Source organism: Amblyomma maculatum, chromosome 2 (genome assembly GCF_055883805.1).
Source record: "Amblyomma maculatum isolate TAMU_Amacu chromosome 2, ASM5588380v1, whole genome shotgun sequence".
Lineage (NCBI taxonomy): Eukaryota > Metazoa > Arthropoda > Arachnida > Ixodida > Ixodidae > Amblyomma > Amblyomma maculatum.
The window spans coordinates 104,002,446-104,063,393 of NC_139345.1; the positions used below are offsets into that span (position 1 = coordinate 104,002,446).

At 45.4% G+C, this 60,948-nt stretch overlaps 1 protein-coding gene across 1 annotated transcript; it reads left to right on the forward strand.

Moving 5' to 3' along the window:
* Positions 1–39,276: 39,276 nt before the first annotated feature.
* LOC146199450 (cuticle protein 16.8-like) lies at positions 39,277–51,901 on the forward strand. The gene is made up of 3 exons (XM_084592131.1): positions 39,277–39,285; positions 41,569–41,658; positions 50,962–51,901. Exons 1-3 carry the CDS (start codon positions 39,277–39,279, stop codon positions 51,334–51,336), a joined length of 474 nt encoding a protein of 157 aa, XP_084448257.1. The 3' UTR covers positions 51,337–51,901.
* The last annotated feature ends 9,047 nt before the right edge of the window (positions 51,902–60,948 follow it).

Consider the following 60,948-nt stretch of genomic DNA (forward strand, 5'->3'; position numbering starts at 1 on the left):
CACTACGGCGTCGCTCGTGGCCTGAGCCGCTTTTGGACTTATACAACACCAACCAAGCTCGTAGTACAGGGCAAGAATGGGAACGTTCTGCTCAAGGGGACTCTGGAATTAGATAAAAAAGAAAAAAGAAACACTCGATGCTATGAAGGAGCTACTTGTTTGGCTAGTTAGTTCTAGTACCTTGTGTACCAGAGTGAATAGAACACGGAAGGGACAATGAGAGAGTGAAAAGAGCGTTGAGGTCTAACTACTTATTTTATTTTATATTCCACGCTTGAGTACAAAACGGGGCGCCAGCAGGAAAAGGAAAGAGTAGGGAAAGGTGAAGCAATCAGCACAAATTCACAGATGCACGATAACAATAGGGTCCTAATCCTTAACTTTCTAAGAACCTCAGCTCTTTCTTGGTCAGTGCATGATTCGTCACCAGAATTGTTTTGTCAGTTGTGATAAAACTATCGCATATCGAGTACCATTGTCCTGCGTACGCGAATATATTGGACAGGTAGGCCGATTCATAAACACCAGACTTAACAAAAAGCAACAAGAATGCAAAATACGGAAAAAAGAGCCATCTTCGCCTGCACTGGCGTACATACGGAAAGCAGCCTACACACCGTCGTGGTAAGGCATGCGTGCCTCGGTTAAAAAAGGGTAAGATTGTGGCTTTACACGAGATAACTGTGTTAGGGAGATAATCGAGGCGATAAAATTGCTCGTGCAGTAAAATCATGCTTAAGCATGCCAACACATTCCCTGACCAAGAAAAAGCTGAGGTCCTTAGACGGTTAGTATAATTACGACCCTGTTACTATTGTGCTCCACGTGTAATTTGAGCCGATTGTTTCCCCTTACCCTAATGAGGGCCTCTGCCCTAATCTATCTCAATGGTGCTGGCGCTCCGTTTTCTAGTTACGCGTGACATCCTAAGCAGAATAAACGGTTGCAAGTTAGAGATCTTTTCACTATGTCTCTATCGTTGCCCCTATCGTACTTTTTTCGCGCTGATGTACAAGTTAGTATGTTATGAAGCTTGTCATGTAGTAGACGGTCAGTACTGACTAACGTGAGGCTCCTTAACTAACGTGCACTGGAATTTCGGTAGAAGTCCTTGCACTTCTTTGTGGCTGGAAACACATCCGATTGAGAACTTTCGTTTAGCAATCTGAATGCTACACAGACGGAACAACCGCGACGACTCATTGAAGGGGCCCTGCGATTAGATGAAGCATGCAGTGGCAGTTGTAACCATGGTAAAATGCAAAACCGAAACCTTCGGATGCCTCAAATAGGTAATTAAGACTATACGCAAGGTTTTTCTTCGTCGTCAGAAGCTTTGTTTTTTCGATTAGAAGCTTTCGGTGTCTACCACGGCAAAAGAAGAGGGGCAAACAGCCTAAGAAAAGCAGTGTTCCTACTTGGTTTGTACCTGAATTTGGCGAATTTATTATGATTGTGCAAATAGTGCTTTTTCAGACCGAATCGAATTCAAATAGTGTATCGACGCTGCCGAATTGAATGCGAATCGAATGCCGTCCCTAGTCAGGCAGAACTCAAATATTTTTCTAACATTCGGTGGTTCTGCGTATGTTGGTAGGGCACAAGCAATAGTGCGACACTAACCTCCACAAAAGGGTTGCAACACGAATTCAGTATGTTAACAATATAAGCATCAAGCTGTACGCATGCAAAGATTACGTTATTATAATCATAAAGAAATTAATAACCCAGAGTCACACCTCATGCTATACGACAGGGGATGGCTACAAGTGTGAAGGAGAAGGAAAAAATTCTAAGGGTGCACTTAAGTTCGCTTATGTGCAGTAATGCAACATAATTGTCAGTTCTGCCACGCCGCTTGGTGGATTCTCTCGACACTACGCTAGCGAACCTCGGCAGCACTCGGCCAAATGGCCTATGTGTATGGCACAATTACCTAGTTAAATGAGAGTCCCACATGGCAGTTTAAGAAGACGACGGTCACTGCACAGCGCAACAGTATGTTGTAATGTTGCAGTGGGAACTTGATAAAAGTGACCATGTTTGAATGCACACTGCAAGAGTGTGTTGCAGTTTTACACAAGGCGCGATCGACTGCGGCGATAGCGTAGTGCTCTCGAGCCAGAATGCGTTCTGGCGCTCGTTCGAAAAACAATTGTGGCAATGCCTTTTCTTTATTGGCAGTTTGTGCGGATGCGCTCTTTCAACATATCAAGTCCACAAATACTCTCCCCGCCATTCATGAATGAAAAAAATTTCTGCATTTATGCCATGGCTCCGGAGACTTTGCATCAAGGCGGGGTTGGATGAACTTGCCTTAGGCATGCCGCATTATCCAGGTCATTATCAATGCCTCCACACGAATGGGCCACGTAGCGGCACTGAACCGTTCTTCCCACGTATACTGATCACTTCAGGATGGCTCCCGGCGCCTGTGTGGGACCTTTCCTTCGAACAGTTCTCGAATAAATGTGCTATGGACGGCTCATATTTGAACCTCGAGCCTTTTACTCGAAACGAATTCAAATAGTTCAAAATATGTTCAATTCATTTCGAATAATTGTGGATATGCATTTCTTAATTCGAACAATTGAATGGGATATTCGATCCGCTATTCGAACTAATGGAATATTCGCGCACCCAGAGGATTCAGTAACACTTGTTTCTGTGATTAATATTGAACTAGAACTGACACGATGTAATAAATCAGCTAGTAAGCAAAAGTTAGCCATCGCAATGTGTCAATTTTTTTTTTCAATAAGACACATGACGAGCGCAGTGTGTGACTGATGCAAGCACTCGTACGCCTGGCATTGAGTGTTGAAAATGTAGAATTTTCCAGCTTAAATGTTATCGGAGCGTACAACGCTGTATAAACTAGCTGTTGTATTAGGAAAAAAAAAGTACTTGTGCTGTGCTCAATGACACCTTAGAAGCCGCTAGACGCTCCAATCGACTACAAGACGTTTTCTGAAAATGTAAAAAAAAAAAATGTATTGCTGTCAACGTTTATAATTTGCTGCAAACTCAATTAAAACACGATGACTGGAAATGTGAAGGCTTTTTTTTAGTTCATATTTTAATTCTTCCTCGTTCTTCTCACGTTTACAGAAAAAGAAAGTGTGTGAAAAAACAACAATATTCAAGTGTGTCCTCACCAGCGACAGGGACACGGCCTATCACGGGCTCTCGAAATGGCGTCTGCAACGGCGACCGTTTTCCAGGAAACGAGCTCGCCGTATAGATAACGCACTGAAGCGTGGCAGCACACTCAAATTTGCGGAAACCTCGGAAACTTACCGCAGAGCATGCTAGGGCGTCTGATACGAAAGTAGCCCTTGTCAAGTAGGCCCCTGCTACTGGGCTGAAGGTGTATAGCTGCAACAGTGGGACAGCTATTGCTAGCGACGTTTTATTATACTTGCGTATCCTCGACAGTGCGCTCTATTCTTCCACGGCAAAATTTGCTATGTGTGATCCGGTGCTTGAGTAATACACTGCAGTATCAGCAATGCGTGCAATTTTGGGACTTGTTCCTTTTTTTCTTACTTTATTCGCTCTAGTACCGACCTTCTGAGCGTTATTTCAGTTTTTAAGAAACCTAACATTCAATTACGTCAACTACACATTACCTTTGCATAGCAGTAACACTTGCCAGCCTACAGAGCATACTAGATACCAGAGCTCCAGCTCGATTCTTTATCATAATTCGAAAACTTTAAGGAGTGAAAGAGCGAGGTTTGGGGGGGGGGGGGGGGGAAGCACAAACCTTGGCAGCGGCGGTGGCTCAGTATTTATGAGCCTGGACTTCTGTTTCTCGTGGGATAAATGGAAGAGCGCTGGAGCCCTTCCAAAACTAAATATCGCGCCTAGCAGCACTACCTAAAAACGTATATTTACTGAAACATTATGAAGCAAGGTTTAAAATGACTTGTAATTATAACAGTTAAATACTTCTTTAATGTTTACTAGTACTCGTTATTGCAAATCAAGACCGCTCACATCGCACAGAGCACGGATGACACTTCGTTTCCTTCTTAATACCACGATCTACACACGCCCCCTCAAGCGTCCTACCACACAAGCCCACATCCCTAATTGGACTACCTTCCGACAAAATTTTCCCGCCACTACCAACACTGCCATAGCAGAGCAAGGATACACCAACAGGTCCCGGTCACTGATGTCCCACCTTCGCACACCTTCGCACACATGAAACGCAGATCCAGCTCACAGAGGCAATAACGGACGTGGATAATCACCTCATTCACCTCTGGGAAGCTCGCCGCAGCCTTACACGCTGGTGGCGTCGCCAAAAACACAACCGCAAACTTTAAAACGTATTGCCGATATCACCCACCGAGCCGCCGAGTACGCGGCCCAGCTCGCTGACTCGAACTGGGTGGATCGTTGCAATACAGCGGCCCGACAAATGTCTAGCCGTAATACATGGAGGCTCTTCCGAGCTCTCATCAATCCTACGCAGATCCGCACCGAAACCCAAAAACATTTACACCGAGCAATCCACTCCTTTAAAGGCAACACTATGCAGCTGGCACAATCGCTCCGGGACCGCTACTTGTGCATAGCTCAAGACCCCAGAGGATCGGTCTACTCCTACGCAGGCAAGGAGAACTCGGAGCTGGACAAACCTTTCCAGCTTCACGATTTTCGGGCCAGTCTAGTCAAAATGAAGAGAGGCACCGCGAATGGTCGGGACAAGGTCACCGTCAAGCTTTTGGCGAACCTGCCTGGCTCGACGTACCAGTGCCTACTCGAATACATTAACGCAATCTGGACAGGGGAAACCCCCTTACCCATCGATTGGAAAACGGCACTTGTGACTTTCATCCCGAAAGCTGGCAAACCAATAGACACGGATAACCTCCGCCCCATCTCTCTCACCAGGGACACTTTCGCGGACACCATGTTCGGATTTCGCCCACAGAGATCCGCACAGGATGTCTTTCTCCAACTTAACAGAGATATTCTCAACCCATTCGAACGCCTTCACAATGACCGGATTGTACTCGCCTTAGACTTAAAAGGCGCTTTCGATAACGTCACACACGAAGTCATACTGACTCATCTAAGTGAAACACATTGTGGCAGCAATACGTTCAATTATATAAGACAATTCCTTACAAACCGACACTCCTACATCAAAATACAAGACAAGGAGCACGGACCATTCATGCTCGGCACGCGGGGCACACCTCAGGGCGCAGTTCTCTCCCCGCTGCTTTTTAACATTGCCATGATGCATCTGCCGGTCCAGCTGGCTGAGGTCGAAGGAGTGCAGCACGCGCTCTACGCCGACGACATCACCCTATAGGCAACTCAGGGCAGTGTGGGCAAGATTGAAACCTGCCTGCAAACAGCGGCGAGCATAGTGGACCGCTATGCCCGGCGCTGTGGTCTTCAATGCTCCCCCAAGAAATCACAGTTTGTGCATCTCCGCCCCTCTCTGAGATGCAGTACACAAATCTCGCTCTCGCTTGCGAGCGGTTCAATTCATGAATCAAAAGAGATCAGAGTACTCGGTCTCTTCATCCATCACAAAGACGCCCTGACACAACACTAGCCAAGCTCCGCCAGGGGGGGACCAGGTGGGCCGTATGGTCCGCCGGGTGTCTAACAAACGCGGGGGGTTGCGAAGTAAGGATGCCTTGCGGCTGGCAAACGCTTTCGTAACCAGTCGAATCCTGTATTCGACTCCTTACCTCCACTTGCGGAATCACGAGGAGGATACCCTCGAGGTGATCCTCAGAAAAATCATGAAACGTGCCCTCGACCTCCCAATCTCCACCTCTAACAGTCGGCTCATAGCCCTAGGGGTGGTGAACATTTTCAGGGAGCTTCGGGAAGCATATTTGATGAACCAATATACCTGTCTCACACAGACAGTGTCGGGTCGCCGCCTTCTTGCCCGGCTGAACATTCAACATAAACAGTTCACCGAGGAGAGGCTCCGAAACCCAGAACTCTGGAGACGCGCCCTCAGAGTGCGGCCTCTCCCTGCCAACATGTCACGAGAAGACCATAATGGGCGGCGCCTGGCGCGGGCGGAAGCCTTGGCCCGCCGTTATGGCAACAAATCAGGTGTGTTCTACGTGGATGCCTCGGGCCCCCATCCGGGGGGCTGGTATACGGCCGCAGTCGTTCACAACGGGAGCAGTCAATGGCCTTACATTCAAGGCCAAATCTATAACACATGCTGAAGAGGTAGCCATTGCACTCGCCGCCTCTGACCACACTTCTAAATATATCATCACCGACTCAAGAGGGGCTTGCCGGAACGTCGCCCAAGGGTGGACCACCTCCTTAGCCTATGGAATATTTCAAAAATGCTGTTGGGACACGGACCCCGCGTGCCGATATCTCGTCTGGGCTCCCAGGGTCTTGAAGGGAACGAGGCAGCTGACGCAGCCGCCCGCGCGCTTTTTCTCCGGGCAGTTTCCTCGGGACTCGAATCCGCTAAAGACATCGATTCCAATCCGGCCTACACATTCAAAGATATTGTAATTTTTAACAAAACTCGCATCGCAAATACCCTAACCCCTGCAAAGGGTTAGGAAAAGCGAACGAGAGGCTGCTCCTGCGCCTCTTCACTAACCCGATGCTGTGCCCGGCAGTACTCAAACATTTTGACTCCCAATTCACTGGCCAGTGCCAGTACTGTGAGGAGGTGGCTGACACCTACCACATGATATGGGCCTGCCAACAAAGCCCATCCCTTTCCCCCATCCCTAACCCTTCCCGGGAGGACTGGGAGGCGACCCTGCTCGGCTGCTGCGACCTACAGTAACGCGGCATGCGCGGGCGGCGGCAACCGCCAATAGGGTCCATGACTAGGGTCTCCACCCAGTATTGTAAGGCCGAAACCCTTAAGGCTCCGCGTCAAACCTCCAAATATGCAATAAACGTTTTCACCACCGCCACCGCCTCCGTCGAAACGTTAAAGACCCTCGGTTGTCGAAATTACTCCGTAGTCCTCCACTACGACTCGCCTTTCTCTTTTCCACTTCCACTCTTACATTCCTCCCTTCCCTTACGGCGCGGTTCAGGTGTCCACAGAGCAAGTGTGACAGATACAGCGCCTTTCTCTTCCTCTCAACAAATTAAAAATAAATCAAGACCGTCAAGTCAAAGACTGACATTTGCATAACGAAACATTGAGTAACTGAATACTGGGTGGCACATGTTTTTTTTTTAGCTGAATTGAAGAACTGCACATTTTCTTTATTGGTCAAACATTTCTGAGCATTGATTAAATTACAAACCTACCAGTATGGAACAAATAAAGCCGTGTCGTGCTAGCTGGCTTAGTGGTTAGGCTGCTCTCGGCTGCTGATCAGGAGAAGGTGGGTTCGATCCCAGATGTAGTGGTCACGTTTCAATGGAGGCAAGACGCAAGGAGCTCGTATACTTAGACACCAAGTTTAAACTGCACTCCACATTAAGTAATCCCTGGGAGTCAAAATAAAGCCTGAGCCCTCCAATGCTTAAGTACCCCACGCCGTTTTAGAACGTTAAACACCGTACCGTACTGTACCATACCATACCATACCATACCATACCATACCATACCATACCATACCATACCATATCAACATACATTTACGATCGTAGCAGCTGTCTTTTGTTTCTGCCACTTCGATGAGCTGGCAAAGGAGGTTAAGTCCTGAAATTATCTGAAGTTCGCTAAAACCAGCAGGAAGCAGCTCTCTACTGTGGTTTAAGAAGGCGTTAAGTCAGAAAGAACAGAAGTTACAAGCAGTTAGAGAGAAACTGATGGCACGGAAAAAGAAAATCGGTACGACAACAGCAGGGTAAACTGGTGGCGGTTGCTGATATCAACGCGCGCGTGTTCAGCTTAGCTTGAATGCGCGGCGCTTTGGTCGTGTAAGCTAATACGCTCTTTATCTCTCGTACAGGCTTCAGAGCTCATCAATATCGAAATCTTGCCAGCTTTCGCGTGTGCTTCGAATGTCCGTTGGATGCAAGTGATTAGAGATGTGCTCAGCAGCACTAAAATTCTACTATCTGGATGCATTGATAATATATGTAATGGGGCTTCTGTGCTGCCTCACTAATGTGGTGTGAAAAAGATACCCGGATGGAATTGTTGCGCGGTTAATATCGATCGTCAGCTTTACCTGCCGTAACAAGAGGAAGCGGCGATAGCCTGATGTCAGGGAGTTTAATTTAGGTTAACTGTTTCAGCAAGCGCAAGTGTGATTTTTTTTTTTTTTTTGGCGCTCCTTACAAGCGCACTATTTTGCTGCTAAAGTTCTCCGTATGGGTGGTGCGTGAAACGACCTAATACCGAAAACCATACTGATGTAAATCTACACGTAAGTTTACTATTGTGGCATTCAACCACCAGATGGAACCTCTCTCATAATGTTTGCAGTTTTATGAAAAGGTGCCGCTATCAGAGTGAAATAAATTCAGGTCTTAAGAGCACGGCGACTCAGAGTGATGTTTTCGCGATGTTTGTAATGTGGTTGTACTATTGCTATGATTGTGTTTCCATTTCCTGTTCTTAACTCTGGAACTTTTAGAGCTTTTGTTATTGCGAACACTCGTGTACAATTAAATTTGTTATTGTCTTTTACTTACGCATCACTCGGGATACTAAAGCATTGTCTTCCAGGTGTGAAAATGATCTTTATTTCAGGCCTTTCTCATCGCTATGAACTGCAGTGCAGACTTAACATCGTGTATAGGTAGTGGCGTCACATACAAGCCATCCAATCTATACCGCTGAGAAGTTTGCCATTTTTGTCTCCTCAGCGGCTGAGAAACCTAGACGATAACTTGCTGCTGTGCTTCGTCGAGCGGTCATGATATCATGCTGAGACACGGCGCTGCTCCGGGACGTCTTAGAAGATACGAGCTTGGCCAGGCTGTACCGGAAATAATTGTTTATGTAACACCACGGAAGCTCTGCCTAAAGGTCTGCTCGGCTGCTTAGAGCACGCATACACGTATACATACACAAACACGCACGCCTCGCGAAGCTCAGACGAGCCACAAGCTAATGGACGCTTGCGGACTCCGCGCACACAGGAGGCAAGCCAGCGGGAAACAAAAATACCGCGCGCGCCCTTGTTGGGCTAACGTATGCCTCCCCTTTCTAGCGCTGCCTCTCCGGTGGCGCCGACGAGGAGCCGAAGACGTAACCGCGCCGAAATAGAAAGATAACGCTGAACAGGAGGAGACAATGACCATTCCGGTTCCGCTCGGGAGACCCTAGCTCTTGCCTACAAAGGAGGGTTATTCGCCGCAGGGAAGGGTTGCTGGGAAGACGAGTCTCTTCTCTCCTCCGTCACAGTGAGGTTCAGGGAAGGTCTCAGCAGGGTCTTTTCTGGGGAGGGAGGTGGAGAAGAGAAGCGACGGGTGAGAGATGCTTGCTTTTTGATCGCACTGATCGGATGCGCGAAAGAAGCAACAAAAGCAGGACGCCAGAAGCAACGTGGGCTCCCAGAAAGGGCCTTGTATCTTCGACCATTGCCGCTTGTGGCAACAGTAGCAGCCTTCGTCCGCGCGTCCCAGTTCCAACTGTGGCTTTGCGGTGTCAGTGGCGCTGTTTTCTTCTCTTAGCTCTTGCTCTGGAAAAAGGCATAGGTTATTTGAATGCATCTACACTACATTTACTTCACTGCGGGTGTTTTATCTGGCCTCAAGAAGCTGTGAACGTACCTTCGTCCCTGCATGTCGCTTCGGACCGAGCTCTGGGCCTAATTCAAACCAGAATAACGGTTTGTTGGGCGAGTTGGTGTCTTTTGATGGTGAACGGTGGTACAACGAAGACATTGTAAGAAGCAGGGCAACACATAGGCACGTTACCAATTGTTTATTTCACGGAAATGAGGCATATGAATAGGCAACAAACTAGAGCATGTTACACATCGCGAAATCCGCCTAACTCAGTCGTAAAAACGATAACACTCGAACCGATCAACCTAAAACCACTAGCAACGAACCCATCTTATGACCTGCGCTTAAAGGGCAACTCCGGTGGTGTTTTCATCATTTTGTGTTTTTAATTGAATTACATTCCTCGGCACGTCCTGACTCCAACACAAAAAACCGTTTTCCAAAATTCCAATTAGAAGTATTTTTAAAAAAGAAAAAGATCAAATCGAAACCGAAACTGATTTCACGGCCAGAAACGACGACACATTTGACGAAATGATGACGTCACACTCAGTATTAGAAAAACACTCGTACGTGCGTTGGATGGTGAAAATAAAGTATGGAAATCATGACGCACTGCATAAAATGTCTGAGGTATGTTCAATATAAACCTCACAATTTCATAATCACGCGGGAAGTAGGCATTAACGCCTGTATACTGTTTGTGACGTCAGAAACTCAGCGTTGCCCGCAGAAATACTCTCAGCAAGCCATAAAAACAGCATATTTTAAAGCCGTATTGCGCGTGAACGAATTATCGTACGGCACCCAAATTTTGTAGAATGCGTCAGGACGGAGAGAAGAACCTGTGGTAAAAGTTTCACTACAATATTCGAATGTCAAAACAACCCCGGAGTTGCCCTTTAAAGGGCTGCTACCGCTGCCTAATATAAATTTCTGACCGAATGAATTTTGGTACATCGTTTGGTAATAAATTTCTACACGTTTAATTAGGCATATGATAGCAGGGTTTATTCGAATGTAATGAGAAGGGGCCTGGGATAACTATTCTTTTTTTTTTATTTATGGGTTCGGGTGTTATGATATTGCAGCCACTGTGTTCGGCGCACTCTTGAAAGATATCACAGGTTTGATTTTCGCGCATAATAATTTGCCTTATGTCTCTGAAATAAGCAGTTGGTAGTGTGCGCACATGTTATCTTGTGCTATGCTCACTGCGCCCTCATTCTCAATCGACCTACGGGACCCAGAATCATGATCCTGCGTGGGCATCGCTTCGAATGAAAGGAAGATAGCTTGATGCGATGAAATTTTGCTACGTCAGGCTCTGTGCTCGACAACCTGACAAACAGCCAGCCAGTCTGACGTATAGCCGCATTTTAAGAGCTCGTGTACCGATACAAGACGTAAAAGTATATATATATATTTTTTTGTTTCTTAGTTGAAAAAAATGCAACTGGCTGGCGATATTTTTTATTGGTGGCGTTTGATTTCAATGGAGTGTTCCCCAGTTGTTTACGGGTTGAAGAACGCAAATAGGCGTGTCGGAACCTGCTTTGAAATTTGGGATTGAAATGGGCTCAGCGGATTGCTGGTAGCTGAATCTCCTTTTCGCCACGACATAGTCATTTGTTTTTGGCACAGCTCTGGTACAATGTCCTTCATTTACAACGCAAATGGCGCTTACGGAATTGCGAATTGGACGAACTTTGCACCGTTTCACAATGCCGTTATAGCGCGCTGCAACTGTGTACTGCCTAGGACTCCTAACTGGGCATAAAATAAAGGAGAATTATGCCTGTATGAGCCTGAAATGTAACCGATGCTTCCTACGCTAGGATTTACCTGAAACCCGATTTATTTTAATGTATGCTATAACAATATTAGCTGACCTTATTTGTACATAAGGTGCACGGTCCCAATCATAAGTATATTCATTTGAATTATGCGAACTTTATATGGATGTATGATTTCAGCTTTTAATGCGGAATCACAATGACACTTCTGCCAGGTGGTGTTTGGAGAAATTATTACGCTTACTGCAAGTCATGACTATGAGTACTGTTTGCACACGCTCTAGACCTTACATTACTGTAAGCTACCATCGGCAGCACATTTGAGGTGGGAGTCAAATCCATAAGGGCGCTCGGATCTACAGTCAGAAAACGAAAGAAAGGTGGTCTGGGAATAGCGACCATCGCTAGGAAACGACGCCATGACTTCGTTTGCCAGTTTTCTTCAGCGACATCCTGCGTTGTTTTGGACCGCTCTTCTTCAGTTCTTTTTTGCTACCAAAAAGCTTCCTCCGCAGAAAGCGCGCTTGTTTTCATCGATGTATCAGTGTTCAATGCGTCTTTTGGGACCACATGTTTGGATATTTCTGCTCAGATTTCCTCACAGCAGGCGAAAAAGCTGACAATGCGTCGGAGCGATCTGGCTTCAGGCTTAAATCACGCTGGCGAAATGCAATGGTGTGTTTTGTGCTAGTGGCTGGTTATAAAAAGGAATAAACGAACAAGGATATGTGTTCTAGTACATTACCTACATTTCTGGCGAGGACCCAAGCTAACCAGAGCCCCTTTGTTGGCAGCTCATTGCAGTGTTACATGTAGAACATGTACAAACATTGGCCATATATTGAGGACCCATAGTCGTTAATGATTTTGCTTTCTCGGACGTAAGAAGTTTTAAGTGTATTTGCCGAATTCGTCATTACACGCTGGGGAACGTATTCAAAAACTCGCAATTTGTTTTTGTACGTTAGGATACTTGTGGCTTTATCAGCCTATAGTTGTTATTACTGGGAAGCACATAGCAAGGCCTTTTCTCGTTCGGTCGGGTGCCAAAATCATTTATTGCTCCGATGCAGTGAAGAATAGACACGGTCGGCAGAAGCCGTGCTGGATTGTGGGCAGTCAACAATAGCCAAGCCAAATGGGGAGGGGGGGGGGGGGGGCAGGTGCGAGCTTGATCTAGAAGGTTGGGGCGGACTCCTCGGGTACCCCCTTGGATAATCCTCGGGCACCCCCTTGGACATGTGTCTGGCGACTCGGTAGCTCGCGGACACCCGCCTTCTTAATTACGCATAAATAATTAGTGTAGCTTTCTCAACCAAATGAGAGACCTGGTGGTCAGCGATGCAACCTCTGCTGAATGGTGCCCATTTCGATATGCCCATTCTTGGTTGGTTTTCTCCAAGAATGACACCAATAATCATGTTTTTTTTTTTTTTTTCAAGATTCAATGCTGCTGTAGGCGCATTACTATGACTCAATTGCACCATGTCGCTGCAGATTCATGCTGAGTGTTTGACAAAAAGCTGTCATAGTTATTATACCTCATACACCATCCATTTTCAAGGCCGGCGTGGCAGGCAATAGTGCATTATGGAGAATTAGCTAATTTGTAGCCAGTAGGTTTCTACCTCAATAACCAGCAACAGCAGTTGCAAGGGTTTAGTGTGCCAGATTAACTTTGGTACATGATGTTCTTTACGGCGCACTGAAATCTAGCTATAAGGGAAGTTTTGAATAATGCCTCAGTAGAAAAGCGGTTGGCTGCACAGATGTCGGGACTGTACCAGGCATCTCGCTATCGAAAGCCAATTCGACTGACCCACCACTGCAGGTAAGGACGGATTAGAAAAACGCGGGTAGCGCTGACGAATGCTGTGTACGTATTGGCACTTCTCTGCAATGAAGCAGTATTTCACTGATATTTTGCAACGTCGCTTCATTCCGGCTCAGCACGTCGATCGAGCGCCCTACGCAGTAGGGAAAATCGCGTGCTCGCGACCTTCGTCGAGGGAAGTTTTTTTTTTTTTTTTTTTGCCCTGATAGGCAGTTTCGAATAAATGCAACCCTGAAATAATTTTCAAGGTTGCTAATTCACGGTGAATCCGAATCGGTTGCAACGCTACATAGCAACAAAATTGTTTTGGTAAGCTAGACGGGAATGTTAAACTGCCTGCTTAGTAACTGTCTGACACGAAATTCACGTAGCAATTGTTTCTTTAAAGTTGTAGCGGTCGCAGTGGAAGTAAACAAGCGGATTTCGAGGATGCGTACTTAGAGCATAATCTGCGCTCGTTTTTCGTATGTGAAAGAAATAAGTTGGGTGGAGACTTAGCCTTAGTCTTTGAGGGTATGACGCGACTAAAATGATGACTTCCGTTTGAGGATTCTCGTTCGCGTATATATGTAATTTGCTAATCACTTAATTTTTACCTCTATTAACCTGCGCATACTATTAGTATACAGTCGTAATCTATCATAATATGTGGGTGACCACCCTATATAGATATCAATCCGCACTAGCTGTACCAACGTAGCGGTGAGGCATAGGGGTAGCGTGTCCAAGGGCCCTCGAAGGCTGGATTTCGATCCCGCCGAAATGATTGATTGAGCCACTTTAAAGTCCCCTCTTGACCAAATTTACACTTACATCATAATGTTCAAACACACATCATGCATGTCTGTAATCAGGTTTAGTCGACAGGACCTAAAAATTGAATGCATTTCACCAAACATTCTGTCAGTGTTTTGAGGCATTTGAAACTTAAAAAAAAAAGGAGCTTTTACACAGTACAAATATTGGTTTCGGTACCCAAAGTTATTATCTTCATAGTGTTAGTAAATGAGCTGAATACAAATGGCAGTGACAGGGAGAGGAGAAGAAAAGGCTCCTAAAATATTTAGTCGTAGAATGAAAGCACAAACCCTAAAATACAAAAAAAAAAAAAAAAACACTGCGACTGTCCTAGCGGCTGTTAGGTCAGAGGGCAAATGCACTCAATCACGCACAGCCAATCTCTTCTGCCAGTGTCTCCTCTATTTCTGACCACAGCCACTCCCTCTCCTCGCAGAGCGAGAGAGACACGGATCACAGTTCAATGCCGGTGCTTTTTCGCATTTCTTTCGAGCCAGATGGCAAAAGGAGCCGCAAGGTCAGCCATAATAAAAATCTCTCTAAAGCGCGCTCTCCTTCACCAGGTCATGGAAAGGCCCGGTATTTCTGTAAGTCTTCTTTTCCCTCTTCAAGGAAAAGTTTCTGGTGAAATCGTTTTGTACAGTTGGTGTTTCTCAGAATGCGTTCTGAGATTCTTCCGTTCATGACCCAGTTCGCGGCTTTAGCGCGGAAACGCCGGACAGGCGTAACAAGGCCGCAGCTGGAATAACATTGAGGTTTAGGTTTATGCAAAAGCAAAAATGAAATGCGGTGATTGTGTGGCTTGCATCTTCCTTCTATCGCGCGGCTTTTCCTCCAGCGATGGAGTAATTGCTGCATGATGAAGGTTACTGAAACATCATGCTTTGTTCGATATGGGCATTTGGGTTTCTTTGTAAAGGCTCTCGTGGTAGTTATTTTGTGATAAATAAAGAAAAAAAAAATATCGCAGACAACTTTTATTAAACATCAAGAATGCCATGAACCAGTTCCAGACACTTGCTACGGGCAGGGACGTAGAAATTCTGTCATATATATGGCCGGGTGTGTCTTCTTTGGCATATTTAGCTTGTGATTCTGGCTCATGAATTCAAGCACTGTATACAATACTGCTCGTCATAGAGGCTTACATAACTGCGCTTAGTTGCTTTTTACTTGTTGTATCGTATACTATGCGAACATATCGTAATACAGGCGTAACTTTGCTCTCTCAACGACAGCATTCTTTGACTACGAATTCTATTTTACGCGGAAAGTTGTATGAGTTCATTAGCGTAAATCATTGAAAAAGCAGCGTGTAACAACGAAGACGGAATGAAAATGGGCTAATTCACTGTAGGTTAGGCTCAAATGACCGTAATAATGTTTGTACCTTAGTAAGCTGGAGTGGGAGTTTACTTCAGATATACAGCCCTGCGTTCGAAACCGATTTCAAACGTCCGAGGTAGAGACGCAGGGCTCTTCTTCCTAATAGGAATAAGGGTAGAAGCTTGTATTTTTGGCAGTCAGAAAACAAGGCAGATCCCCATTCTACTATGAGCCGATGTATAGCCTTATAAAGTAATAGAGCGCATCTAGATGTATATCAAAATTCTTATTGCTTATTCATATCAGGCGGAAAATGTCACTCTCATCTTTTTCAACGTTATTCTGGAAATGAGGCAGCCATTACGAGCTACAGGCGTATGTGGCGGCCAGGTATCTGACAGATTCCAACCGTGGAATCGGATCTCACGGATATGTTAACAAGATGGCGGGACACACGGTTGCGCAACACTTCCTACTGACAAAATCTACATGCGCGTACATTCTATGGCTGCATTTAGCGCCAAGTATCGGCCGTAGAAAACAAGGGATCATGGCATTGGCCAGATGTTTACTGATAGCGCTGAAACGGAGAAAGCGCAAAACCAAGCAGTCCAAAAGAACGTTCATTTGGCCTAGATGATGCACACTGTTTCAGGGAAAAAGTAACAGCACAAAACTGAGCCACTTAGGATCGTTTGATGAAGTAACGCAATGCCCTGGGACACATATAAAACGCACTTCTTTTATATTCCGGAGAGCAAAGAACTCTAGTGACCGGCTCAACAGAGAATTTACTACGGCTTCGAGGGATAATAGAACAGAGGGACAATTTGGGATAATGTAATGAACCTCGACGTGTTCCAGCCAAGGCAAGCGTCAAAACTCAGCGAAGAATACCGGTGCGTAACAGGGGAGACTGACACAATAACTAAAATACAATGTTTGCGAATAATTTGCGAATAAATCCCGATTTCCGCCTTCTAGTTGCTACCGGAGGCATCTGTTGATACGACAGTGTGACTGGGGAAGATTTGTAGGTGTTCAGCTAGTAGACCGTTTAGTAGTTTGGTTTGGTTTGTGGGGTTTAACTTCCCAAAGCGACTCAGGCTATGAGAGACGCCGTAGGGGAGGACTCTGGAAATTTCGACCACCTGGGGTTCTTTACCGTGCACTGACATCGCACAGCACACGGGCGCCTTGCTTTTCGCCTCCATCTAAAAGCGGCCGCTGAGGCCGGGATTAGATCCCGCGTCCCTGGGAACAGTGGTTGAGTGCCGTAACCACTGCGCCACCCCGGCGGGGCAGATCGTTTAGTATATCAGAGGAAAAGTCTGGCGCACTCAATGAAAGATAAGACCAAGAACGAGATCCACGTCATCATTTGCATGACCTGCCCGTTAAAAAGAGCCGAGATAAATATCAATTTTGATAACGACATCTCTGTATATAAAACCTGAAGGAGCCGAAACCATTGCCCAGCGACTAATAAAAAGAGAAGGTAGGGCGTGAAATAAAAATGGGCCAAACTACCGCAAAGGCAGACTCATATGACCTTACGAATGTTCGTACCCTGAGAAGCTGGAGTGGGAGTTCAGGTTAAGTATACGAGCTTCCAGGTGCAGCACTTTGAAGCCAATTTAGGGAGTCCTAGGCAGAGGCGCAGGGCTCGCCTTTGTAACTGGACTAACGGTTTGAGGCTTGTTTTTTTTTTTTTTTGGCAAACAGAAAACAGGGCAGAACCAAATTCTACCATGGGCCGTACATAGGCCTTGTAAAGTAAAAGAAGCGTGTCTCAACGCATGCCAAAAATTTTATTATTTATTCGCGTCAGGCGACCAAAGGCACAGTCGACTTTTACCATTTAATGATATTCTGGACGTGAGGCCGCTATTCCAAGCTAGGGTCGAATGTGATGCCCAGATATCCGGCAGATTCCACGTGTGGAAAGGGATCTCATCGATATTTTAGCGCAATGTATAGCGGTGTGAAACGCAAGCACTCCACTTTGTGCACATGTAGAATTAAAATTATCTTGTCCTGCCAGATCTTTAAAGCTTTAGGTAGGCCTGCAATAACTGATAGAGGCGGTGAATGTCTTTTTCCGAAGCCGCAATATCTGTGTCATTGGCGGACAAGGTAATTGTAATGTCGTGGTGAATAGGTATATCTTGTACCAGAATAATTTAAAGGGGAGTTGAGAGAACCGAGCCTTGCGCCACCCCTCTGGCCTGAACGTATGAATATGAACAGAAAGTGGCAGCTGTACAGAATAAAATTCCTCCCAAAAATTACCGAATTTATGCACAGATGTAGAAAGATGTGAGTACTTCTGCAAATATTCATAAAAATCATAAGCTCTACGCTTTCATGGGCCATTGCAGTATGTAGCGTAACCAAGGCTAGTGCTTCTTTTCTTTCACATTGAGAGATAATTTTACGTTCTAAATCTCCATGCTCAGACCGTATCGAGCAGCCACTACGGAAGCCTGTCCGCGTTGAACTGAATGCACAAATACCTGCAACGTGCTTTGAGAGGCGGCTGAGCATTGTGCTTTCAAATAACTTCATCAGTTATCAAATTAAAGCAATCGGCCGTATATTACCATAATCGAATTCTTTGCCTGAGGCATTCCTGATTAGTACAATTTTCGCCATTTTCCAGTTATGTGAAAACCTGCACGTTTTCCAGTGATGTGTTAACGATATCTAACGTGTTCGTGGGGAGTTCCTGCTATAAAGTCTTCAGCATGGCGACTCGGACTCCCTCGCATCTGGGAGCTGAAGACTGCAACGAAGAAACTATTAGCAGTTGCGACCGGTTAACTTCGACGCAAACTGAATGGAGGGAGGGGTGGATTAAAGACACCTTTCTTTGTTCCTGGAAACGCAATGCAGGTGCGCGTGCTATCCGTGTCGTCTTCAAGCCTTTCGACACTGATTGCTTTTTTCTTGCACGTTCTGGCCAGCCCGGACAAAGTAAAGATAAACTTTCGGAAAAGGCAGTAGAGCCGCCAAGTTTACTTTGAACGGCAAAAAAACGCCATGATATCATATTTTTCCCCACTATGGCCCCCCGCTGCTTAAATAATTTTTATTCAGGAGCTCGAACGGAACCGCGTAAAACATCTTAAAATTTAAGGCAAACAACTAACCTTACTAAATAAATGCTTAAACTAATTGGAGCGCTTATTCAGCTGCGCAGTGATGGAAATCATGTAGGGTTGAAATTCGCATTTTTCCCCACTTGTTGGTTGTTAACCAAGGCTTCTTTCGATTTTCTGCTTAATAATGAAGATTAATTGCTTTACAATTAGAATAATTTGCAGTCCAAATGCGGCGAATTATTTTATCCGCATATCAAATACGTTAAGCGCGCGCGTTTCCTAAGGTAAGAAAATATAGCGTTTTGTGCCACTCTCCCTTGAATATCACAGTTGGCCATATGCTCCTCTTGTGTGCATTGAGAGCGGTTGATAAGACCCTAAGCAGTCGATTTCATGAGGTGTTGTACGTAAAGCACTGATAACTATAATCTTGTTTTTTTTTTTTTCTAGCATTTTATTTTTTAAAGCGCCGAAGAACAGACTCTGCTATTGAAATGCCTTCTGGAGCGCACAATTCTATGGTGAGGGCTTAACTGACAAACCGTAATTTTTGTAAAACTTTACGGAAATTTAGGATTCATCCACGATTTACCGAACTTCAATATAGGCAATAATATAAGGTTGTCGGTCTTACACGCAGTTTTCAGTGTTCCAGTTGATCAACAAAAAACACTTATAACAAGAAGTTCACTTCTATGTAACACGCGATATGTTTGCTTGAATTACCCGTAGTATCCATGGGATCTAATTTTTCATTACATGATTGGAAGAACATAACCTTGGTAACGCGAGATCATCAGTATCCCATTGTCGAAAAAATTATTTGTCGGCGTCGGTGACATCGACCGTTTGAAGCCTCGCAGCCTCGAATTTTATCAAATGTTCTTGGATATTCTGGCAGACTTTCCGTAGAAATGCTATCCTGCAGCTTCAGCATCGATTCTTAAGACCGTAGACCCGGAAAACCGCAAGCATGCCCCTAGTTCATAGCAGGTCACAGGCCACAAACATCGGGACCCGTGCACCTCTCGAAGGCTCACATCCTCGAAAAATCGCGAGCCGGCCTCCAGCATGCGACACGCTGCAGCATGAACTATTGTCACAATGTTATGTTGGAAATGCATCGGTATATGTTTGGTCGGGCGTTGCCAGCACAGTGCCAATATTGGGTCAATGTTTTCTGCTGCCTACATATCCCGGACAGCACAATCATGGACCAATATTGGTTATATGTTGGGAGCTCATTGGCCCTATGTTGGGCCAACATATGCCAATACACTACCAATGTCGGGCCATTGGTTCGTGCTGCCTATGACCGGACACTAATTGGTCGGCGGGTTGTGTGACGTCACGTAACCAAATGGCACGGTCACGTTGGAGTTTGAAGGAACTGCCAGCTCCAGGCATTGTGTTAGATTCCTATCTCCCATTCTTCTGCATGAAGGGATCTGCCAACTCTATCAGGCAGCGTTTGAAGCTTTGCTGCCTCGGAAAATCGCCAGCCTGCCTCTGGCAGGTGGTAGCTGGCAGGGGACATGGTTGTGTCGCAGGGTTATTGAATTTGCTGCGCGTGATCCCCTAAAAGCAAATTACCACAGCGCAACAAATGATTCCCAAAACCAGCATTACTGCCTCTGTAATATCTTTACATACCCGGCCATATAACCACGCAGCATGCTTCAGAAATATAATAATCGCGCTTTATGCCGCATGATTCTCATTGGCCATCATAAAATTTTTTTTGGTCTTTTAGCCACTAGAAGTAAAACTGCAACCTTGGAATTTCTCTTCAAACAAATGACGGCACTACAACCTACGCCATTATAAAGACCCATGGGCACATTTCGGAACAAAGGTACCACAGTGGGAGCAACTCTAAAGCAATATTGCTTGTTTTATACTTTGTCCTATACACTAAGCGAGGAGTCTACAGTAGCCTGTAGTCACCATATCAACTACTCGACGCCGTAAGCTTGTGTATGAAGCTGGAATGCTTCGTTGTTTGCCTGCGGGCTGAACACCTGGCGTTTCACTACAGCCACGCCGTGGGAACCCGTAGGCGTCTTCCAAAACTGATGCTAAAAAAGGAAACTTCAATATGAGAAGTCGTTTCGCTACCCCTGGGCAACAAGGCGGGAAATAATCAATAGCTCATTTTTTTTTTTTTTTTTTTGCTTTTCGTGGAAGTGACTGGCGCAAACATTCTGTGAGAAAAGGATGGATTAGAAGCATATCTTGTCGGCGTGCTCACGCAGGCAGGGGATGGGGAGCGAGGTACCGTTTACCTATGTTTCCAGTTCCCGTATCTTGGCGTGAGGTGTCCGAGCACGAAACAAACCAGGCGCTTGCGCCTTTATCGCAACGCTTTGCGGTCCGCCGCGGGCCACTCGAACCCCAACCGCGAATCGCTGATGATAAGCTGCTGTGCCCCGGCGGTCCCTGGGGATAAGAACGCTGTAGGAGATACGCTGCAGGGTTGAAGGTCAAAGGGCCACTCAAGCGTTCTCTGTTTTTTCCATTGTATACCCGACAAGGAAAATTTGCAGTGAATTGGGAATTCAGAAAAAAAAAAAAAAAAGAGAATTCCTACATTCTTGGTGGAAAAATGTCGCGGACCGCAAATGGAAATACTCTTCCTCCTCGTCATTCAGAGAACACATTCAAGAGTTCTGTTATGACTATATAGACTAACGCTACCAATGGTAGATGAAGCGCTTTCCATAACGTAGTGGTGTTTAGCAGTTCATAAGCACATAATGAACATGGTCGAATAGGATTTAGAATAGAAAGAAAAATTAACTCCATGTCATTTTTGCGTAGTCGTGAGATTAGGGGGGGGGGGGGTCATAACATCTAAATAGTTGTCAAGAATAAGTACTGTGATCTTTAAGTGAAACACAAATGTAAAAGACCCACAGATAAACTACTCAGAGGTTAAACTTATACAAATCCCGGGGCCAGATTTGCAGGCGAATTATAGAAGAATTTTGAGTTGTTTCGTGCCGCTGCAAGAAAAATAAAAGAAATTAGGAGGGGAAGGGTGTCTTGAGGGAGCTGAACATGCGGGCAGGTGAACGAGGCTGGCAGGAGCTGTTAAGTTATGCAGCTCCTATGAGACTAGAATCGAACGCGGGACTTTTGAATCTTGAGTCAGACTTGCGACTCCTAGGCTACGCTGGCACGTTTGTACGACTTGGCTAAATGGCGGGTTATACGTACTATATCCTTTATTCATGCGTATAATGTGGTAGCTTACCACTCTCTATGCTAACTAGCATGTGTGAGATAATAGAGGAACAAATTAAGGGATTAGTGATTAGGCGAGCAGCTTCGTACAAGCGAACGAGGATCCGCAATTGGAAGTTATTCCCATCTCTCCTGTCCCTACTTGTCACTTTTCTTGGCTTGCTTTTCTCTGGGAAACATTTGTTTTCTCTTTAGTAACGTTCTGCGTTCTTCAACTCAGTTACCTTCCCCCGTTTTCGTTTTTACTGCGATCGTCTTCTTTTCTTGACTCCTTTTCCTTCCCACAGTTCTCCGCACTATCCCTCCTCCTTGCCACCTGGAGCACATCTAAAGCTTCTCGGCACGCTGCATTCGGTGTTGTTTTTTTCCGTCTTTTCCTTCATAATGGTTGACATTTTGGGGCCTCTCTGCCTAATTTCCCACCTGTATTTTGTGCCTTTTATTTTTTCTCTAATTTGTTTTTCTTAAGTTTGCTCTCGGGTGCGCCCCTGTCTCTTTTATTTTATTTTCTATTGGTTTTTGTCAGCGATAACCTCTGGCTCAATGCGGGCTTTATTTCAAATTTATTTATTTTGTTTTACGTCTTGAGAGTTTTACAATAAAGAGCTATTAGCACTCTCGTGTCATACTCTTGAGGACGTGATTAAATGTCCCTCAATTTTATTTCGCTTATGGGGCAATGCATACTGGGTGATGAAAATAAAGGTATAATGAAGGCGCAAAGCAAAACACCTTCGTGCTGTCCGATATCAGTGCATGTAAAATAACCGCAGGCGGTCGAAATTTCCGGAGCCCTCCCGCGCGACGTCTCTCATCACTGGAGTCGCTTTGAGCCAGTGAACCCCATAATATAAAAAGAGAAAGATATCGGATAAGTGGCGATAGCGAATTTAGTTTTTAACTGAAATAGTGCCTATATGAACAGGAAAGAAAAACTGACACTTCATCAAAAAGTTTTGGAATTCATCTACATAAATGTTTTTCAGTGTTGGCATTCCAACTTCAATGAGGGACTTGGGAGTGTTTCTTTTTAGCATATAGTAAAAGCAGCCTTGACAGTAAATGTTAAAATCAAGCGATCTCAGAAAGGTCGATGCTGCCAGATCAGTATTCAGTGCTTGCTGTACATTTCGCTCGGATTATCATAAGCCAGAGAGCACGCCACGAATATTTGTTCAAGAGTGGAGCGTTTTTGCAAATGTGTCCCGTTGGTGCTTTCGCTCCAGAGTTGGCTTACGCTATGGCGTATTTCCTTTGCGTCAGAAGAGAAATAGATAGCTTATACAATGACCACTCCTCTTGCTGAGCTCGTTCTGTACGCTCTTAACGACTCCATGTACTTGTGTCAAAACCTGCTGCATATCCTGCCCGGCGAGGTGGAGAGACGGAGAGGGAGCACTTTCAACCGCTCTGTTGCTAGATTTGGGTTTCAGCGTCACTTATCGTAATCTCACGTGCCTTTCTCGCCTCGAGCGCGCTCGGAAGCGATGAGATTTCAAAACCTGCGTCCCGCCGAGTCTGCCGCGGGCGGAGAACGTTGAAGTTTGCTCTCTATAATATTGCGCATGCGCGATCGTGTTACGCGCTCGCGAGGATGAGCCGTCGTGGGACTTTCTCCGCTCAACTTATTTTGCTATTCAGACAGCGTACGACGTTTTTTCAATCAGTTTGCCGAATCGTTACTTTTCCCTGTCACGAGTAGTCGTTACCGCCTTCGACGTCAAGGTTAGAAACGACTAATTGCAGTGAAAGTAAATATTTAACCGCCAGATGTCAGAACTACCTGCCTCAAGGGTGTGTGCGGCGAATAACAAGCATTTTGAACGATACAAGTCCACAACAGCGTTCCTTGTTGATAGAAGAAACTGCTTCTGACGTCATCCACCTCAGAGATAAATAGAACAAGTGTATATATTTTTTTGTTTCACATATTTTGTTTGATAGTTTTTCGCCTTCCCTTACTGGCTCAAACGATGCCATATTTTGGCTTGGTTTGGTTTGTGGGGTTTAACGTCCCAAAGAGACTCAGGCTATGAGAGACGCCGTAGTGGAGGACTCCATCAATTTCGACCACCTGGGTTTTTTTAACGTGAACTGATATCGTACAGCCCAGGGACGCCTTGCTTTTCGACTCCATCTTAAAGTGGACGCCGAGAATGGCATTCGATCTCGCATCCTTGGGACCAGTATTCGAGCGCTGTAACCACTGCGTCACCCCAGCGGAGCAAACGACGCATATAACTCATCCGCTCTTCACAAGCGGCTCAAGCCCAACGATGGGGGCTGGAGTGTTGACCTCACACGATTGTCCTGTCTCACTAGTTCTCACATTACACCCGAAGTGAGAAACGCGGCTTCCGGCAACATACGCAGGCAGCCGAAGATCTCGTCTGCTGTATATTCATGGATTTCTTGGCTTCGGTGCAAGTATGACCAGAGCACAGCGTTGGAAACCGGCTCGCTACTGCCTCCAAGAACTGGAAGAGCTGGAGGCGCCACTTAGCGGTAGAAACCTGCGCTTCACACTTTAACGGCCGCGACTGGACTCAGCGGTGTGTCCGCACGCACTGATGCGTGCCTAGTAGGAAAGAAACATGCGATCAGAAAACAAGAACGCTCGTTTTACAGCCTTGAGAATTAAGAGGAAGGGGGAGGAGAAAGAGGAGGAGGAGGAACCTGAACGCAAAGGCGGGGGAGGAGGTAGGAGGGGGCACACGCACAAAGATTGGGTCCGATGGCTTTCCGATGTGCCAAAGCATCGAGGCAACCGCTAACGTCAGATCGAAGGCGCTTCCTCTTCAAAGAAACGCCCGGAGACAAACAGGGGAAGCGCACGGGCATGACGGCGGCGGCGGGGCGTTTGAAAGTCCCGCATGCCAAATAATACGGAGGGATGATAATAAGAGATTTAAAAGAGTAGTGCGGCGCACGCTACAGCGTTGCGGCCTGGCTGGCTGGCGTGCTCGGTTTGATTGGCTGCGTGTACGGCAGAGTTGCCCTTCCTGGGGCTGCTGCCGCGGTGCGAATGTGGCTAACAGTTGGGGCTGCCGGGTCCCCTTTTGAGTGGTTCCGAAATGGCAAGTGGTGGTCGCACGCGCGCGGAAATAAACTGCTGGGCAGCTGCAGCGCAGTCCATCGGGTGACGAGTGATAGCCTCCTCGTGAGCTCGGAAGCAGCGCTGCGCGCCGGTTCGGGAAGCTTTGGAGCCAGAGGCACTGTGGTTTCTTTCTTTCTTTCTTTCTTTCTTTCTACAGCGGCCCGGTATCTGCGAAAAAGGGGATTTTATATTGGTGACACCAGTTGAAAGTGTGGCGACTGCTATAAACGTTTGTATATATATATATATATATATATATATATATATATATATATATATATATATATATATATATATATATATATATATATATATATATATATATATATATATATTGTAACGTATATACTGGGCGGCTTCACGGATAGAATACACGAAAGTATAAGCGAACGTGAAGCGGGAGCGAAAGTTGGAAACCAGGAAGCACGCGGAAGTCACTCGACGACCACGTGCGCGGTCTCAACCCTTGCCGGCAATCGCTCCACGCGTGAGCGCAAGCCATGGCGTCGACGCCGCGATATATTCTAGTACGTGAGAGCCACTCCGCTCCAGGCTGTCATGAATGTTGCAAGTTCAGCTGATGGGCGATAGCAATCGTGCCTAAGCTGGGGGGATAAGGGAAGTGCTTTTATGACTGTTGGATATCGCACGGGCGCTACGATTACAGGCCTTGCTGCCCAGTATAATGTGCGCATGATGTCGCCATGCCGGCCGTTTCATTTAGCGCGAAAGAGACAGAATTTCACACAGATATTAATTTCTGGATGCACTTTACCGGAAACTTCTTATCGACGTCGCTCGAAGAGGACGTTATGCTCATTTTTGGAGTGGACTCCACTCACCTTTCACCTAAGAACAAATAATCATCATGGTGAAGACAACAGCACTCCTTACCCAGAAATGTGGCGCAACAAACACACACAACCACATGAAATACAACACAGACGCACTCTACCAACTGTAATATTGATCTCAACACACACTTTCTTTTCGCCACTCATCCTCTTCTACACCCAGGTACTTCTTCACACACCTCTTCTTTGCCAAGGAGATAGTAGCACTTTCTTCCCCGCAGAACATAAACATCGTCCAAGCATGACAGTCACCATTCTACACTCAAGTACATCTCCAACACCTCTTCTTTGCCCAGCAGCTAGCACCACAATCGTCCCAGTGTACCACAACCATCATCCAAGCAGGACAGTCACAAAGTCCACCACATAGTCACATAGTCACACACTAACAACCAACCACCACACATGTACAGTAGGACATGTCCATCCAAAACACTTAACTTGTGAAGTCCCTATGTAAAGAAAAACTGTAACCTGCCCAGCATGTCTACGAAGCAATGAAGTATATAAGAATGAGTAGTACATGTACTTCAGGAAAATAAGGATCAATAAACAAACGTGGCTGCAATACACGACAGGTGTATAAGAATAACAGCTTTAGGGCCGATAATAAACTTAATTCTTTCCATTACTCAAGAAGATTCCTCAATAAAAGTAAATTTATTAAGGAATCATTTCTTTCGGGGTCTTGAAGCTATAATTTCTTTCGGGGTGTTAACGTGAAAACTAAGCAAAATGATTATCGCGTGGCCTTAAGGTGACCAATTCTTATGCGCTACTTCAAAAGTTCAATAGCGGGCAGCCATGGCAATCAGCACGGATTGCCAGCATTTTCCTTTCCGTCGTCTACAGTTTGGTCATTGTTATACGTTGGCTTTAAAATGTCCTGCAGGCTGTTGCCACTGTGGGTCCGGGCCCGTATTCCAATTTGCGTCGTTATCGAAGTGTCGCTATATCACGTGGCCTCGAGTTATCTGATTGGCGGAAATGCCTAAACATGATGCTGCCGTCTCTTCCAGTACTGTAGTGGCAACACCCGGTCCCGGCGTTTCGACCAATCAGATGGCTTGAGGTCAAATGAGATAGCGACACTTCGATAACGACGGAAACTCGGAATACGGGCCCTGTATTTCAGAGGCTTGTACGTTAGTTTATTTTGCCGCCAACCTGTCGTTTTGGAAAGCTCAACAGTTCCCGGATCGGTGTTCACCACAACTTCAGGGTGCCGCTTGTTTACTGGTTTTCGCCAGGCAACATCCTGACTTCTAGCGCCTCTCAAGGACACTTGCCAAAAATCTTGAGAAATCGTACTGCGTAAGATATACATATCATTACTGCAACTACACTCAGACTTAGAGCTTTGGCTCTATCGTCGAGTACACAGCTTGTGTATTTGTTAACGTGACAGCTTTGCAGGCCTCGTTCTCAAAAAAAAAAAAATTAAATATGGCGTTAGCGCTGTGAGCTAAAAACTACAAGCATGTCTCTGGTAAGTGTAGTTGGCAGGTGGTAGTTGGCAGGTGGCATGGCTGGGCACTGGTTGGTCGTCGGTTTGTATGACGTCACGAGATCCCACAACATGGCAGGTTTGGCTGGCCCTGCAAACCCGGGATTCTACTTTGAGATGTAAGGGTGGGTGGAAATGAACCAATTGGAAACCTTGGCTCCCAAGTACGACACGCTATCCCTAGGCCACGCAGGCACGTTCACGTGAATGTCCCGTTTCCAGCGATATCAATACCTAGCCGCTTCATGCAATGATCCTTTGCTATCTACAGCCGAATATACTCATGGAAAGTTCGTTCATGTAAATCACGGCAGTGTGAGGTAACGATGACTCTCCTGAGATGCAGGATTCCTCGCCTAAATCTTTATTTATGTAGATGCGGGATCAGCCCCACAAACCTTTGTGAGGCTTGCGGTGAAATTGAAAATATTTATCACTTCCTTCTCGCTTGCCGAAGGTTTTCACATCAGAGGAGGGCACATTTAGAAACTCTAATTGCACGCTTGGGATTTACGTTGTCGGTCCCGCTTCCACTCTCCTTCGGTGCGAGTGCGAAAAGATTTGCGTTGCCTCAAATTTGTCAGTACTTACATAACTACATCACAGCTACGGACAGATTCCCTTGCAATTGTATTTCAAATTTACAAAATTCCAAATTTTTGCTTCATATTTTTTCTTTCAATAACTTTTGTGATCTTAAATCTTATGTTTTTGTTTAGTTTTCAATTACTTTAATACACTAATTCAGTTTGTGTTGGACATTTGGCAGTCCATACTGAACCCTGGCCAATCCCCCTTCGTGGGTATGTGCCAAATATCAAGGAAGAAGAAGAAGAAGAAGAAGAAGAAGAAGAAGAAGAAGAAGAAGAAGAAGAAGAAGAAGACTTAGTTAAAGCGGGGATTTATATCTATGCCCGACTGTATTTCATATATTGTGGCAGTTTGATATTGTATGCTAATGAGTATGTGGGAAATAATAGAGGTACTAATTAAGGGATTTACAATTGGGCAAGCAACAATTTGTTTCTATACGAACGAGGATCCGCAAGAAAAGCTTGGTAGATGGGAACCATTCGTGTCATATCCTTAAAGGCGAAGAATACCAGTGTCTCCATTTCTTTTTTTTTATATGCGCTGTTATGAATATGCACATAAAAGACATTGCCAGCATACGTTATGTTACATTGAGTAATATAAGTGACGGTTCCACATTTGCGTTTACATTTCCCGTTTAACTGCCTTTACAATTTAACCGGTTAATAAATTTGGCTTTTACAGCGCCAAATTTACATTTTGTGCTCCTGGAAGGAAAATTAATAGCAGAGTGTATTAACACTCCAAGGGTGTGGAACTATACATGTACACAATTAAAAGGAGCAATGCTGTACAGGTACAGTTTTGCGTGACCGTACAAAAAAACAAAATTTCTAAGGGTTATATTTTATATGTAAAAAGAGACAAACCGCCTTCTGCGTAAACCAGTTATAGTGCTTGCTGTAATGTTTACGCAGATATCACCCTCGTATTGATATTTTATCCTTGTCACTGAAGCAGTGCCGCAGAGGCAAGCGCAGACATCGAGTCAGCTAATGTACAAAGCTTCATTAACGCCGGAGTGTATGTATCACTGGTCGGCGTTCACGCACTGGTATCTCATGACCTTTGGCGACTTCGGATTGAAACCACAGACTAATAACGAGACGTCTTAGCGTAGCAGCTTAACGAATTTGTTGGTTAACGGTTCCTTCTGGTTTCCACAACGCAATAAATCTTTAGTCGAAGCTAAATCAGCTACAGCTAAACAAAGGGAGCATACTTTCTAGTGAGATTCCGCTAGACTTTCTACTCAGTCGCTTCCATCCAGTCGGTAGCACCACTGCTGGTATAAAAACAGCGGGAACGCCGTCTCGGAAGCGAGGTCGATGTCACAAGAATTGTTGGGGCAAAGCGACACGCGTTTGTAAGCACAAGCTTACCAAGCGTTCCACGTGCCAGTGCACGTATTTCGATTGGGACAACTAAGCTAAGTTCGCTGTAATTTCTCTCTCTCTCTCGCTCTCTTTTTGTTTTGCTGTCGCACACTTTGTGGCAAGAGCGTTGCACAGATTGCGTGCGTTCTCCCACACGAACGCCGGGGCCAACCACTGCGAATAACATTCCCATCACTTCGCAGCTGCTGTTGTCGCGTCGGACAGTTGCGGCAGCAATATTTTTCCTTCCCCAATTTCCTCCTCAGTGCCCATTCCTCGACTACGCCGTGTGCCATAATATGTCTTCGAAACGAGAACGGGCACGCATGTGCACTTGATGAAGGCGAGCTGCATATCTCTTATTTGAAGGAAATAAAAGGAAAAGTGGTGGGGAGTGGCCTCGTATAATGCAAAGAATGGAGCCGTGATACCGCACCATCGTCTTTTTTATTTCGGTTTCTTTTTTTTTCTTTCGCTACCAAAGGGTGGACGTAGCTCGAACTGCATTCTATCCTGCGTCAAGCGGATCCCTGCGTGCGCGGTAGCTTTCAGACGACGCGGTGCTCACGCACGCTCACACTCGAGGCTGGAGGAAGCGGCCGGGGACGACCGCGTGTGAAGAGGTCCGGATGTAAGTAGCTGTACAGCAGTGTATATATAAGGCTCGCAACATATATGCGTAAGACGTGTGACGCTGCTCCGGTCTCGATTTCCGAACAAAGCCGTGGCCCGTATCAAAATGCGAACGCGTGTGAGCCTTTAGAGTTTTGTAGAAGCAGAGCACCCATTTTACACGAGCACGCATGCAGACTGCTGAAGAATAGTTGGCAAGGCAACGCGAATATATATACGTGGTTGGGCGTTGGCGCGTCGAAATAGTCCAGTCGAGCGTCGGTGGCGGTAGCGCCGGCCAAGATCGACGGACACTCGATCGATGGAAGAAAGTACGTACACATCGCTCCATCACAGTGCTAAGCTAGATCTCACCGATGGCATCGTTGCCCAGGCACTCTGGACATGCAAGCACAAGTGTCGTAATCGTGGATGTATCATTCGCTTCCGTGCGGTTCGTTTCTAGATGGGTCCCGGCTTTGTTGTGAGGCGCGGCACCTCGCGTTTAGGGCTGGTCGTTTATCTACAAGCTTGTAAGCTCTGGCGGACGTATACGCTGTGCCAACCGGTTCGAAGCTGCGCTGTTCGGTAAAAGAGCAGTGCCTTTCGTAACCAGGTTGGTTTTTGTTTATACAGGAGGTAACACGTCGTGTATGCTTCGCGTCACATGGCTCTTTCGTGGCCTCTATTGTCCCAGCCGCGTTTCGGATAAGTGTCGCTGTTTTGAACGGCACGTCGTAAGGGCTCCTGAGATGTTTTCATGCCGTTCAAAATCTCCTACGGCTACTTCCTTACGCGCATTACGTCGAATTGTTATATCTTTCGTGGAATCGCTGTCGGTCGTCCACGGATCTGAAGAAACGAGGAAGGTTGTTACAAATGACTGACTGGGAAAGTTTGTAGAGGGACGCGTGGGAGCGGCTTTCGGCTATCGACTGGGCGTTCCCGACCCTCCATTGTTCGCGGTTGTGGCTTTCGGAATGTTGAGGAGTATTGCTTTGGCGCGCCTTACGCATGGAAGGAATTTCCGGGTGTACTTAAACGGGCAGCCTCGTTGCCACAATAATTATCCTCCTCGTCAGTTGCTACTGGGTAATGCGTGCATCGCGTCTAGGTTCAAAAATCGATCATAGTGGGCTTTGATTTGAGAGTTGGAGGAAGACCGTCGCATAGAATTATTTTCTGGGCAGCTTTCCTGCTTCGTCTCTACCTGGAAGCTTGGCGCCTCTCGTGGGTGCGCAAATGAGAAACGGCAGATCCGTCAGTTGCTTTCCTCAAAGCACTTCATTTATAATTATTATATTGAACTCTCTTCGAGGGATACAAATTTGTGCGCTTCGGAAGATCTAAAACTAGTGCAACTAGAGGCAGGCACAGAGCGGAGGAACGATTCCATCAAGGCTCTTAGCGCAATTATAGTTTAAAACTGCGGGAACCGGGCAAACTAGCACCAAGATAGTTGAAGGACAAGCACATAATTACATAGGGAACGCTTCGGGTTTGTTGAAGGCGACGTCCGAATTCCCTAAACCGGCCTCACTGGCTTTGAAACAAACAGGTGCCTCTTGGCTCTAGCTTGATAACTTCAACCACAACGGGTGGTTAAAATGTCGAAAACGTTTGGCTTGGTTTTATCGGGTTTAACGCCCCAAGGTAACTAGGCTATGATGGACGTCATAGCAGAGAGTTTCTGAAATTTCTACCACCTGGGGTTCTTCAACGTGCGCTCACATCGCACAGTAGACGGGTGGCTTGCTTTCCGCATTCGTCGAGAAGTGGCCCTCATGGCAGGTATCGAATACTGCATCATCAGTCGAGCACTGTGTCACTGCGGCAAGGCGAAATAAGTATGGGAGTGCGCTAGTGGAACTTTTATCAGCGCAGTCATAATTCATTTACTTTAAGTCAAATCTTGAATTATTATGCTTTTTTCAAGCCATATGTATTTCGAACCAACTAGACTTAAAATAAAGCTAACGTCTCCTTGATCCCATGAAATCTGTATTGCTTAGATGTTTCGTGTTATTGGGTTACAAAAGTGTTACTCCTATCATAAATTCATCACCACGAAGACATTAGTGTCCATATCCTGTAAGCCACATGCAACATTCCTAATCGAGTATAGGAAGCTACGAGTAGAAGAGTGCTCCCGGTCGCCCATCCTGAGGTTTACATTTCCTATTTTCTCAAAAGGCGCACAGCTGTCTAAAATTTCACAAGGGCCGACATCAGTGACAAAGCGTTCTTGAGTGAAAAACAGCAGCCTGAAAAAAAAAAAAAAATCGCGTGGAAATAAAAATAATTGTGCAGTTCGAGACAGCGGCAGTTGGTCTGAAACAGTGTGTGTATTCTAGACAATTCGCTTTTTCCCATCTATATGACACACAAACGAAACGACACTTCTCTGAACACAAGGGAATGAGTTCTTAGAGTAACGCTCCACAGTTTTTTCGATTTATTGTCTGTTCTTTTTTTCTGACAATATTTCAACTTTTACGACTAACTTGTCAACAAACCTGATTACGTCCTTCGTAAGTTCAGGGATACATGACAGTAACTGATAAAGGCGCCAGCAATGTGCTTGAGGGACCCTTAAACAAGCGTCCCCGTATTTATTGTGGTATTTCATGTATATATACGCTATAGTCTCTAGTGTCAGTGCGGTCGCGTATCACGCCTGAAACCGGTATTCCGAGGACATAAGAAAAGGTTGCGGCAAGTGAAAAAAAAAAGGCACTAATTCGCTGTTCGGGGAGAAAAACTTCAAAAGTGGAGTAATTTAAAAGATACTACATGTCAGACACTTATCAAACTGAAAGAGTTTCATGGTGTTGTTCACATGGCGCATCGAAAACAGGAAAAAAGTTCGACCCTCGCGTATTGACATGTTGTCGCAGTCCAAACAGGTTCGTTCACGAACGCGCTGGTGAGACTCGGCTGGTGGTAAACCGAAACTAAGCACGCAGCGATTCAATGCGAAAAGCGTAGGGAACAATTAAGTTCCCATTTCGCACGTAATGCGCTACCTTAATAACGGATGTCGTCATCGATTACTCCTGCGGATCTCCGTTGGCATACACTTCTCGTCTGCGACGTTTGCTCCGCTACTACGTTAATAGTTACGACCTCAATTACTTCCGCTCTATTCTCACACAGCCTCCTTAGCAAGTAGTTGTAACCTATAACATTAAAGGTTACTCAACATAGATATAAAGCCCCATTTTCACCAGCCCATACAAACGTGCCTGCGTGGAATCTGTAACTGGAGATGCAATGGTCCACGGTCCAGGGTTCAGTGCCTATCACTCTAATTTTTCTTTCTAGCGTATACCTTACTTTAGATATCTACATGCTCTTTGTACGGCTGTGGCACGCTGCAACCTTGTTATGACAACTTATGTACAGTGTTTAATTGCTTTTATATTGCTCCGCCCCACGTGTAGCGTCAAGCATTTCCAATGAATCCGGATTTCGTCTACAGGCCATCGGTGCCGTCACTTTCTCCGCTCAGCGGCAGCCTTAGCGCTATAGCGTTGAAACACGGGCGTGGCTTTTTTCAAGTGCTCCATTTACATTTATGCAACAGACAATGCGGGAATTGCAGCCCGACGTTGGCAGCTCATTACCGCTTAATGTGAAGTAAGCAGAGTTTTGAAAACGGGTATTTGTTACCCACGAGGGAAAATAAAAATTGGTTTGGCTTGGTTTGGTTTACGGGGTTCAACGTTATAAAGTGACTCAGGCTACGAGAGACGCCGTAGTGGAGGACTCCGGAAATTTCGACCACCTGGGGTTATTTAACGTACACCAAGATTGCACAACACACGGGTGCCTGCTTTTCACCTCCATCGAAAAGCGGTCGCCACTGCCGGGATTCGATCCTGCATCCTTAGGCGCAGTAGTCTGGTGCCCTACTGCGCCTAAGGATGCGGATGAAAATAGAATGAAAATAAACATTGATGGAGTGCGGAACAGAAGTTTTCTGTACTAACTTTTAGGCCTAATGCTCAGAGAATGGCGGGCCTCTGCCGCGCACTGGGGCAATGAGTATAGTTTAGAATTTCTTTTCAACATTGCTTGAGCGAGCAAAATACCTTCTTCTGTGCGAGTTCGTAGCGGCGGGTTGGTAGTGGAAACGAAGCACGTGTATTTCTAATTTAGTGCATTCAACTTACCTTGGCATATTATTTGACATGCACCCCGCCAGGGTTGCGCAATGGTTACGGCGCTCGACTACTGCTCCCAAGGGCGCGGGATCGAATCCCGGCCTCGGCGGCCGCTTTTCGAGGGAGGCGAAAAGCAAGGCGCACGTGTACTGTGCGATGTCAGTGCACGTTAAAGAACCCCAGGTGGTCGAAATTTCCGGAGTCCTCCACTACGGCGTCTCTCATAGCCTGAGTTGCTTTGGGACGTTAAACCCCACAAACCAACCGATTTGACACGCCTGGTCAGCAGTGCGCCTAAGTTCTCAGCCTGATGCCCCATGTTCTTAATGGCGCCAAGGTATATGTGTGCAAGTGCTAGTCATTCTTTACCCTCCCGCCCCCAGAAAGAAAGGGCCAATTTTACAAATCAGACTGACATCAGAATGGTCGAAAAAGGCGCTATCTCAACGTATTTAAAGGGCAAGCAGTTGGCAAGCACGACCAATGCAAACATAAACCGCAAATGCGGACAAACAGGCACGAATGGGGTGATCTAAATGGCGATCAGTGTGTGGGCGACCTCGATGGAACTTCTCTAAACGGAATCGTAGATGTATTGCTCGATGCCAGGTGGTTGGCATGGGGTAGAGTTTACTACGTTATGTAAGCGTAGGCTTATCAGCGGCGCTCAAATTATTCTTGCGATGTCGCGCAAGGTTAGAGGCACATTCTGTTTGCAATGCAGGTTGCGTCGCCAAGCAATTAAAGAGGTTCCACTCATTCTGTGGCCGGCTTTCTTACGAAGCCTTCCTTGACTGTCAGGAAGGTTTCGAACGCTGCACTGCACTAGTATAAACCTCCAAATAAATTTACAGCCCCGCCATCCTCTCCCTCTTGAATTGTTGAGCAGCTCACGTATCCCTGCTCATAATAACACCGCATAAAAGAGCAGCATGTACGCTTAAAATTCGCGCGTCACTTCTTCCTCGTGGAACATCCGCCTCTTCGCCCACTCTTCGAACCACGGACAGATTGTCCGCGATATCTGATGCGCAGCGGCTAGCCACTGCGCTGGAGCCTTTCTCGCATTCTCACTTCTGCCGCGCAGGGAGTGCTACTTCCGGCGACGTTTATTACTTCTCTTTAAAACGCTTATCTCTCGAAATGTCAAAGCGACACACGACCGCTAGTCAGTGGAAGTCTCGATATATCACGAAGTCTCGATGATATCACTGATATGAGGCACGGCTGGCGGAGTGTGGGGCTGGACTCATCCTGCATGTGTAGAACCTCAGTGTGACAAAATGGAAAAAGGGCGGAGGGGGGGAGGGGGTGCATACGCGAACGAAACGGAAACAGAGGCGTGACATCACGCCCTCCTTTACATCAGGACAACGTGAGAACACTGCGTATTTCTGTATTTCTTGGCGCGCCTTTACTATGAGGCCGGAACGCAGAAACCTCGCTTGTTTTTATTTTTGATATCAAAGTCAAGCTTAAGCGGTTCCGCCTTTCTATCGGATTCAAAATCTTGTTCCTACGGAAGAGATGCATGCAGGTGGCGTAGAGGCCGCAAGACAGGGTACCCGCTTATCATACAAACCCTGCATGCCTGCGAAAATACGGTGTCCGTTCGTTCGGGTCTGCCTTCTTTATACCGAAACATGCGTGCGTGTAGTGTGTTTTTCGTTTCGTTTTTTGCTGAGGATCTAAAGGCGGCAGCAAATAACGACTTCGCGCTGTGATGCGCAAAGAAGGGCAGGAGAAAAAAAAAAAACACCAAAAACAAACTGAAATGCTCTAGCCGGAGGTGAAGAGTTGGGAGATCCAGGAACCTGAAAAGAGCGCCCGCACGGCGGCCGTAAAAGTGTTCGGAAGTGAATTTTCGGTTTACAACGCTCGGCAATCGTGATAAGCGACAGGCAGAATACTGTTACGCGCCTGCCTCGATGCGGTGTTTATGCACTCATCGCGTGCCAGGTATTTTAGCCGGAGCTAGTGAGACAAAGTAGAAATATAAACAAAATAAACTCTTCGAGAAAGTTGCGGGTTTCTGCGGGCGGTGATCAAATGGCCGCCACTTTTTCTCCTCCAGCAGGAAAGACAAAGGGGGCCCCTTACGCGTCCGGCACGCGCTATTGCAGAGCGGGCGGTATTCGCAGGGTATACAGTAGTGGCCCCCCGAAGAGAGTAACGCTATCCGTGGTCCGGCCTCGGAGCCAACGAGGCGTTACGCGCGGTAGCATCATTTCTATGCACGCTCTGAATGCGATCCCTGTGGCGGCGAGTTTCTAAATGCGGGATCCCCTGACCACCGCAACGTATGCGGAGAGCGTCCCTCCTGGAGAAAGAGATTCAAGCTCTGCGATTTTTATGGCCTGTTACACGGTCCGTTTGAGGCGGATGTTACGGCGCTGAGCTCGAAGCTTCCTCTGGAACGCTTTCTTCGCTTATTCCGCCCGTCGACCGTGGTGCGGACGAGGTGGTTCCGGTGATGCGGCTGGAATTAAGCTCATGTCTAACGAAGCATTGGGCTGTACGTGAAAGCGCTCTGAGATTGCCAGACATGTTTATGATATGAGGAGGTTAAATGACCATGCAACTTGCACCCAAAAAAGCTACAATGAGAAACAAGGAGAATATTTATGCCACTTGTGCGCTCTGCGTGCTCTTATGCTGTTGCTGTGCTTAAAAACTAGTTCGACGGCAACCTCCGTGACCACAAAGAAGATAACGTACTTCTGACCCGCCAGCGATCAAAACCCACAAGTCATAAGGAGTAAAGTCGTGAGGAAACGAGATGCACTGTGTTTGACAAAGAGGTGATCAAAAGATCAAGGAAATAATGAAGACGTATTGAATAAATTGAAGGAAAGAAATATTTTCGATTGGAGCACGAATGCCTTGTCTTAACGGCTCACCCTAAACAAGCAGTTAAAGAAGAGCATAGATCATGCACAGAGTTTCCATACTAATTCGTACGAAACAAGGTATTTTGTACACGTTGTCTTAACGCCACCGTTATTCTTAATCACGTTGGTTGGTAATCAGCACAAAATGTTTAAATGGTCAGTTACTGGAGCCAACATGTCAGCATTAAGGAACAATTCGAAACAAAACGGCTAATCATCTAGAAATTGAACTCATGAATTCTATTGTCAGTCTGGTTGCCACACTGATAAGAGAAAATAAAACATGCATGTACACCTAAATGCGTTCGGAAACGTATAGCTTCCATGCCCTTGCTAAGAGCTCGCGGATACCCAAATAAGTGGCACGATCGACAGGCACGAGCATTTAGATTATGAGACCGACGATTTTCAGAAATACCATTCTGCCCTTGGCTGCAACAGAGTGAATTGATGATTGATGTTTATTTTTCGGCTGCTCTGTTTAATCAACCAATGCCCTTGAAACAGTTAACAGGAACACACTGACGACGCTGTTAGTAATTATTAGATAAGGCAACTAACTCTCAGTAATTAGAGCTCCGCGTATTATTAGACTTTCTGCACTTATATAATAGTACTTAAGAGTAGCATCCTGCCTGTCATATACATATTTATAGCGAGTGTATTTTAAGCTCCAAGATTATGCATCGGTAGAGTGTGCTATGAAAAAGAGAGGGACGCCAAAGCTGAAAATGTGCTTAAGCAAGTAGGAAAGAAAAAGCGTTTATCTTTCAAACCCAACCCCAGAAGGGCGGAAGGGGGGGGGGGGGGGGGGGTTATTGGTTTTCTACTGCGAAAGTTGTCCCTTGCTTCGTGAAGCTCGAATAGAGTTGCATTCATCTTGAAACGTTTCTTACTGACGACATGATCGCGCAGTAATAACTGTGCTCCCATTATTTCTCTTATCGACTGCAGAGTTTTTAGCTCGGTGTTTAGCCTATAGCCTGAGTTGCAGAACCCAGCTGCTACTGGCACTCAAATATTTGTATGGTGTCGTGCGCATCTGTTGAACCTATAGCTACGGAGTAAATATTGTGTGTGGTATTTCGTGACGCGAGCACTCTACATTTTTATCTGCGGTAACGAGAACTCTACTCGGTCTCAACCTTTCGGTGCACATTATAAAGGAACAGCCGGCGCTAAGTGGCAGCCGATATTTTGCTTTCAGCAACGTCGAGATCGTGGTGTGAAGTGCTCTGTTGACAAGGTTGTCTCTTTTGCTTGAGAAACGCGCAAAATATAGGAGAGAGGAATACGCATAGCACATGCAGTGCTTGTTTACGACATTTCATTGAGCTCCTAATTGGATAGCAGCCATACTGAAAGCTTTTCGAGCATTTCTATTGCGTGCAGTATTGCCATGTAATAATCAGTGCAGCCGCGTCGCGATGTGTCGTCAGTTTTTCTTTCAGTGCACTGACCCCTTGTATCTCTCAACTAACAAGTTATGCGATGCCATGGCATGATTTGGGGAGAGGCGGGGGGGGGGGGGGGGGGGCTGCTCTATTAGCGAGTTCACGCGTTTTTCTTTTTTTTGCCTTCTGCAGCCAATGTCAACATTTACCAGTCTAGCCATCCTGGCGGCGAACATGGGCAGGCAGAAACACCGAGCTGTGGAGTCGAAAGGCTCGTACGCATACACATAATCCAGAGTGTCCTTCAGGGAGAAATACGGCACAAAAGGGCCTGCAACAGAAGAACCGAGGAAGTTGTGAAAAAAAAGCACTTCGAGGACGAATCAAGAAGACGACCCGTTGAGCGGAGTAAGAGTTGGAATTGAAAGAGTTGAAAGAGAGCAAACAAGGGGCGCATTGTAAAGGCCCCGCCACTTTCTTCACTGCCGGCACACCGGCTGACGAGAGTGGACCGGACGGGTACCCCGAAGCGCTGCGGTCCTTCCTGCGGCGGTGGCCGTCGCTGACCCAGTTCTTCGTTTGGGGGGAGGTGGTCCTCTGTCTTCACACACACACCACACGCGCTAGGCCGAGGAGAGGGGGAGCTGGGGGGGATCCGCCCGTATATAAGGGCACGTCCGAGGGCCCTTGTCTTTGACACGGACCGTTCGAACCACCAAAAGCCGCTGAAGCAGCCACCGCGGCACGCCCACTCCCATTCGACGCGCCAGGAAGGAAACGACGCTCGTGAAATTGGCCTCCCCTGGGATTGATCGTAGACACAGACGTACCTCAGGCGTTACACGGGACAGTACATCTGAACTTCACTCAGTGGTGTCCCCATCGGCTGCTTTTTGTGACCCTCGAACAGTCAATCTGGTCTGCAGACACTCCTATCCACACGTGTGAACTGCTCGTTCCGTTCCTGCTGCAGACTAGGAGATTGAATTTTGCGCGTCACAGGAGTTCATCCAAAATGGGCAAGGTAAGAGGCATTGCGGTACTTGTTGGAATAGTCATGACTCATGCGTCTCGTTTCATGGCGTGAATGCGACGCTGTGAGTCCCATGCTTTAGGTTGATAGTGCGCTAACGGCACCTAACTTTTGTTTTTGGTGAAATTCGATTTTATGACTGGTTCTGGCTATGTTGATGATAGTTCGACAAAAAAAAAAAGGCAATTTTACATTTGAAAAAAAGGTTCCGCTTAAAAATGCTCATGCAGCCTTCAGAATAATGAAGCTTTTAGAAGCATTTGTTAATTAGGTGGCCATGAAATTTATCATTGTTGCGACCTGTTTCAATGCTACAGTAGGATACCGAGCATTGCCCTATAGCTCCTTCGAAAAAAAAATTCGAGTACATGTTTTGGTTAGTACTTGTTGCCTAGAGTGGTTAAGAACTGAGATGTCTTTTTTATGTATTTCCGATAATCTGTAAAAATCGCGTGCCTGCGTAGGGAACAGTAACAGTCAGGGTAGTTATGGGGTATGCGCATTAACTTCTAACAAATTATGCATCATATCTTTCTTCCGCGGTAGAGAAGTAGTTAGACTGCTCGACTCCTGTACCCAAGAACGCAGGTTCAATCTCTGCCGTGAAGGCAGTTCTTTAAAAGAAAACGAAAGGCAAGGCGCCCGGTGTGCTGTGCGATATGATTGCATGCTAAAAAAATTCAAGCTGGTAGAAATTTTGTGAGCCTTCCACTGCGGCGTTCCTCCTAGCCTGAGTAGCTTTGGGGCGGCAAACTAAACTATATAAAGAGGCCAACCTGCACATCTCTAGACATTTCATATTGCAACGTTAACGCTAATTCAAATTCAGATTCCTTTTTCATGCTCTAAATCACAGATTCTTGGTCAAGGAGAAGACAGTCAAAAGGTCTTTGTCTGTGAACATTTTTTTATAGCTTGACGGATCGGAAAGAAAAGAAACCAAAAGGTTCGCATTGCGCGGTCTTCTTGGATTCGATTTAATGCAGTTTATTCGGGGCTCTCTGAGAGATTAAGAGGAAGAACACATTAGCTAGGCTAGTTACGGCATTTTGGGTCAGCAGCACAAATAACTGATCAAGTGGGTTTTGACTAGCACCGTTGAACTCTCGCCAGCTGCTGTGAACACATTCTACAGGCTGAAAATTGTGTTTGCAGATGACAGCAAAACAGTGATGGTTTCTCAGAGTAAAGCGCAAGGAGTTCACGGAGAAGGCAAGCGTAAAAGGAGGAGGGGGGGGGGTCAAATTTTTATGTGAGTGGGTAATATAAATTTTACGGAGAAAGAGTGGTCTCAATCGGCATAGGACATGGTTAACTGGATATATATGGGAGATGCCTTTGTCATACAGCGGCCGTAGTTAAACGCATGATGATGATGATGATCCTTCACATTCCTGTGCTTTATTCGAAGTTGCAATTAGGTAATGAAGTGTCACCCCTGTGGTGCCCTGGAGCGTTCCGTATCCACCGCGTCAATAGCAAGAATAGTCAAGGCCTTTAATTTAATTTTCCTATTGCGGATGACTAGAGCTTGATTTAGGTGGATTATTTTTACTTCAGAATTGCCGTAACGCGTCCGAATCATGTTTCAAGGACGATGGTTGTAATGTTTGTAACCTTTTTCAAGACCTTTACTGCGTTAACATTTTTAAGGGATTGCTATAGTCGCCCGGCAAACAGAATTTAGTGACATTGCGAAATGTCTGGCGTAAACCTTAATTAAACCAGCTGCAATCGTCCGGAATTGGACAATAGACTGGGCAATGTATATATATATATAGAATCCATTTTGTAGCCAGCATCATCAGGCGATTAAGCGACAAAAAAAAAATACTGTAACCCTCTTACACTCCCGTACTTTAAGGCACTCATTTAAAAAAAAAGAAAAAAAAAGAAGAATAGGAGAATGTAAACAGGCTTTTCCTCTAAGCACCATACGATAACTGCAGGGTAATCCACGCTGGAATTTCGGTGTATATGCTAACGTCTAGACAGTTGTACCGGAAGGCATTGCAGTAAGACCGGCGCCTACTGCAACCTATTTATATTGTTCTAGTAAATTAACGCCCAGAGCGCATCTCGTACTGCCGCACAAGCGTGCTGACTTTTACGTTCTGCCTTTCACCTCTGTTCTATGAGTGGGGCGCTCACAGAGAGCATACGCTGCAGACGTGCTTCCTGTGAATGCATTCCTGCCTCATATATGCCTATGTTGCTCAACGCGGATGCCTTGAGTGGGCAGCTGCGCTGACGTTTTCTTTCATTTCATCATAGCTCACGCTGCTGCTGGCCTCTGCGCTGTGCGTTATCGTCGTCCGAGCCGGACACCTTGTTCCAGCCTACGTTGCAACACAGCAAGTTTACGTAAGCAAGCTTGCCTCCGGCGTCTTTTGTCTCTTGCCTTGTAGCGAAGGATTTACGAGCTTGTTGTGAGGAAATAAATACAGCACGACAGGAAAGGGCACCGCGATGCACGCAACGTCGTAATTTGCTATCCGCTGAAGAGAGTCTTTGGCGTCGTATTTGAATCTGCTAATTTTCGATGCTGGAGTTTGTCTCCCACCAGCCTGTCTTGCACAGCACGAATTCGACACCATGATTATACCATTAGTTCCTTCTTCATTTTGAATACAGTATCCAGAGAGTGAGCAAAAAGGGCTAGCGGACTCATAGCTAAAAGGATAATAGTGTCGGTCCAGCACAGATTACAGAACAAGGGTAAGCAGACATAACGCAATGGTTCACAAAAAGGGCGAAAATGCTAGTCATGAGAGGGAAAAATATCTCAGGCTCTCCGGCGATGCAGAACTCATATGCAATCTTTTAGATCATTATGAATTCCATTAAAAATTTGGCACCATTGAATTTGATGAGTAGTCGACCCTAAGTGTTACGGAGCTGATGTTAATCAGTTAGGTCATTATGAATTCTGTTTAAAAAATGGCACCATTGAATTTGATGGGTCATCGACCCTAAGTTTTACGGAATTGCGAGAGGTTAAAATGGAGGTGGGTTACTACTCTCTTGGTTCTGGTGCAAAGTGTGACAATATTTGAGTGCACTGCAGTAATGTGTATTAATGATGCTGTATGACTGTAAAAAGAATCGAACCCTTTCCTTTGTCTTTGACTCACACCATCCAGAAGGGGTAATTTGAAGTATTGATGCACCCCTCTAATGGATGTAACAAGTAGCAGTGTACCCATTAAAAGGGTGCATCAGTACCTCAATGAAACATTTCTGGAGATTTCGGGAGGGCGTGAATTGTAGACACGGAAAGGCACCTTTAGAGGTTCGATTTTATTTTAAGTGCACTTTTCATAATAAGTAAATTGCTCAAAGGTAACAATCTCATGATCTGGTAGAGACTTGTTAACTCAGAGCACTTTGCAAATGTAAGAATTGTAATTGCTCGTTTTCGCATGCGGGCGACTTATTCTTGTAATCGAAACTTCTATTAACCGCCAACTCAATATTCTTTACATCTAAGCCGGCTGTGTATAAAAGCAAAAAAAAAAAAAAAGAAAAGAAGCGCTTGGGCTCGCGCACAGCACTGGTATTGGAAGTTAAATTGTAGTACTGTGATGTGTTTTCATTTACCATTTCTGCGTAAAGACATAAATAGCGCTGTTTTTGTACCCTAGTCGATAGGAATTGATTGAGGACGAGCGCACGTCAGCGCGTATTGGCAATATTTACAAACTATAGGCGGCGCCACAGTCGAGCCTAGATGGCGACCATAGGAATGGCTTCGTCTGTGAGTCTGAACCAACGTTAATAGAATTAAGATCAGTTGCCAAACTATCCGGGTTCTGCATGCTGCTGAATCGGCGCCTCAATTTTAACGCGAGGTGGCGCAGCCGTCGAACTCGGCTCCAGGTCGCTGTCGAAATGCAAGCAGACGCCGCGGGACCGGCCGGCTGGCGGAGCATGCAGCCTTCGGGAATGTTAAATTAACTGGCGTCCCAAATACCGCACTTGTCGTTATTTACGCTAAAAAAAAAAATAAGAAAAAAAAGTTTAAGTCTGAACACCGTGTGGCGACCATGCTACAAAACTCTGCTGAAGAAACTTGAGCTGCACAGGTGATCGCTGCTCAGCCAACGCTGACTGACATGGGCGACGGTTATCTTTTGAATGGGACGTGGTTGTACGAGCTTCGTCCCCGAATTTGCATGTATGAGACATTTACATTAAATGCGCAGGTCAGATTATCGCAAGGCTCATCGTAAGGTCACTAATAATTAAACTTAGGTCAGTGTAAAGGGCTGGCACGTGTTTATGTTGTTTCTGTGCCACCGCATATGTGCTTAACGACCAATTAGCAAGATCCTGACAGCACAAAGGGCCGCATTTGCGGCAATCTAAAGTAAACCACGAGTAACTACGATGTCTGTGGTGGGTTTTCTGGAATAAGCGGATTATGCGCACAGCACTAATTTCGTCGATGAGCATGTATAGTTACTTTTATCCGCGCACTCTATGCTGCGCGCACTGTACGAGTCCAGCCACCGACCGGACTGGCTGGATCCTGGTTCGAGTGCAGCGCCACTCAAAGCAGCCAGTGACGGCGGCGCCGCGAAACAGCTCCCAGTTTGGCTACTGACCCTATTTCTATCAACGTTGGTCTGAACAGCCTGAACGCACCAACAAGATTAATTGATTTTATGGTCGAATCGTGCTATTTAATTGAAGATGAGTACCTAGCTCTAGCGAAACATTTTGTATTAGTCAGTCTAGAACAAAGAATCGAAAACAAACTGGAAATTTTCGTCCTGTGACGGAAACCTCCTTCGTGCAAAAGAAACCTCACATAATGGTCGACCGCCTACAGAGAGATTTAGTGACTTCAAGGTCCCCATCGCTGAGCGTTCCTGCACGTCGGGAACGTCAGAAAAGTGTGAGCATGTCTCATATTTAGTACTGCACTTTTACAGGCACGCTGAAAACTAATGCCTCGCAATGATTTCGCTAGATTTCAACTGTACGCAGCTTAGATTTATATACAGGAAGCCAAACCTCGATATAATTTAGGTGTGGCCTATACGTCAGCAGAGCAAAGAACGTCCTTGTGCGCACTATATTAAGGAACATACTTCTTCAGGGCACTTGAGTGATGTTCTGCGGAAGGAATCCCATATCGCAAGTGCTATGGTTTCAGCAATGTACTGGTACCTTGCTTTTATTTCTATCTAGTATTGTTTCAGTTCGAGCACTCGTCGTTAATCCCGGTACTCGCTGCTTCGTTTGCTCTACAGAGGATATTTCGAGTGCATCGAGACAAGCTTGCTCATGTCTGTGTTTTGCGATGTGAGCTCGAAGTGTGCCCTTGGCGGCGCGATGGTGGTGTAGTAGACGCAAGTTTCAGTTCTTACTTTCACTCGCCAATAATCCAGTTTCTAGGTTTGAAACAAATGAAGTGCAATTACCTATGAGGCTTGTGCGTGATTTCAGACGTGTTCGATTCCCGTCTCACCCGTCCATGCGAAGGTAGCTGCCCAAATTCGCAAGCCTTTCCAAATCGACAATCGAAAATGACATCTGGACTTGTGACGTCATACAACGCGCCGACCAATCACATATTTGGTAGCTTCCATGAAGGAAAGATAAATAAGCTCCGGCGCCCTCCGACAACCGTTGTCCGGCCATGTGACCTGCCGACTAATACCTGCGAAGATCATTCTCGGGGTTTCCGACATGAGGGTATGCTGACGCAGTCGCATAAAAACAGCCACAAAACAATTCCGCGTGCTGCAATCCTTCTTAGACTAGATTGCGGTGCGTGGCGCAGATTTTGTTACAACTTTAGGTTCATATAGAGCTTACCTTACAAAGCGGTTCAGGCTATAGGGGGCGCTCTAGTAAAGGTCTCGGTAAATTTTGACCACCTGTGGTTTTTTTTACGTACACTTACACCACACAGTACACGGCGTTTTGCTTTCTGCCTTCATCGAAAAACGGCCGCAGCTGGGCGATTTGATGCCGCGTCCCTATAGGTTCGCCAGTCGAGCGCCCTAACTCAGTCACGGCTGCAAGGCATTGCGTGAAAACTGAAAATACGAGCACGATCACAAGAGCAGACCGGATAACGAAAGCTGTGTTCGGAAATGTGTTGATGGGGAGAATTATAGCTTGCCTTCTGGACTAAGAAATGTTTCAACGTTTAAGCTTATGCTACAGTAAACAGGCGGTACCAAATAATACTTCACTGTCTTACACAATCTTCTTAAAACAGTGCCGTATCAGACTTAGACCTGTAAAGTATTCCTCCGTTCTGCTCCACGCCCGATGACAAGCTGTAATAATTTGGCAGAGCCCAAATCACATGTTTAGTTCGAGGTCCGGAATTACAAAGTAAAACTTAATTAGGTCCTTGTTCGCCTTGACAAGCGTTAGATAATTCAATTTCTTTCTATTATACCACATCAGCGGGATGGAGACGCGGTATTTAAAGCCTCTATACCAAGTTACCAAGGGTTCTTGTTTTGTGTCAAGTACTCACTTAAAATCTTTCAGTACAGAGGGCATCCATCAGTCATACAGTTACTTTTTGTTATTAGTTCGGTGCGGAGCATTAACAATCATACAAATTCTGAGGTTAATTATGCCTAAACCTGAAAGTCAATTCTATATTATATGACCTACCTCAAGTAGGGTGGCAATAGTTCTGCTCACGTTTCTTTCAACGTGAGTCACAAAGCCGATTTCGTTTCTGCTCACTCTTTTCTTATTTTTTTTTTTACCTTTGAAAAATGAATTCCGCCATTTTTTTCAGGACGCTGAAAAGAAGGTATTTCGCTCTGAGCTAAATGTCACAAAGTCGTAAGGGTCACATTGTGAGGAGAAGGACAAATGAATAAAAGAAAGTGCTCTAGAAAGAAAAAAGAGAACGCGCTTCATGTCAACGGAAAACGCGCAATGCAAAAGGGAAAACCTGCCTGCCTAGGAACCCTTCGTTGAATATCAGCGGGTGTTTAACACCCAATGACGCAACGTGCGATAACGTTCTACCTAATCCAGCTTTGGGATTCCGAGAAGAGCGAGTGGGACCATCATCTTGAAGCCCTTATCTTTTATTTCGCGTCCTTTCTTTTCATTTTCCCTCTATTACCCCACTAAGTTGTCGAACCTCTACATCGCTTGAATCTTATCAGTAAGGCAGCAAGTAACGTTTGCTTTGCAGAAACCTGCTATACCGGTCACATGTTATATGACGACATTTTTAAAATAGCGCATTTTAAAATTTTGTAGCGCACCTGGAACCGCCCCTCTCTATTGTTCGTTTCTAAGTGTCGCGGAATAAGTATCCCTGATAACCCTCACGCAGGATTTGCGGTTGGATAACCGCGCCGCTTTTCTGGGATGCAGAGAACTGAAGACACTTCACCGACATTCAATGTAACGCTTCGCCTCGATAACTCGATAACTCGCGAATGCAAGGATGACAGGAGTCGGGGCGATATTTCTAACTGGGTCTGCCGCATTAGCACGATTCAAAGCAATGAAATTTTCTCATAGGCCTTGCTCTTCTTTGTCCTTTTTTTTTCGGTTTGTCTTAACTCCTCTCACCGGTTTTTCTTTACAATGAAAATCTTTTTTTTTTGTGCACTTGATTATGCACAGGTTCTTGAAATGTAATGATAGACACAATTTCTCGTTACACTCGATATAACAATGGTATAAAATTCTCCCATCTTTTATATCTATGTCTATACCCATTCTTTCTATCTGATATCGCCCATGTATGTTTATTCTCTTATGCAGTACACAAATCAATATTTGGTCATTATCTTTTCCTGACAATTTATGTTTGCACACAATTTTAAGGGTGCATATCAAGGGTGCGTCAAATCCAAGGCTGGACAACTTTGATAATGACTGTGCCTGAAACATGGCCTTAATATTGGGAACAAATACCAATTATCATCTATTCGGTATTCGGCCTCACGCTATCATCAACTAGCCGTTTCGCGTCGGTTACTTTAGTCGCAGGGTTTAAACTCAGAGAGGTATCGCGGGAGTCTGATAAACCCTCGCACTCGAATGTATAGGTAATGCATGTATACAAAATAGGTAACGAATTTTCATTCTTTTTGTCATTCGTGGTCGGCACATTTCTTCTTTATCGTTTCCAGAATTTCGCATTGTTTTTGTACAAGTCAAACATAAAACCCGAAGCGGGGGGGGGGGGGGGGGGGGGGTAAATAAAAAAAAGCGGGTCGCACTACGCAAAATCTGGAACTGGTGTACTTTGCACATGCGCCAACTGTCGTCGATTTTGCCGGTTCGCATTTTGTTAAGGCACTGGCTGAGCGAATTGTCGTTATGCTCGCATGATATTATAAACAAGTGGTACACTTGTAACAATTCAAAACTTGCTCTTCTTGTAATATATTCGTCAATTTTCTTACCTTTCGCTTGCGAGTAGCACTTCTGTTTATTTTCCCGAATTGCTAGACATTACGTTTGAAGTGTTATAAATACTTGCGATCCTTTCAAAATAATGCTCGCCTTGCTTTTCTAAGTTTATTAATTCCACGTGTGTTTGCAGAAATTTAATTACGCTTATTTACCTCTAAAATATCACCGTTGCACCAGCATGTCGGCCCTCTTTAGGAACTCCATACTCGATGTTGAGTGTTATATGATAGTGGCTTCGCGAAAAATATTAAATGCGCTACAGATGCCAACGCTTCATGTCATTGTGAGCTATTTTACGTCAAATACCGTCGACCTAACTAAATTAACGCGGCGTTACTTTCGCTGTTTTTTTTGCACGTTTCATAACTGAGCGAAAAGAAAAATGATTGCGGCTTGCTCAGCTAAGCCCGGTTATGCAAGCGAAAGCTTTGTTATGCTTGGTTAGGCTGTATTGCTAAGTCAGGTTAGACTAGTATAGATAACCCAGTTTGCAGACCGGAAGCTCGATTAAGCATGGTCAGGCCCGGTTTCCTGGGGTTTAATTCCTCTATGGCTGTCTGCGAGCGTCAAGGATACGCAACCGAAGCACTGGTTCCAGCGCACGATTCCTCCACGGCTGTCTGCGGAACCTCAAGGACATCGCAGCCTAGACGACACGAAGGTGTGAATAAAGTTTGCCAGGTATCTGCAGAAGCAGCAGCAGTAGGTGTACGAAGCAGAAAAAAAAGAGATAGCCGCCGGCTCAGCTCGCTGCACCTCAGGTCAAATTCCCGGCCCCGATGACCTTGGCAGATGACCTTGAATGACCTTGGCTTTAAACCCTCATTTAAAAATTATTTCTCACATTTGTGCAAAATATATGCAAAGCAGGCCGCCTGGAACATTCTCTCTTTCTCACCCTTTATTTTTCTCTCCACCTGTGCTCTAATCATTAGGGACCTTCGTTCGATGGAGCCAGAGTTTAAGCGCTGCCTATTCGTAGAGCGACTGGTGCGGACACGTGGCGGTTCTGCGTGCTAGCCGCTACTAGGAGAAAGCTTCAAAACTTGCCAGGAGTAAATTATTTCCTGGAAATGTTACTCTTAATCTGCCCTGAAGGAGTTTTGGCTCGGGATTTGTCGTAAGTTGTCAGAAGTGCTCGGAAGATGGAAGGAAAAACAGAGGGATGTAGTTGATCGATGTAAATGCTAGATAATGGATGGGAAGTGTGAAGTGTTGATGGCGGTTAATACTAAAATCATAATTGATTGATTAATTATCAGTAATTGACAATAAATAAGTATAAAAACAAACAAATAACAGCAATTAAAATTAAAACTAAATGTTTTAAAATAAACTCTAAATTAAAAGTAAAGAATGAAATATCGAGTCATGTCGTTGTCTGCCATATCTAAAACCTAAAATCAGTGAGTCGTCATGTCATAGTCTACCCTAATAAAAAAAATTAAAGTGATTAGTAATTTTTCTGTAGTCCACCTTACTAAAAGTGCTGATTCGTTTCGTCGCAGTCCGTCATTGGGGAAAAAAAAAAGTAGATGAAGCAAATTAATGTACGCTGTCATTGTGGAGCTAAAGCTCCCTGCTTATTTTTAGACAATTTCAGCTCTGCCTGGCAGCGCACGCTCCTTATGTAATTCACATCCCGAAATACTACAACTGTTCTTTTTCCTGGACGTGGTACGAAGTTTGGCGGCGATGAATGGAACGGAGCGCTTGCGTATCGTGCGTTGACCTTTTTTTACGAGTACTCGGCCGCTAACAGCATGGTATCGTGATGTTGCATTTGTGTTTACTCGAGCTACTCTCGCATCTGCGTATGCTCGGTTCTTATATCTTTTTGACAGCCGGTTGTTTGGAGCACACAGCTGCGGTTTATGGTCTGATTATCGCACGCAGAGTAGGGTTCGTCTTACTTCGAGCACATTAAATATGAGACTAAAATGTCGTAGGCATATCACAAGGTTGTATTGTGTAAAAGAACAAGTCACCCAAATCTTGCTGAAATGTGCGCACACAGCATGCGTCGTGTAGAACAGATGAAATTACTAATTACTAGAACAGAGAATCGCCAGTGCCTCATCAATCAAGGCATACCTTAAAGAATACAATGCCGTAGTGGTTCGTGATGCGTTTACGCCTGCTAAACGCACCTACCAGGCGGCACAGCGATAACCCAGGCTGCTCCAGATTACAGAAGGTATTTTTTACCCGAAAGATGAAACTTGTTATTTGTTAGCCTTTTTTTTTTTGTGTGTTCGAGTACGTCCAGGAGAAGCAAAAGCTGCTTAATTAAGCTTGATTTCCCAAACTTTACTGAAGAAAATGCTGCCAGTAGACGGTGAGGCAGAGCTGTAGCATCGTGGTAGCAACCAAAGTGATATTCCACTTGCAAGCATTTGCAAGTGTAACAGCTTGTTGCTTTCGTGATGTGCCAGTTCTTGTGCAAATGCTCCAGTGTGCGATGTACAACGAAAATGTGTCTACCAATATGAACTGCACTTGCCTAGCACCAGACCTGCACTACTTGCTCCGGGTAGGCAGGGCTGCTTGTGCATAGCATTCCGTACCGAATGGTTGGTTCATGATGGGGAGTCACATTATATGTCGTCCTATTAGCGGCTTCAATTGGCCGGCGCAATAGCGAACTTGGACGCCATCTTCCATTAGTTGCACCATTGGTTCTCGGAATTGACCAGTACTTATACTGAGGCCAAAGCAGACATATTTTTATTATATGTCTTAGTTTAGACTTCTTATTGTGCGAGCAAGGCACTGTTATTATTATTTCTTTAAGGCTCACTCCAACGTCTGTTGAGCCCCTGCGCTATCCCAAAAATTATAGCGAACTCCATAACCTATGGTCAAGTCTATCACAATCCTATGTCTGCTCTCTTTTGTCTTAAATTTTTTTTCTTCTTTGCAGTTAATTACTCACGCGGAGACATTATTGCTATCCCAGGCACTGTTTCAGAAAGACAGCTTTTGTAGTTTGAACAATTCCACGTGATTGCCAACTAACCGCTATGGATAGGTACGGAAGATCTTTTGAGGGATGTGGCAGTTGTTCTTGCTGCAAAGGACGTGCGATTTATGTTTTCTTCATGCGTCAGAACAAGCTGTAACATCGGGTGAAGGCCAGACAGTGCCATTTCTGAAGTTTATGGTTGGATGTATCTCCTAAATTTTTATGTCTTTATTTAAAATGTAATCTTATTCTTCTCTGCCAACATTCTCCCTGTCGCACAGTACAAGCCCCAGCCATACGCCTTTGGATACGAGATCAAAGACGCTTGGGGCAACATGCAGCACCGGCATGAGGTGGGCGACGAGTACAACACCAAGCGTGGCTCCTACGGCTTCACGGATGCTCGGGGCATCTACCGCCGCGTCGAGTACGTGGCCGACGACATGGGATTCCGAGCCGTCGTCAAGACTAACGAGCCTGGCACGAAGACGCACCATGCGGCTCATGCCCTCTACCACTCGAGCGCCCCGCAGCAAGTGGTGCACCCCCAAAAGGAACACCTGGAGGTACCGGTGTATGTGGACGCTGCGCCCCACCAAACAGTGATCGTCGCTGCTGAAGGACACGAACGCCATGGACATCATGGCTACCACTGACGGAGACACTATTGATAATACTGGCCTTAGGAGTTGACTGGCTATGCTTTGTCTCATGCTGATGTGCGCGACGTGTTGCACGTGTTGTTCGATTGTTCCATCGTTATCTTTGCCCCACCAACTAAGTCTAGCATCGCACAGCTGCAGATACTTGCTGTTACGAGACGCGACCCTAGAGGTGGGAGTGACAAAGTGTGTCCACTAGCGGAGGTGGAACGTCTTCTTCTTTATAAGTCTAGGCATGAAAGTCTTTTGGTCGGCTCTGTTTCGTTTTCTTTTGTCATTTAACGGGACGACTTTCACTCGAATCCTTGGTTTTGTAGAGTTGATTTGCAAGACATGTCCAGACATGACCGGACTGCAGCGGCTGCGGCGGCGCAGGGCCATGAAAATGAAAACCTATTCGTTCTCTTTAAGTAGAAGTTACAAAAACAATGACATGACCATTATCCTTCTAGCAGCTAGTTCGGTTCAAGAGGTGATAAATTTCACTTCAGCACGGAAGCATTATTAGGAATAACAAATCAAACAGGAGACGAAGACAAGTCCTTTTGTAGAAAGTCGGTCTCGGGACAAAAGCTAACCTCTTTCTTTTTTTGTTCATTTCGTGTGCTGACAAGAATTTAATATCGCTTCCTCTCAATTGCTGTCCTCTTTATTGAATAGGAAGTCTTGATAAAGGATTGCAGCTGCTGTGAAAAAAAAAAAAAGATTAACAGACACTGCATAAATTTAGGCAAAAATTCGTTACTGCGAGTATGAAAATAGAAGCATTCATTTGTCACAGAAGACACGTACATGCATAAAACACAATTTGATCTTTGTTATGACACTTACAGACATCTTTTTTCATTAAAAGCAAGCTGACTTTTCACCCAAACATCGCCTATTAAGCAGAACGGCTCACATACCTCCGGCTCAGTTACGAAACTAACATGTTAAGTTCTGTTGCAGAAATTGGTGCCAAATAATATTTTTCATTGTCATTGGTATTTATATTCGATGTCGTCACCCAATTCATCCTTGCTTTACGCGTTCGCTATAGTTGCCGTAACTTGGCTGGTGATTACAACCTTCCACCTAAACAACATAGCGCGTAGTTTTTATGTAGTTTTATTCTCAATTTACACTTTCTCCTGAAATGAACTTTTTCTTGCAGTGTATAAAACGATGTGTATGACACGGCCTTTCGCGCAGTGAAAAGGAAGGTTGCTTTCAATAGCAAATTAAGAAGAAAAAGCTTTTTTTTTTTTACAGCCCTCCCCTGCCTGCGAGATATATACCCTCTCAAAAAAGCAAAAGGAAAGCAGACTACAATCTCAAAAACATAAGCTGCTACGAGCAGACTTGTGCATTTGCTTCCAGGTTCGGCTCTGGAGCTGATTGTTGTCGCTTATTGAAGTAACAAAGATAGAGCTAAGGACTTCCACATTGTTCATCACCTTACTTCATTACGCATTCTTTGTGGTATCAATCGAGTTGTTCGTTGCTGCTTTAACAAGACACACCACGCGGAATATTTAACGTGAGGGCAAGCATGAGGAGTTTTTCACTGTGTCACGAATGTGAAACCATGCCCCTGTTCCGCCGAATTGCGATAGTAGCTAAAGGCAACCTTGCTTCGAAGACCGCTCTCCTATCGACACTCAAACGAAGTACAACAGAGCGGCTTTTGTGAATGCCCCAAGCAGCCCATCTCGCTAGTGATCGCGGTGACCCCCTTCCTTCTGTGCTTTCGCAGCACTCTAGAACAAAATACAAAAGGTGGGAGGGAGACAGGAGGGTGGAAGAGAGAGAGGAGTCAATTGTTTATTTTTGCGTAATCCTTTAACCAGTGGCGATGTGGCAATGGCCGCTACCAAACGCCACAACTTTCAAAAGAAAAAGGAGCAAATACAATTTCGAAATTGTGCCCATGTGCTTTACATCCCTTCGAACTTTGACTCGTTTGTATGTGATGCACAACAGTGTAACAGTTTGTTGCTTTCGTGATGTGCTAGTTCTTGTGGAAATGCTCCAGTCTGTAATGTACGTTGGCTCACTGTTTGTCAGAAAAATTGCCATTACAATAAACGATTGCCAAACCAGGCATTAAGGTTGTTCATTTCTCTTCATTAATTTCAATTGTGCTCAAGAGGGTATCGAGGCAGTTAGACATTTTTCGAGAAACCGGGTTTTTTTGTATGTACTTGTTTCGCATATCTTTTAACAGTACGATAGCAATCAATATGCCCACAGATGTTTCTTCGCCACGCTTCTAAATGCTTGCAAATAATTTTTAAAAACGCATTCCATTTGTATTCTATTGCTGTGTGACTTACCTAAGGTGAACTCAGGACAAACTTCAGGAGCAAAATTTGGCATGCATCGGGAGCTTAAAGCATTTTTATGAATATGTCCATAAAAATATCTTGGAATATTCCACAGTGGCTTCGAAATAATTTTAAGACACAGACCATTAATTTTCACCGGCAGATTTGACTGCTAGTTACGAGGGCTGCATAAGGTATAATGCAAGTAGCTGAACTATGTTGAACGTGTCTACTGCAGGGAAAAAAATACATAACAAAATGGACAAATCGCACAATTAATATCATTTTATCACATCTTAGGCAATCCTAATACCACGTTGTGGAAACCTAAACGTAAGAGATTCACGTCCGCATCAAGGCTATTTATGATGATGGCTGCACGTCGCGAGACATATTTAATAAAAAGCGCGTCCATGAAGTCCATTCCTAAAGTGCGAAAATGTGGATGCAGCGGCCAATGTGGCGGGAGACCATCAGGCCGATTCGCGCTCAGCTACTTTGAGGCAGTTTATGCAATATGGTTCCACAGTCCTTTCAGTGACTTTCCTTCTGCCAAGAAGCGTCCTTAGAAGTTTCGTACAGACACAGAACCGCCCACAAGGAGAGTTGACAGTTTCGATTAGAGGGTAGCAAGCTACATTTCGCTCGAGAAACGATCTGTGCGCAAAGAGAGGTCGTTTCGAGGAAAAATTTGCGCAAAAGACACAGGATGTTCGAGAGCAAAAAACACTGATGTGCGTGAACTTGCAACTGTGCCCATATGCTTCGTACATATTGCGCGAAGTTTTCCTTGAAATACCCGTTCACAAACTCGCCCAACATTAGGCGTTACTCAGTTTCTTTGAGCTAGAGTGCTGCTGTGACACCACTGTTAGATAACAAATCTAGGCGTACAGTGGAGCACAAGTTTCCGGTCACGTATTTATCTAGTGAAATTCGATGCTTGTTTGGCCTTTTTGCATATTCTCTGCTACCTATGCACCAGGATGTCGTCATTTGAGATGCCTGCAAAGTTCTCCGTAGGATTTACGTCGAAGTTTCTTCACCGGCAGGAAAGCGTCAGAGGACCACGGAAGTACGGAGAAAGAACTGGTATTGTTTGCACTTTGCTGAGTAAATGTCGGGCAATATTAAAACGGACAAGACTTTGTTAAATGAAGCGTGTAATTTACTTTATAAATGCTACAAGTGTAAAAATGTTTTTAAAGTTCAGTTATAAGGAAGCGTTCCTGTAACGAGGCTTCTTTGCGATTACCCCAGTTTCAGGCTTCAGGCTTCACAGCGTTGCTTGCAAAAACAGGTATGGTGCACATGAGTGAACGCTGTTAAGCGCAGAAACGGAACGCTTTCACGAGAAAACTGAAGGCTCAGTCCCTCTTTTGTTTACTAGTTCTCAACTGAATCCTGTCTGGAGAGAAGAAATGATGGTAAGGAAGAGCGCAGAGAGAGAAAAAAGCGCTTAAATGCTTGGAGGGATGTGCTTAAGGGCTACATCGGGTTCCTTTAAGCCCTCTTTGTAATACAGTTGTCGTGGCGGGAATTCGAACCCGTGACCTTGTTCTCAGTAACAAAATGTTCTAAACAATGAACCATGGAATGCAATGATCATCGAGTTCGTAAGCTTGTAGAAGGAGCAAGTGACCTCAGGGAAAACACGTTTTTGTCAAGTATAATACTGGAAATACCGCGGTTCTCATTTAACTGGCATTTGTAGGCCAAAGACACGCAAGTACGCCATTACGCTTAAAGCTCCGTCAAAAATGTTTTCTTTTTTTATAAATTGTAAGCGAACATGTTATATTTCATGGAAGTATCAAGTACGAATAAAAAAATGGTGCAATGTTTTCTCGTATACAATACGCAGTGTCGGAAATGCTTCATACACGGATAAAGGAACCGAGGTACGTAGTGAGAAAGACCTTGGCATAACGGCTGCATTATAATGATCTGTCATTATAGCGAAGAAAGGCATAAGTAACGTAAATAGTGTTTAATTTTGCTTACGTTTATGGGGTTTCCTTCCAAAGCGACTCACGCTACGAGGGACGCTGTAGGAGAGGGCTGCGTATAATTTAGATCTAGTTGAGTTATTTAACGGGCATCGGCATCGAACAGGCCACCAGCGCCTCTAGACGATTTTAGTTTTGATGCCGGGGCGCTGCCATCTTAGTTTAATGGTGGCGCCCCGTATGAGCCAAACTGGGAAAGTCTGCTCCGGCTCCGCTTGACGCCATCTTGGGCTGTGCTGTGCGTGTTGATGCTGCGATGCGGCAGTGTGAAAGGGCTGTTTCGCGCTGCTCGTGGAAGCTATCTGACACCTTGTTGCTATTTTCTTTTTTTTGAGCGCGCTAGTAAACCGTATATCATCCGTTTGGCATGGCGGCAGCTTTTGGAAACAGCGCTAGCGGCCGGGGTGACTGCGAAGGATTGCGTTCCGCTTCCGCAGGCCGAGCTCATCAGAGTTAGCTGTGAGTATGTATCCGTTGTATCTTTAGCGATACATGTATTTTCAATTATATTTTATAATCGCAGTGGAAACTGTATACACAAATGCACAGCGAATGAACCGTACGGGCAGCTACCGAACGCGGAATACAGATACTACGAAAGATGCTTTCCAGTCATCGCCGCATTGATTTAACGTGAAGGGCGCCCCATTTCATGTCGTGAATTTCCTCTCAACAGGGCATATTTATATTCGATGTTGCGCTGCTTTCATTTCGCATTAAAGGCACGGGCAACGTTCACCGCGGTTACGCCGTTAACCGTTGCTATCGCGTACCGAGCTTGGCGAATGCATGCGTGTCTGTGGTGCGCCGGCGATCGAGTGCGAAATGCGTACGATCGAGCTGTCCTGCTTCAACAAACGGTATACTTTCAAGTTAAACCACGGTTTAAGAACAGCACGTAAAAGAAGTAATGTCTAAAGTAGCATCCGTCGACGTTTTTATGCAGCCTTTGTGTACGTCCGGCGGCGCAGCAACATCGTATCCCCGTCCCGTCGTATCAGCTTCATTTGCATGACGTATTGTTGAGCAAAACGTCGAAAAAAGAGCGCTCTCAGCTGCACCAGGAACGAAGACGACAAATTCGCAGCACATATAGCAGCGCTTATCAAAGCGGCGCCGTCCGCTGGCGCGGTGGACGACGACACTTTTGCTGAGCGCTACTCCCTAGTGGTCGTTAGGCCTAAATTGTTTCGCATCGAAGGCACATCCGACGGCGCTTTGTAATTGCTCAGCGATAAAGTAAATGGTCTCTCGTGGAACTGCCGTACTGCCGATGCCATTGTATCAGTAAAAGAAAGATGTAAATTTCGGGTGACGCCTTAGCAGCCGAGCCAGCGTGCAGACGATGAGCCGCGCGCCGCACCAGCGGCAGCTGGCTGTATTGCGAAACTTGTTTGTATTGCACTTACCAATAACACGGTATGGGTCAGAGATCCGCAATAATATTTTTTTATATATTTTTGCTGTTAGCTTATTGTTTAAGTGAAGAAAAACATACGCCTATGATTAGAATAATTACAAAGGGAGAAAACTCTTCCATATGGCTGATGGACAATAATAGGAGCCGAAGTCAGCTCAGGTCTCATAAATCTTTTTTCGGCATGATATTCACACCAGCAAAGGGGAGCCCCGAAGATCGTATCTTATTGTTTTCTCTTTTATCTAATTACCCCCCCCCCCCCTCTCTCTCTCCCGTCCACGGCAAGATAGCATGATAACATTGTTAGAAGAGAACAGCACGTGCGGAGGCTCGAGGAGGTAACGACCGCTTCTATATATTAATTGCCACTTTATTCGGCCCGCACATAAGCAGCACTACTGAAATGCGGCTGCTTATGTGCCCCAGCTGCATGCTTTCCCCTTTTTCAACGTTTCTAAAGCTTTCTTAACTCTTTCCTTCGTCGCTAGCGTTGGAACGTCTGACTAGTTTTCCCAATGAGGATCTCATTATTGTCCTGACTACTTCGGCTACTGTATAGTCGTGCCCCGTTAATATGACCCCCGTTAATATGGACGACCCGAATTATGGACACTTTTTCTGGGGACGAAACCTTTTCAATGTATTTATGCCTCGTTAATATGGAAATTCGCTGTCCAAACAATGGACAGGGGAAGAATGCACGCGCCCCACTTGGGCCCATGTATATTTGTCTCGTTAATATGGACAGTGCTTGAAAAAAAGCAGAGGAGTCCGAACGCAAGTTAAAGAAGGGCACGCCGCCCGCGAACCTACGCGACAGCCGATACGGCGGGATGCCTGAACGAGTCCTGTGGGGTTGCAAAGCAACCAAAGCGGGCGTGTCGTCGTTCTAAAGGGGGGGGGGGGGGGGGGAGCGTAAGAGCGGAGAAGAACGTACACAGCAAACCGAGGGTCAGCGTAAGAAAGACCCCGAAAGGGGGGAACCAAGAGATTTCTGGGTGCAGCGGAAGTGCCACCGCAGTTGGGAAAACAGCAACATGTGGTTGCAATAAATTCTGCTGAACGTGAACAGAGAGGCCGGTAAAAGCGTAAGAAAGAAATGACAGGAAGAAAGACAAGTGCCTACAGTGGCGGTGGGAACTGAAGTTTTCTTTCCCAAAGCGCAATGTGTGTTCCATGAAGCCATTAACACTTTTCGGTGAGAGTTAAGACACACTCACAATGTAGAGCGACAAAAGAAAGGCGACGTACGAACACGCAACCGGGACCGGGCGTCCCGTCCTGGATGCGCTTCCCTCTCATGCTCCTGGTTTTCATCCCTGTTGCGCTGCCGAACTATGCACACTAGGCGGTCCGTATGTCGGCTTCGCTTTGAGTCAACGATGCGGCCTTGACAAGGACTGAGCTCTTCGTAGTCGACTATCCGTCGTTCTAAACTGTACTTCAGCTTGGGGTGTTTGTTTTATGGGAACACTTAAAAACTGCGCCAAGAAGATGGGATGTTCGATAGCCCTCTGCATAGCATCTTGCCAACTTGACTCCCTTGCTTCCTTACAGAAACAGTACAAGGCAAAAGAAGAAAGAATCAGAAGACCGAAAAGGCAGAAAGGTTAACTAGGCAAAAAAGTGCACAGCATCAGGAGCCTGTAACCCTCAACTTGAGTCTGGCTTTTGGCATGGCGGGAGTTAAATGCAAAAGAATAGAGCTGAACGCAGGCGCGAAATCTGTGAGTATAAGCGGCAAAAGCCATCGCAGTCAATCCAAGCTGCGAGGGACTAGTATCGACAGCTCCGCTGTTTCCTCGTCTCAGGAGAATCTCAAGCAGCTACTTAGCGGCTACTTTGCTCAGTGAAGAGGCCATTTTGGAAGTAGCGGTGAGTAGAGAATCAGACGCTGATTCATCGGCCAGTGAGGAGTTCGTGCTCGAAAGTTCGACCAACACAAAGCCCAACATCACGGGTGCCATGGTAAGCGAGTCGCTTCAGACTGCACTACAATTTTTCGAAGACAACAATGACAAGGTTAATGCACTCAAAATTGCCGGTGTTCTGTGAAATTTCGAGTCCAGTGCGCACCGTTATGTACAAAAGCAGTCAATTACAATTGCCTTTTCTCAATGAAATCCTTTTTGTTTTTATTCATGACTCGTTATTATGGATGGACAGTTTTGGTCGGAAACGAAAGCGTACATATTAACGAGGCACGACTATATCAGTATAGAACTCCTCGGCTACTTTGACTATCTTGTACATATTTGTGATGAATTTACCTGCTTTGTCCCTTAGAGCATACAGCTGATTTTGCCTATGCGAAATTTCCTCTTCACAGCATTGGGCTGCCCCCGTTCTTTAGAGCATGCTCAATTTTCCGCATGTTATACTTCCTTATGTCGGCCACTTTACGTTTGTTGATTACCTTTGATATCTCTGCTACTTCTATCCTATCTGTAGAGTGCGAAGCTTTCATACTTTGGCGTTTATTAATCAAATATATCGTCTCATTAGACAGTTTACCGGTATCCTCTCTAACTATCACACCGCCTACTTCTACCGTGCACTCAGTAATGATACCTCTCGCTTCTAGGTTTGAGGCATACCCTCGATTAAAGCTGAATCTATTCTGTAGCGATATCCTGAATTCTTCTACCCTCTCCTTCACCGCTAATTTGTTGATGAACTTCTCTCTTACTAATCTCTTTCGCTCCCTCTTCAGATCTAGATTAATTCTAGACCTTGCCATCCTGTGGTCACTGCATCGCATCATTCGTATTTCCTCTATATCCTGCACAATTCCGGGAATAGAACCCAGTATGAAATCAATTTCATTTTTAATCTCCCCCTTAGGGCTTTGCCATGTCCACTTGCCATAGTTGCCCACTACGTGGTCTCCAGTTTGCTTTCTACCTACCTAGACATTGAAGGCGCCCACCAGTACAGTATAATGTGTTTTTACTTTCCCCATTGCGATTCTACATCTTCATAGAAGCTTTCTACTGCCTGGTTATCATGACTTTATGTAGGCGCGTAGGCGCCTCCAGTTTATACCGCTGATTAAGCTTAATTACGATGCCAGCAGCCCTCTCATTAATGCTATCGAATTTCTATATATAATCAGCTATATCCTTATTGACAAGGAACCCTACTCCTAGTTCTCGTCTCTTTGGTAAACCTCGATAATACATGTCCGACCTTCACTACAGTATATGCCCCATTTGACCTCCTAACCTCACTAAGCCCTATCAGATCCCATTTTATAGCCTCTATAATTCCTCCAACAGTACTGCTAGACTGGCCTCACTAGCTAGGAGTCTAGCATTTAACATTGCCAAGGTCAGTTTCCAATGGGGGTCTGACCGGAGCCAGAGATTCTTAGCACCCTTTGCTGCGTTGCAGGTCAGCATTAGAGATCCCATTCAAACTTAAAATAAGCTTACAACGCTTATTAATTACGTACCGCGTTTGTGGCTATTAACTGATTTATTATTCTGTTTTCGTGCACACTTGTTACTGTTCATCAATTATTTTATGTTGTAAGAAAATTGCTAACGATATTAATTTTTACCTCTGTTGTTCCGCATCCTTCTATGCTTGTGCTTTGTGTTCTTTTTATTCTTCTGAACTGCCCTTTCCAGCTGTAATGTTCCTGGTATCCTGAGGGTAAGCAAATAAACAGATAAATTAAAAATGATCTTTCGAAGGCGCCATTTTTAACCTTGAATATTTCGAACTATGGCACTGATCTCGGAAATTTGAAAACTTGGCTCCCCTTCTAATTTGACAGTCTTCAATTTTACAATCTCATTGTGCCCTAAAACCAGACAGTTCATTCATTCAAACCAGGCATTTCAATTTCATTGAAATAATTTTATTT

Coding starts and splice junctions, on each gene's coding strand:
- LOC146199450 (XM_084592131.1), top strand. Junction 41,659..50,961: donor TTGCAACACAGCAAGTTTAC/GTAAGCAAGCTT, acceptor CCTGTCGCACAG/TACAAGCCCCAGCCATACGC.